Genomic DNA, 72,089 nt, shown 5'->3' with positions numbered 1-72,089 from the left:
GCAGACGCTTAACGACTGAGCCACCCAGGCGCCCCACCATTTCTTTTTTTTAAAGATTTATTTATTAGAGAGAGAGAGCACATGCACACAAGTGGGGGGAGGGGCAGAGGGAGAGGGAGAGAGAGAATCTCAAGCAGACTCCCCGCTGAGCATGGAGCCAGACACAGGGCTTAAACTCAACACCCTGAGCTTATGACCTGAACCAAAATCATGAGTCAGACCCTGAACCCACTGTTATTAGCATTTCTGAATCGGGAGTGGGCTAGATGACCCCTAAAGTCCCTTGTAGCCTTGACATGGCACGATTCTCTAGTCAGATCCTGAGGAGAAAGAGCAAAGAGATGTGTATCTGAGCCTGGGCCATGTCTCCAGAGAGGAGGGAAAAATGTCTGTGAGGGGAGGGAGAGATAAAGTATGAGGCTCAAACTTCCTTCCTACCGTGTTCTCTGCCTCATGCGAGGGAGGGCTCCTGGGGGGCCTTCATTTCTTAAGCTGATGAAATATCGATTGGAGCTGAGATCCGACATTCTGTAATCAATCTTTCCTCCCCATTTTTGCACAATGCATGCTATGAGACTAGGATGTTTAGTTTTGTTGTGATTTGTTTCTGTCAAGCATTCCTGGTACCCTCTTACACCCGGAGGGCGAGATGAGAAACCCGGGGAACCCTGGAACAGATCCTCAGCTGACCCTGTAGTGGGGTGATGCCTCCTCTCTGAGTAGAGGGACAGAGAGTGCCCCGATGAGGAGGCCGGAGTGCAGGATTCCAGTAATCCAGTCCTGATTCTTCCCCTTCACAGCTCTTCTCAGGCCTCAGTTTTCTTATCTGCAAAATGGGAATCATAATGTTTCCTACTTAAGAGGATTGTAGCAAGGGGTAAATGAATTAATCTATGTAAGGTTATTAAAACTATGGCTAGCAGCTAGGGACACGTTCAGCTGCAATTAACAAATAATCCTTCTATAGTAGCTTAAACAGGTAAGAGTTTACTTTTATCACCCAACAAAATGGCTATGAACAGGCATCCTAGAACTATAAGTGACTCATCGGCAACATCAGGGACTGTAACTGTATCCATCTTTTTGCTCCACCATCCTTATCACCATGACCTTCATCTTCAATCTTGTAACCTCATAGTCACAATGTGGCTGCTGGTCCTCCAGACTTCCAGCCACATTCCAGGCAAGAGGAAAATGGAAGGAAGAAAGAGAAAGAGGTCGCGCATGGATTGGGTCAGCAAAAATTTTCCCAGAAGCCCTGAGCTATGTCTCATTGGCCAGAACCGTGTGGCCAGCCCTAGCTTCAGAGAAGGATAGGAAAGCCATTTTTTTTCCTAGCAAAGCGCACTGCAGCCCTGAACACAAATTGGGGTTCAGGTGGGCAGCAGAAAGGAAGGACAGATCTGGAGTGGGGAACCAGCAATTCTGCTTCGGAGGTGGAGGGTCAAAAATTATTAACCACCTCCTGACAACAGCCCCTCTCACTACTGATGTCCCATAGTTCAGCTGTAGGAAGCCATCGACTAAAGCAAACCGAGAACCAAGTATTAAATAGTTAGCAGCTCACTGTTTTCTCTGCCACAAGCTATTTATAGAGCAGATTTCTAATAAACACAGATTGGCAGCTGGGGGTGGGGGGAGGTCAGCAGTGCACAGGCCCGGCTTTATTGATGCCTTGTCAATCAACGGCTCTTATTTTGTTGTTTAAGTTTTTTTAAGTGCATGTAAGCACTTTCCCTGCTAATAGCAGATTTATTGAACAGCTCTGCAATGGAGTTCATCTCTCCCGTAGACTGTGGCAGCTGATTATCAACTTTGTGGCTTCGGGTCGGAGGGTAAATTAACCCTGTATCCATGGCCCCTTCCAGGGGAATTCCAGGGGTCTAGACAAATTTAATAGTGTCCAATAAATTGTCCCACTTCTCCCACTCTGGGCACCTCACACTGGGCCTCAGCTTTGCTGTCGAAGCAAAGGATGTAATTTGACAAGTGGAAGATCCAGGCATGTGGTCATGTTGGCCATTTTGTTAAGACCAAGGGAGAATTCCCTTATCTGAGAAGTTTGGCCTCTCTTGGAAAGCAGACTTGCTTTTCCTGAGTGTTCACATTCCCTGCTCTGATCAGAGAGTTATCCTGGTTTACAACCATACATGCCCCGCCCCCAACCTTTGACGCTGCCATTTCAGCCAGGCCCAGCCCACCTCTTCTGTCTCATTTCCCCATCTCTGCATCTCTTATACCCACTCCAGCCAATTCAGTACTTGCTAACCTCTAAACACATGTGGGCATCTCTCCTTCCACACCTCCCTTGGCCCCCTCCACCTTTCCTCTTCCCTGACCTGCCATCGCCCCCCAACAACTTTGCCACTTGTCCAACTTCTTCCCATTCTTCAAGGCCCATGTCCAAATCATTATTTAAGAAGTTACCTTTGCTTCTTCTCAATGGATGGGTCCCAGTTCTTATGAAGTTCCGTTGCTCCGAGTTAGTATTTCTGGAAGCCCTGATGACAACGACCAGATGATGGTGATGGTGATGATGGTGACAAAAGACAAAAACAGCTCTCATTTATCAAGCTCTTACTAATGTGCCAGGCAAGGAGCTTTTCCTATATATCCTACCTTCATAAGAGCTCCATGAAGTAGGTTCTAACATTATTTCTATTTCACAGATGAGGAAACAGGGACAGAGTGAAGCTGCTGGTACACAGGAGCCTTGTGCTCTAAGCTATATGGCTCAAGGCCCACGCATTTGGCTTCTTGTCTTTGTGTCCCTGCCCCGTTCCCACCATGCATCGCAACTCAGTGTGACTACACCCCAGAAGGCAGGAACCCTTGGCCACATCTCATGGGCTAGCCTCACCCACCTTCAGTTTACAGCATCTGAGAAAGGGGAACAAGCTGAGAAAGGGTCAGAAAAAGTTTACTTGACCGAGAAGAGGCTGCTGTCAGTTCTGAGCCCAGGCCCTGGTGTGCAAAGACTAGGGGGAAAACAAACCCTTGGCTGGCACCTCTGGCAAGATGAATCCCCAAGGGGCTGGGGGCATGGTTGTCAATGTTTAAAAGCCCCAAACCAGAGATCTTTTGGAAGAGAGATTGTCAACAGGCTCTCTAATCTGAAAACAAAAGCCATCAACACAGGGTTTACAAGACAGATTCTCAGAACACAACAGGTTTATGGTGAAGATTAACTCCCTTCGGGAGGAGGGCCTGGCAGAGAACTTGCCCCTCTCAGTCTGTATCTGTCGCCAGCCCTTTGGTTCCAGGAAGCAGGGCCACGGAGGCAGATTGAGGCCCATTGCCTGGTGTCTGTTCTTCTTCCTCTGGTCAGCAAAGGGATGCCAGCAAAAATGGAAGTACTTAAAAAGCCATCATTTTTAATGACCCAGATCTGGAGATTTGACTTAGCAAAACATTGTCAATCCCTCCCCTCTAATTAATCCCCCTGCACCTCACAACTGAAACCAGTTAGCTGGTTCATCTCAGAATGGACAAAAGAGCAGAGGACTTGAAGAAGCTAAATGTTCTGGAAGGAAAAAGCGAGACTGGCTGGTTGGGGAGGAAGAGAAAGTGTGGATCCAGAGCGCCGGTGGTATCCTTGGCCCCATCAAGAAGGTCGGCCCCATGCGGGATTTGGGAGAGAACAAGGAAGGACAAGGTGGGTGGCTTTCCTGAGAACGGTGAGCAACTTGCCTGGATCCATGGGCTCCCCAAGCCACCACGTGTGTTATCCTGCCAACCCAGCACCAAGAAGTCATTGAGTCAGACTAAGATGGGGACGGAAGGCCATTTCCTTTTGTGTCAGGGCTGGACAAAATGGCTTAGAGTGGAGGTGGCAAAGCCAGACACAGGGCTTACCCTTTGGGTGCACTCCGCCCTTCCCACTGCTAGGATCGGCCTCTCTCTGCCTCGGGACTTTCTCTGGCCCCCAGATTGCTCGCTGCTCAAACAGCCTGCACCCAGGACTGGACAAATACCCCACTTCCTCTCCGCTCAGGAGGGAAACTGAGGCACTTTCTGTGCTGACTCTCACAGTGACCCCCAGCCGGATTAAACGTTAGCTGCCCACAACACGAACTTCATCGGTTTTCATCCCCACCCTGTCCCCCGTCCTACCCACGGCACCTGTGTCCTAGGCTCACCTCCCAAGTAAACTGCTTGCTCTCAGATCCTGGTGTCATGATCTGCTTTGGGGGGAAGCCAATCTAAGACCAGGGGAGAGCGGGTGACCAGAGTGGATGTCAGCATGGGAGGCGGACGGTGCCCTGCTGGGAGGTCCAAGTTTGACAAAGAAACTGAAAATCCGCATTTCTCACGTGAAATGCCCGGTTTTGTTTGGTAGTGGAGGGATCGAAAGATAAAAATAGCAGCAGCTTCCTGGTCAAACCAAATGCCTCGAGACTAGCCTGTGGACAACCCCTGGCCTAGGGCAGGAAAGCAAGGCTGCAGGGAGGGATGAACCGGCCCTTTTCAGGAGGTACGTGGTGGGGGTGACAGTCGGTCAGTCTCATTTTTCCTGGTAGGGCACTGAGACCTCCTGATAGGCCTAAATGACAAAGAGAACTTCCTGTGGCCTTTCCACATGGCAACCATGTAGACCACTGTCTCCTTCTCCATCTGGTCATGAGTAGTCACTCCACCTCTCCTTACACACCCCCAGCCACGGGGAACTCACTATCTTCCACATCATTTCATTCCACGGCTCGGATGACCCTAACCTTTAGAATGTGTTCCTCTCTATGCTGAAATCTCCCTCCCCGTAACTCATCCCCATTGGCTGAATTCTGCTTTGTGGAGCTATATACTTACAACAGCAAAACTCAGGGAGGCAGTAAGGAAGCAGGCTGGGTGGGGCTAGCAGCAGTTCCAGGATGGACACGGTGTCAAGGATGTATATGGTTTGAAAACACCACAATTCAAGTTACGGTACTTAAAACCAAAAACTGAAAAATAAATCCTATTTTCCACGAGACCAGTAAGAGCTTGGGGACGCCTGGCTGATGGGACGCCCAGAGGGCAGAGCCACGTGTGCCCTCTCAGGGCCAGGTACGAGAGTCCCCAGGATGTACAAGATTTTTAGATCTACTGAAAGGAGATGAGGTGTTTCTCAAGACTGAAGACCTTGGTTTGATCCCTCCCTCCCTGTTCCGGTCACAATTCCTTAAGCTTCTTCTCAACTCTGCTCATCATGTACTTTTCAAATGGGGCCCATGTATCTGAAAAGATCATGGAAGATAAGGTTAAGACTGGGTGGAACTTCAGGAAAAATGTTATTTTATTAGTTTTTAATTTTTTTTAAAGATTTTGTTTGCGAGAGAGAGATATCACAAGCATGGGGAGGGGGAGAGGAAGAGGGAGAAGCAGAACCCCCCACTGAGCAGGGAGCCTGATTCAAGACTCGATCCCAGGACCTTGGGATCATGACCTGAGCCGAAGACAGACACTTAACCCACTGAGCCACCCAGGCGCCCCAGGAAAAATGTTAAATAACAACTATTTTTAATAGTAAAACAAAGACTGTATTATCAAGTAAATTACATCAGAATAAAATTTTTTTTAAATAGTTCAAGAAACTTCAAAGACGGCCCTGGTACCCCCTTCTAGCTTTATCCTTACATGGCCTTTCCTCTGAGTGTGAGGGAGCTCTCTATGTCTCTTCTTATAAGAACACAAATCCTAAAATATCGGGGCACCATCCTTATGACCTCATTTAACTTTACAGCCTTAGAGGCCCTATCTCCAAACACAGTCACATCGGGGGTTCGGGCTTCCACAAAAGGATTTGGGGGAAACAATTTAGTTCCTAGCAGCCCTGCTGACCTTGGTGGCCTCGGGGAGCGCCCCTCAACTGTGCAGATTATGAGCTCACACTTCTCTGCCCTTGTTTGTGTTTTGGTTGGCATGTCTGAGACATCCTGGACTCTCAGTGTGTCTCCTCCCAGGGGTGACGCCCAGAGGAGGAGCCAAGTAGAGACGACAGTAGCCCCCCTGTGCAGGACATATGTGAGACGTGCCACACCACACTCCCCTTTATTCTTGGCCAAAATTGAGCCAGGCTGGAGCCAGCCTTGGAGTATACAGAGGGGATAGTTTAGAGCTTGGGAAACTCGAAAGCCAAACCAATGGAAATTGCCTGGCCCCAATCTGGAATCTCTGGCCTATGAACCCCCAGTTTCCAGATAGCGACAGGTCAGCTAATCTTTGTTTGGACCTCCAAATATTACATTTCTTTCAAAACCTTCTATAATCCCAAGAGCATGTGGTGACTTCTACAGTGACAATATGTTCATTTATTCATTAATTCAACAAATATTTATTGAGTCTCTACCATATGCCAGGAACAGTGTTTGGCAAATAGTGGTCCCCAAGGACCTACTTTAATGACTAACTAAAATCCAATGTATTATTAGCAAACCCACCATTGTCTGTGTGTGGGGGGGGGGGGTCTGCATGTGTGTGTGTGTGTGTGTGGGTGTGTCTGTGTGTGTGGGTGTGTGGGGATGTGGGTGTGTGTGTTTAGGGCTGGTTCCCTTAAGCAAGCCAAAGGGCTGCCTGTCTTATTTACATCTTTCCTCTGTTGAACAAAGCCATTTCCTCATGGTTTGAGAACATTCATAAATTCTCACCTTGAGTCCAAATTAATGAAGTATAATGACTGATGAACTTCAGGTAGTCCAAGTTGGTTTGACCTCAGTGATGATAGGAAGTATCTAAACTCCATTCTGTCCCAGTCCACCCTCTTCTTCCTCCTTTCTCCCACTCATCCTAGGCAAGGCACTCCAAGGGGTTCAAACTCAGTGTTCTACAGTGAAGATCCAGTTCAATTAATCTTTCCTTTTTTCCACAATTCACTCAGCTCAGTAGCTCTCAACCTTGACTGCATCTTAGAATCATCTTGGGAACTTTTGAAAACTAAAGATGTCCAAGTCCCAAACCCAGAGCCTATGATTTAGTTGGTCTGGAATATGGCCCAAGCATCAGATTTCTTTTTCTTTTTCTTTTTTTTCCAAAAAACTTTCTCAGTAATGCTAAGTTGCAGTCAGTATTGGGAAGCATTGACAATCATTTCCCCAGTTGACTATTCCTCTGGGGACCACAGCTCCTATGTTGATCTGCAGAGTGAAAGGACTCTAATGGTGGGACCCAAGGCAGGTGGGCAGGGGCTGTTCTGGGTCAGGGCAGCTTCGGGGGAGCCATCAAATCACAGAGTCTTCACCCACTTCTCTATTGCCAGCCCCCAAGAGGAGAGAGAATTAAGAGGCATTGCACAGATGTTTCCTAAATTGAAGTGAGTAATAAGAAAGTATTATTGATTAGCCTCACCTGCAGACACTGGGGCCATTTTCGGCCATGACACAATGAACATCATTTTCTCAAACTGTTGGTGTCTCGGTGGCAAAAAGCAGAAACCTAAACTTGCACGAGCAATAAAAAAAGTCGACTATTCGGGGAGGCATCTCTCAACACCCAAGGAGAGACTATGAAACTCTGCCTCATGGAGGACAGGAATCCAGGGCCCCATAACCAGGGTCTCTCTCAAGTTTCATTGCCTTGAATCATTTATTTTCTCTGGATCTTCCTCATCTTTCTCTGTAAACTGGCTTCTCTGTAAAACGCAGCCAACCAACACACCCTAAGTTTACGCTTCCACAGTTTAAGTAACACAAAGAAACAGACTAGCATCTGCAAATGCTAGTTCCGAACGCTGGGCGGAGAGAATCTGATTGGCTCAGTGTTAGTCAGGTGACCACGCCTGGCCAATCAGCTACATCCAGGGCTGGGATCTCGTGACTGAATTATGGCTGCCGGGGAGGGAGCGGCTGTTGTCAGAGGAAGGAGACACGGAGAGACATTCCAGTTGGTGTCGTCTGTAGTCACACACAGGGTGGTTTCAGTGACAGTCTTACAGATGACTTGAGCTAGTCTCAGAGTTTACTGGTCTCACCAACCATTCAGCTCACTTCAGGGCAGGAAGGCAGGAGGTGAGGGCTCTCCCCTGGTGCCCTGACTTCCCTCCTCGCCCTTCATGCAGCTCTTGGCACAAACAGTCTCCAACCTAATTACCAGCCGGAATTAATCAAAGGTATTCCCAACTGCATGAGCGATGTTAGCCAGGAATGTCTCCAACTTGAAATTCTTAAAATAGTTTTGTTTATGAGGAAGTTTTACATGTTAACTTTTTCCAAAAGCCAGTGAGAGGAGCAGTCCCTACAGACATCTGAGAATACTTTGGCTGTCTTAATTCGCTCATGATGTTTCATTAATATCAATTTTCTCCCCGCGTCCCAGCCTGGCAGGTTCTTTTTACAAGTGTTCTAGTCTCCCAACCTCTTGTTTCTTGTTTTGTTTAAACTTTTTCTTAGAATTCTTTCTCCATTTTCTTCTAAATCTCCATAATGTGCACATCTTTTGGCTTTAACAGCTCCGTTTAAAAAATGAAGGACATCACAGACTTCTTGGGTTTTTTTTCCCCCCCACTTGGAAGTTACAAGAGGGAGGTTGGAGGGAAAATAGTCTGGAGAGCCAGATTTTAATCGTGCTTCTTAATCCTGCCCTTGGGGCTAGTGGTGTGGAAATTCTATCTTCTCCCCCACACTTCCGAACTCCAAAAGTCTTGAGTGAGCATCATCTTACTTGGTCTTCTCAATGCCCAGAGACAGAAGGCCAGCGAGGAGCCCTAATCCACAACCACCACTGGCTTGGTCAGAAGTCAGTTGGAGGTCATGTCTGTCTCGCTAGTTTCTTGTCCCTAGACAGTCATTGGCTTATTTGCTTTAAGATCCATTCACTGTCATTCCCCTTCTCTGTATTCCCAAGCTCCCTTGCCAACCGGCTTCTGGGTTCAACCAACGGAAGGCTCTGGCAGAGTAATGGGGGGTGGAAGGAGGTGGAAAGTCAGGGTCGATCTCTTTCTCTCTCCCGTTTCTCCTGTGGTATCTATGGCAGTGCCCCTTCTGTGGCTCTGATTCCTGGCAGGAAGCCCAGCGATGGGTCTAGCTCCCTCTGGACAACCTGAATCTTGTTTTAGGTTGCAACATATCATCTTGTTTTCTGTTCAGCCCCAGGAGTGGTAGCAGCTTCCTGATGTAGCCAAAGTCTGAGTTGTATCATCATGCCTTGTGTGGCTTCTCAGATCTTCCCTTGGTCTGTGTAATCAATCCCCTCTATTAAATTCTCTCTGTTTGAACCATGTAGGGCATCTGCCCACTCAAAATTAAAGTTCTCTGCCTGCCTATAAAACAGTGTTTTGCAAACTATCTGTTGCAAAGGACCGTTTTTAAATATTTTCAATCCATCATGGATGGACACATAACTGGTATGCAGCTAGATCCACACACAGTTTACCATGCAAATGCAGCAATAATGGAACTGATCTACACCCTGCTCAACGAGACAAGTCTACCAAGCATGCATCTGGACATTAGAGCAATGTAAAATTGCTATAAAAATTCCAAAACTCACTTTCGCCTGTATAGTTGTCTCATCACAGATCTCTGGCAAAGAGTTTGTGAGCTGGTGTGGGAGTGTGGACCATTCTTTGAGTAATGTTGTTCTGGGATCCTTTTTATTGACGTGTAGGACCATCCAATGGTTTGGGAAGTCTGGATGCAGCATAGATCATTTTTCCTTTGGGTTATGCACAATTCCCTGACAGAGCTGTAGTTCTCATCTAGACCATGTTCCCCACAACTTTCCAACGCTAAAGACATAACATACTAAAGACAGCACTCACCATGGACTGACTTCTTTTATCAGCAGTTGATTTAATCCTCACAATGGCCCCATGATGAGGTGCCATTGTTATCCCCATTTTACAGAATGGAAAAGTAAACCTCAGAGAGGTTACATAGCTTCACCAGGATCACACAGCTTGACCCTCACCCCAGTATGTCTGACTCAGTGCCCACGGTCTTAGCTACAATACTGATTTGCCTGATTTATCTGTGTCCTTGGTATTGAACACAGAGTCTGACACATCAAAGGAAAGATTACGAAGGATCAGAATGACCAAGTGCAGCAATACATGGTCTGTTCCTTCTCTCACCTGGGATAGGGCTCTCCTCAAACACCCTGCCATCAGAACTCACTCTTTCCCAGCCAAATCATCCCCATCAACATCCTCCTTAGAGAAGCCCTTTCAACCCTTCCAGGGCACCCTTCTCTGCTTCCTACAGCTCTAACAGCCTGCGTGCCACACTCTCAAATTCATGCTGAATGCCATACAATCCTATTGTCCCCAGACTGTACTTTAGAACACTTCTTGTCTCCCCACGAGTTTAGAAATTCTTCAACAACAGAGGCTTTTATAATAACAGTGGCTCCTGGCACAGAGCTAATATTTATTAAGCACTTCTTGGCGCCAGGTATTACTTTAATTAATAATTGTTTTATATTCACAGCAATGCAAGTGAGGTGTTCTTATTATACCCTTTTGAGATATAAGGAAACTGAGATGAAGAGAGCTTAAGAAAGTTCCCCCGAGTCCTACAAGTAGGGGCTCGGATTTGAGCCCTTGAATTGTTGGCCTCCAAAGCCTATACTCTTAGCCACTGTGCGATTCTTGAATTTTCCAGATACTCCCATCTCTGTGAACTAAGCCTTAGGGAAGGAAGGAAGTACCATCATTGAGAGAGCTTTAGAGCCAGAAAAACACTTGGAGGATTTTTCACTTCTCCATTGTGTAATGAGGACGTGGAGGCTTAGGGTGGGGTGGCTACTTCACGGTCACATGGCAAGCCCATGTCAGAAACATCAGTGGGTCCTGAGTCCCAGCATGGAGATCTTCTGTCTGCACCAGGTGGATTGCATGCATGTGGATACTCACCTGACTACTGAGATCCCGAGAGCGGCATGCGGTGTTTTCTGGGTCTCCTGGCAGGCAAGCACTGATTCCAAAGAAGAAAACATAAAAGCCACGGATATTGGGAACTGTCCGTGAATGTGAACGACTTCAAGTAAGGAAAGGCAGCTAAACGTAGAGATGGGAGCCCTTGCCTGGGTGTCAGAAGACCCGGGCTTGAAACCCAGTTCTGCTGCACGCCCTTTGGCAAGTCGCTTAATTCCTCTGAACTTGTTCAAGTGTGCACTCTCTTGAGGAGCTTGCAATGTCCTCGAGATGGATCTAGCCCACCAACCCCTTAGCCAATGATGAAGTCCTCAGCAATACAGGGGAGGACCTGTGGTGTGGGGTTGCAGAGAGGACTGAGGTCAGCGTGGTCTGGAAGTGGCCAAGAACTGGTTCCCATAGAATGAACTAGAAAGGTGGGGAAAATTTTTTCATTTAATTATTATTTTTTTCCAATAGCAAAAATAATGCTGACTTACTGTTGAATATTCTAAAAGCCCAGCAAAGAACAAATACACCTGGAAAACAAATACCTGTAATCTTACCTTCTGAGCATCCTTTCCGTCTTGTTACTGGTCATGTTCTTGGTTTTATACAGAGGCCGGAGAGCCTGGCGACAAAGAGTGCAGTTTTTGGGGTTTAACTCCCTATCGTGAAATCCCAGACCTTGCATATATAAGCATGTGACTTTAGTGGGGTCACTTTACTTCCTGTATCCTGCCTCAGTTTCCTCCGATTTAAGCAGGGACAACAGTAGTACCTCCCACATAAGGTAGGTGTGAGGAAAACCTCTAAAGGAACTTAGAAGAGTACTTGGCACATAGTAAACACTAGACAGTGCTTCTTCTTGACATTCGATTTAAAGTATTTTCTGACAGGATTAGAAGTTCTTCACAAATAGGTTTTTCTGAGCTTACACAATGTGCAATTAATGAATGTATCAGCAATCACTTAAGAAGAGTTCAGAAAACCAAGGGAGACAAAGGGCAGGGCCTCTTGTCGGTGGCACAAGCCATATTTCCAGAACTTTCCTTTCAGGGCCCACTTCTCTCATGGGGCATCATCATCTCCCGAAACACCCATCCCTCCCTTTGCCTCGGACGCTTTGGTGGCTCTGCCCACACCTCTGGGTCCCTTTCCCCAGTTCTGAGAGCTCATCCTTCTCCCCCTGCCTGTTTGGCTGGTGACAGATAGAAGATTGCAGGCCAATCATGTTGTAGAAGCGCCCTCATTCGGATTTGTTTGATGTTCCCCTTCGATTAAATTCAGGTTATGCATTTTTGAGAGGCGATCAGTTGCATTTTTGAGAGGCGATCAGTTGCATTTTCTACGTGGAAATATTAAATCCATTTGGAATTAATTTTGGTGTGATATATTTTTCTTCACTTATATGAAACACCTCCTTTATCATGTAGCAAATATTTAATTGTATATATCTTCTGTTTCTGTGATTCAAAAGCCGGTGTCACACTGTTTTAATTACCACGGCTTTGTTATATGCCCCTAAACGTGGTAAGGAGCAAATTCCCGCTTAACAATGCTCCTTTTCTCAAAAACGTCCTGGTTCTTTTCTCCCATGGCATTTTCCAGGTGCGCCTTAGGATCATATGATCAGGTTCCTCAAAAAATACCTTTGGGACTTAAGTTGTTTTAAATTTCTAAATCACGATAGGCAAGATGGACAAGTACTAAATCTTTCCATCCAGGAGCATCACGTGAGCATCAATCAAGCCTTTTGTGTCTTGGAAAAGTCTCGTATTCTTCATGAAGCTCCTGCCCATTTCTTGGTGGGTCGTTTACTATTTTTGAGTCTCTTATGAACGGACTCTTTGTTTCTCTTGTTCATTGCTTTTTCTGGCTGATTTCAGTTACCTGATAGGATAACTGAGTGGTGGTTCAGTTCGGCTCCCTGGAGACTGACTACTCAGGGTTGAATCCTGAGTCATCACTCATTTTCCTTGCCATCTATGGCAAGTCACATGACACTCTGTGCCTCAGTTTCCTCACCTATGAAATGGGGGAGACTGATGGCATCTGCCTCACAGACTGTTCCAGAATGGACTTGTAGAAGGGTGCCCAGCACATGTTCAGTGTTAACCGGTGCAATTTCCTAAACAAGCCCCTTTCTGACCCCAAGGACCTTTCTCAGCAATATGGTGGTGAGTGAAAGGGAAGTGGCCTGTGGCCGCTCCGGGCAGAGGGCTTTACTTAATAACCTGAGAGTGGCCCTATGGTGGGAACAGCCAGGGGCGGGTCTGGAGGGAAGCTTCACCCGCCTTCTCCTTCCTCTCAGGCTCCCCAGCCCAGTGCCCTCCTAGTCTCATGCTGCGGTGTCCCCTCCTGATGGCGACTCTGGCCCTGAGTCTCCCTTCCTTAGTGTTCACAGGTGGAGTTCTGGCCCTCCTTCCTCATGGCTGTTTCCAGGTGCCGGAGACCAATAAGCAGTCTATGACCAGGCCATGCTTGGGACAAAAGCCAGTCATCCTGGGGGAGTACAGACATCTGATTTTAGAAAGTTGGCTGGGGTAAGAGCAGATCGTCCAGAGAAGGGGTATTGGCCGCACCGGGCATAGCCCGCACCAGAGGGGCAGGCATTTCAGATAAGACCCCGCCCAGCAGAGCCCAACAGTCCACGAGAAGGGATTCAACGCGTATCCAGGACCGGAGGGGTGGGAGAGTAGAAGACTAGAGGGGCCTCGAAGCTCCCCCATGCAGGCTCTGCTCCTGTCCTATATTATTATATGGAGTGTTGTGTGGAACTCCCCTAGAAAGAAAGGATTTCAGCATTCTTTAAAAACAAAAAACAAACCACACACACACACACACAAATTACCCTCTCCCCATCCTCTCTGCTCAACTAACTCCCACTTGCCCTTCAAGCTTTCCAAAAAATCCTACCCAAAGAGGTCCTCACTTTACATTCTCTCAAAATAGTTGTCCTGGTCTTTTGGAGAAGCCATCACATACATTACATCACAGTAATAATGTATTTATTTTCGGAGGCAAGTTGTTTATCGTCTGTCTTCCTCATCGGATCAGAGTGGCTGAGTCAAGACCCGGTTCCATCAGTTCTAAATGAGTATCATTGAAGCATTCCTTAACACCTCTCTGCCTGCGCGTGCTTATCCGTAAGAGGGGCTAATACGTGCTCCTGTCTCGCGGGCTTGTTGCAGATACAGCGAGATCATCAGTGAAGGAGCATGGCGAGGGTGGAGCGCTTTTAACCCAAATTGAATACTGTGGCCATCATCATCATCACCCTCATCACTGTGTTCATCACCATCCTTAGCCTGGGGACGATGTCCTTCTTGTTCACTGTTTTCTCTTTAGTGCTTAGCACAAAATAAGACTCAGGAAATGCTTATCTTTTTTTTTAAAGATTTTATTTATTTATTTGAGAGAGAGAGAATGAGAGACAGAGAGCATGAGAGGGAGGAGGGTCAGAGGGAGAAGCAGACTCCCTGCCGAGCAGGGAGCCTGATGCGGGACTCGATCCCGGGACTCCAGGATCATGACCTGAGCCGAAGGCAGTCGCTTAACCAACTGAGCCACCCAGGCGCCCAGGAAATGCTTATTAAATGAATGACTGAGAGGTTGGTTAAGTGACTGCCTTCGGCTCAGGTCATGATCCTGGAGTCCCAGGATCGAGTCCCACATTGGGCTCCCTGATCGGCAGGGAGTCTGCTTCTCCCTCTGACCCTCCCCCGTCTCATGCTCTTTCTCTCTATCTCATTCTCTCTCTCAAATAAATAAATAAATAAAATAAAATCTTTAAATGAATGACTGAGAGAATGAACGATGGAGTGAACGCTTCTCTGTGAACACACCTGCCCTACTTCTAAGGAGGCATTTCCTTTGCGCCATTAGGCTGATCTTTCTTATTTTTCAAGTGGAAAAAACAAACCCTTTCCCCAGGTGAAAACACTTAAATCTAGCCTGTGAAGGAATCCCGACATGTCGTGTGTTCTCAAAGATATCTGGCCAGGATACTTTATGGGGAACATTTTGAGGCTGCGAGGAGTGTAATTTTCCTTGTGAAATGTCTAGGTTTCTTTTCTGGGTCATTTTTCATGTGCTTGTCACTTTCCCAGACTAACTGGTGGGTTCCTTTCCCCGGCTGTCTGCGCAGGCTCCTGCCCACCTGGCCCATCCACCACTCGACGCAGCCCACTTGGGTGTCGGGGAAGCACGCAAGAAGGGAGCCAGGAGGTGTGAGTTCTGTGGGGTTTTAGGAAGGTCTCTGCCCTTCCCTGGGCCTCAGTTTCCCTATCTGGAATACAAAAGGGTTTAACTCTATTAGCAAACATGAGAGTTCCAAACTCTAAGGGAAGCCACCGACTTGGTGTTGGCCAAATTCCAATTCTGGAAATATCTTTCAGCTTTGCACACTCAATGTTTTCTGCTTCCACCATCGATGGGGCTCACAGACCCACAGTACCCCAAAAGCCTCCAAGTGCAATAACTAGTAAGACAGCTCTGCTTATAGGGTGAACGCACAGCCCAGGGCCATAAATCCATGCACAGAGTTTAATCAGGGGTCCTGGTTGCAGCGCTGAGGGGGAAACTGAGACATCCAATTTAGTTCTTTGGCACTGAAGAGTTGATGGTCAGCCCCTCAGGAGTGGGAGGAAGGCCAGCCTTCAATAGAGGTGCCAGGTTCCCACTTTTCCAGATAAACTATGGGGGATGACCAAGAAATGCATTTGTTGGTCCCAAGGACCTCCCAGGGGAACTTGGGATGACCTGTCGGAAGGGCAGGCAGCCCTGGAATAATACCCTTGAACTCACTGCGAGAGGGAGAGACTCCACAATGTCTGGTTCAACCTGCAAAGGCGGGCCTTTTTTTGGCAGGAAGGGACAATCTCAGGTATGACATCAAGGAGTGCCACTCATAAGATCCCCTTACCCAGTCTTCAGGGATTTCCTTCAAGTTTCTTAGAGACATGGGCAAAAGGGTTAAGTCAAACAGAAGTTGGTGACAGTGGAAAGCATACAGCCTTGCCAGCCAAAATGGCCTGGGTCCAAATCCCAGTTCCATCCCACTTCAAGAGCCATTCTCTTCCCTGAAGACTTGCAACAAGGATCAAAGTCAATCCAGCATGTAAAAATGCCCAGCCCATAATAGGAACTCTGGACATTTGTAAACTCCAGAAAAACATGTGAACCTTAAAAAAGAAAATGCATAAAAGGAATTTTAGGAAAAGGAAAGAATGCCCTCCCCCCCGGCATCCTGGAAGAAGGAGACAGATCACAGGAAAGAATGATGTTGGTGTATGTGTGGTGGGCTGAATGGTGGCCCCCCAAGAGTTATGTCCACATCCTAGTCTCTAGAACCTGAGAATGTGACCCTATTTGGAAAAGGGTCTTTGTAGATGTAATGAAGTGAAGAATCTTGAGAGAAAGGGGTCCTCCTGGATAACCTGGCTGGGCTCTGATGCCGACAACCAGTGTCTGTATCCGAGAAAGGCAGAGTGAGCCTTGACACAAACAGGAGAGGAGAAGACAGACCAAAGAGGACAAGGCAGCATGATCGCGGAGGTGATGCATCCACAAGTCAAGAAATGTCACCAGAAGGACAAAGAATGGACTCTCCCCTGGTGCCTCCAGAGCAAGTGCGCCTTCAATTTGGACCTCTGGCCTCCAGAACAGGGAGAAGGTACATTGCCATTGTTTCAAGCCATCCGCTCATGGTAACGTGTCCCAGCAGCCACAGAAAACTGGCACGGCAGGTGGGGCTGGACACCGAACTTCTGCCTTCAAGAAGGAGCAGAACCGGGAGCCTACACCGGCCCCTAGTCCAGGCCGGAGGAGCCTCCTATTGGCTGCATTTGCAAGGCTCTGACTCCAGATGCATTCTGGTCTCGACCGCCCAACATCCATTTTTCCCTCCTTCTGTCCTCCTTTGGGATATTCTTTCTCCTCCATGGTGTGGGTCTGTAAATCAAGTCCTCTGTGGTCCCCCCCTCCAAGAAGAGAGCATGTAGCCCAGGGCTGTTCAAGTAGACCCTCTGTCTCCCAGGACCCAGAAACTTGAGTGGAAAACATCATTAGGGCAGTGCCCCCACAAGACTGTTCCATCTCAGCATGCTGAGCTCTAGCGCCCCTTTTTCTGAACCACTTCTTCCGCCCCGCCCCCCTCAACCCAGGGAGCCCTTCCCTCCAGCTTTCTAATAAATTTCTTTGTTGCCTTGGTCTGTCACCGTTGCTTGTGACCCCACAGTGCAGCAGCTGAGGGGGAGGTGAGAGCTCACCAAGGAAAGAGAGAGACTCAGGAGATAAGGGGAGTGTCCTACCCTCCTGATTAGCTTCTCCCTGGTGTGGATGGAAAACTCAAGGAGACACAGGTTGCCTTCGTGCTTTATGTTAGTTGTCTGTCCCTTAAGTAGAATGTCCTTCTGCATGTCCCTGCTCATGTGAAGCTGTTCCCATCGCCTATGAACGTTTGAATCCACAGTTCCTGGTGCAAAGTAGCATTATTGATATTTGGCAATTGACATATGGGACACGGAGCATGGAATATCTTATCTCTGGGAAGTCCCGGTCCAGCCAAAGCTAGCCATAGGGAAGGGTGAGAAACCGTTTATGGAAAGCCTGAGAAGATCCTACAGATCAGAAAGGAGACTATCTGCTCACACTACTAAACCTTTACTCAACCTGTGAAAAATAGAAGGGACCTTAGAATGCATTTAGTCCAGAATCATAAATGCCTAGCTGTCAGGATGCTTAACCCATGCTCATGGCAGACATTACTAATCGATTGCAGCACTCCCTCCCTCTGAGCCCTGCTGTAGTTTCAGAATCCTTCCCCATGCAGGGCTCCATGAAGTGCCTACTGATTGAGTTAAATTAGCACAAAACCTATTTACCTTCATTGACGGTGCCCAAACTCCTCATTCGACAAATGGAGAGACTAAGAGAAAGGACATATTCCAAAGTCATTGAACACAGGAGCAGTAGATGCAAGACCTACGTTCCCTGGATCCCAGCCCCCAGCACTTCCCATCACCCCACGAGGGCTCTGGAGTGGCTGCCTCCTTGTGAAACATTCTCTGCCCTTACACTTCTGCTCACTGCATCCAACCAAGCCCTCAAGATTGTGGTGTTTATTTTAGCGAATGCACAAATCTGGTCTCTAAAGGATGAGCATTAATAAAATATGCACTCTAACTCTATGTAACAAGGAAAATATAGAATACATTTTCCATTCCCATTGATCCTCAGGCCACTGGCAATCCACCAACAATTGATTTAGCCATTTGATTAGTTTTGGGGGAAAACATTATATTTTAATGGGGTATATATAATTCTAAGTTACTGCTTTGAAGTTGAACCAAATATTAAAATTACCTCTTTTATGGATGCTGCACAGCTATGAAGCTTTATAATTGCAGCCTGGGCTTTTGTAAGGGATTTGAACCGAGGAGGTGATTTCTGCAAAGCTGATTGCATGGTCTTGGTGACAGCCAGGCTAACCAGCCCTTTGACGAGCAAAAAGACACAGACAACAGAGCTCATGATCACACCTTGTGTTTGGCCCACGTTTCACAGTTCTAGAGCTCAATGGGAACCCTTCTGGGATGCTTCCCTTCCAAACAGCTCCCGAGTCTGTCACTTCTCTCCATATCCTCTGCTAGCTCCGAGACCCCACCAGCAATTACCGGGACATCTGCATTTGTTTTTTACGCAGATATCCTTCCTGACCCACTGCCATCCATTGTCCCCATAGCAACTGGAGAGATTTTTTTAGCAATGCAAATCAGATCAGGTCATACCATGGTCAGGCCATTGCTTAAAATCCACCCATGGCCTCCCATTACCCAGTGTAGTGTCGGCAATTTATGGCCTGGGGTCAAATCCGGCCCTGCTCCCTGTTCTTGTCAATAAAGTTTTATTGGAATACGGCCTCCTCCATTTGTTTGCATATGGGCTATGGCTACTTTTGTAGTCGAGTAAGTATAACTGTAGTCAAGTATGCACAACAGAGAGCTCATAGCCTGCAGGGTCTAAATTATTTACTATATGGCCTTTGACAGAAAAAAGCTTGCTGACCTCTGACCTAGAGACCAAAATTTAAATTTTCTTTCCTAAGCCCACCAGGCCTTCTGTGATCTGGCCCTGCCTACCCTGGACCCTCCTTTGATACCATTCTCTCCTCTGCTCAGTTACATGATTAGCCCTCCTGTTCTTCCAATACCCAATGCTTGGTGCTGCCTCAGGACCTTTGCCCTTGCTGTTCACCTGATGCTCATTCACCTGATTGTCACATGACTGACTCCTTCCCCTGGCTCAGGTCTTCATGAAAACATCGTATCCTCTGGGTGGCCTTTCTGGTACATTAATGATGCTCCCTCCGGTCACTCTTTTACTCACTGCTGTCTTTAATTTTCTCCAGAGTGAAGGTGAGTATAGAATTAGTCTTCCAAACCAGATGCCTTTGAATGTAAAAAGGGGGTGCTTTAGTCATTGTGCTGGGACAGTAGATGTAATCGGGGGACATGTGATCGCTCGATGCACGGCACCCCTTTATATATATATCTGTTCTTTGTCTTTCTCCCCCACACAGAGGGAGCCCCCTGAGAGCAGGGTTGGACCTAGGGCCTGGAAGGGTTCTGGGGAGTGTATGTAGAGATGCTCTCGAACTCCTCGCAGCAACCGTGTCGGGAAGGCGCCGCTGCCACCACATGTCACCGCCCAGCAACTGGAACCAAGCTCAGCTGCAGAGAAGCATCCCTAGCACCAGTGTCCTCGCTCAAGCACTCCCCCGGCCTCCGGCACTCACATCACCTCGAGTGGCCCTTGTGCGTCAGTAGTAAGGGTCAGTGGTAACAGGAGCCCCATCTTACAGATGAGACAACTGAGGCTTGACATGGTGAAGACACTTCCCTCAAGGGGCCTGAGCTCAGTCAGACCAGGACTCCATCTCCTCTCACTTGCCCGCGGGCTCCCTGACCCTTCAAGGGTCTGCCTTCCACCCTGACTGTCCACGGTCCTTATTGGCATCAGCGACCTTCTAGAGAGAGGATGAGGAGCCTTGACAACGACGCTGTTGAGAGCAAGGCGGGAGCCACCAGGAGCCAGATCCAGGCCCGCTTCTGTCCGCCCTGCCCCGGGGCCCGGCTCCCAGGCCCACCCCGCTTTATAGCAGAAGCCTGGATCGGCCAGGGCTGCGGTGGGCGCCTCTCCCCAGCCGGGCTGTCAGCTCCGCAGGGGCGAGAACCCGGCAGTCCCGCAGTTCATCTCTCCAAGCGCCTCCCACAGCGCGGGCGGCACAGCTGTTCGGGACATGCGGCTACTTTTTTTATTATATATATATATATATATATATATTTTTTTTTTTTTTTTTTTAAGATTTTATTTATTTGACAGAGAGAGACACAGCGAGAGAGAGAACACAAGCAGGGGGAGTGGGAGAGGGAGAAGCAGGCTTCCCGCGGAGCAGGGAGCCCGATGTGGGGCTCAATCCCAGGACCCTGGGATCATGACCTGAGCCGAAGGCAGACGCCCAACGACTGAGCCACCCAGGCGCCCCATGCGGCTACTTTTGACGCCAGAAACCATTCGGTCTCACCGACGGGCGTCTGGGCCGCAAAGCGGATGCGCGGCCGTGGTCCCGGGTAACGCACGCAAACCTGACCATCCTCCTTCCAGATGCCCTGAGCTGACCCTGCAGCGAACCTCCCCTGCCCCCCTTGGTCCAGGACACGGGCTTCGGTACCCTGCTCGGGCACCCCAGGTACCCCTCTTAGCCTCTGGATGTCACGACTTCCTGCCTCGCTGTGCCTCTTCCAGAGACACCCGCTGCACCCCGCCCCCCCCCCCAGCCCAGGCCCCGTTCCACCACCGCGCCTGCCTCCGCCGCCCAGCCCTAACAGGATGGCTTTCATCCTCATTCAGATACATATTGTATTGGCTGAGAAACATCAAAGGGGCCGTGTCGTTACATATTCTATTTCTGAGAGGAGAAAAGCAGCCCCTTGCTTTATTAACGTGGCAAATGTTGACTCTTGTAATGAAAAATGCACAAACGCTGGGCAATTTTTGATGAATAGGTAATAAAGAGGAGGGCCCCGAATGGAGAGAATTAATTTCTCTTCGGGGTCTCCATTGCAAGCACGTGGAGTCCCGGTGCGAGGCCACCCTGCCCTTCAGACAGGTCCACGTGGGTATTGAGACCCTGGATGCCCAGATGTGGGCCCAGTCCAGGGACACTAGGCGTGACTATTAAGAGGATTCCAGCAACACCCTCTTGACTCCAGGGCAGTGATATTTATTCGTAATTGCAGTAGTCAAGTCATAAACATCTCAGAAACGAACTGTTAACGTGTGTTCAGCTCTTACAGTCATCATCAGAGAGGAGCCCTATGAGAGGGTACAACTATTTTCATTTCCCGTGAGTGGAAACTGAGGTCAGAATGACTTTAACAAGCTGCCCCGGGACAAACCACGAGATTTCGAGCTTGGAACCCAGCCCTGGGAAAACCCGCTGGAGAGAAGTTTGCAAGTGCAAGATGTCTTTCAGCTGCACAGATGTTGTGATGGAGGAAGTAATTGTGGTGGTCTTTCTGTCTTATCTCTGGGCCTAACATAGTCGTTGGCACCCAGCACCCATCAATACGTGCTTGTCGACCCCAGAAAACCCGCTGCAGAGAAGTTTGCAAGTGCAAGATGTCTTTTAGCTGCACAGATGTTGTGATGGAGGAAGTAATTGTGATGGTCTTTCTGTCTTATCTCTGGGCCTAACATAGTCGTTGGCACCCAGCACCCATCAATACATGCTTGCCCAATGGACTGAACTCATCTCTCTTGACTTGTGCCTACTTTGGGGTACTGGTTTGGCAGTTCAGTGGTGTCTGGGCCATAGGCCAGCTTCTATGAGATTCTCTTGGTCTTTTCCTCATAGCTGCAAGTCGGCTGGGGCAGCTCCAGCCATCACATCTTCACACTACAGTATCCAAAGCAACTTGCAGGGAGTGAGAGAATGTGAGAGAGGTAATTGTTGGGATGCTCTTTTAGTAAGATGAGAAAAAAAACCTTTCCTAAAAGCCTCCCAGGAGGCATTTAGATGTAAGTATGTATTCAACTTTTTCACTTTTGATAATGGTAAGTTGAAGAAAGGTAAAGGGGGGACACTATAGAGCAAGGAACCCCCAGAGTCTGCCCCAAGGTCTCAGCAGGGAGCTCTGGCAACTGCTGAGTCCTGCCCCCGCCCCCAGTTCAATGCCTTGGCTCCCAGAAAGACTGACGTGGCCATAAGAAGGCAAAGAACAGGATTTCAACATGACCAAGATCAGCTCCCACACCTGCCCATTGGAATGGTGCTTGAAATAGAAATTAAAGTAACCTATGGAAAATGGAGAAAGGTATTTTCTCTGCCTACCCAACAATCATTTGTGTTTCTGAAAGCCAAACAGGAGTCCCAGGGGAGAATGGATAACCAGCAAATGAGAGAGGGAGAGGCAGGATGATGAGACTCAGAGATTTAGGAGGGGATGAGACAAGCTTCAGAATGCTCCTGCTGGGGTGATGATGATGATGATATTAATAATTACTGTTTGTCGGCATCTACTATGTCCTCTGTTGGGCACTTTACAAAGCACATTTTCTCATTTAAACATTACAGTGACCTATGATGGGAATGGTATTAGCCCATTTTATAGATGAGGAGCCTGAGTCTCACAGGGCTTAAGTTGCCAAGGGCACATAGCTAGTGAGAGACAAAGCCACGATTAGTCCACTGATGAGTGGGTCTCAGAAACCTGGCATGAGGAGAGACCAGGTAGGGCCAGTGGTCTTTAGCTTCAGCTGACCCCACAGTCAGGCTGTCCCTGGAGTCATCCAAATCTCCCCCAAGCCTCCCTGCTGTTTCCAAGACCTGAGCCCCTGGGGTTCCGAGGTCTCCCAGCTGCAGCCGCCCTTCCTGCTCCCTTTGGAGGGACACAATACTGAGCGCTGACTCAGACTCAGCACTGGGGATTAAGGGTAGACTTGGGCCTTAGACTAGATCAGGGTTTCCATGGTAGCATGAGTATGATAGAGTGATAGGGTTCAAACAGTGATTGTAGTCATGACATCACCCCACATCTGCTGCCAAATCCTAGCCTTCCGGCAGTTGCCATGGCCCCAGAGATGGGCCCTGCTTCCAGCCCCACAAATCTCCTCTAGGTGGCCTGGTCTAACCCCAGCGCCAGGCACACTCTGCCTGCACACCCTCAGCCCTGAATCCCTCACCTGGATCTGTTCCTTCCACTGTGGCCTGGGTGCAGACAACCCTCTGGGGCCAAGCCCTACCATTCTATTGCTTCTATCTCATCCTGCTTCAGCTTTTGGTTTTGGCATATGCTGCCAGCTTGCTAGATACAGCCTAGATACAGCCTTGACTATTCTGGTGCCAACTCCCCACATCCCACAGGAAGTAGACTTTCCCAGATTATCATGGCAAGCTGTCATGTATGGTTGTGCAGGATGTGCACTGCACAAAGGCTTCCAGCTGGGGGCATGAGCAAAGCTAAACTCAGCCCACACACTGCACACCAAACCATGTGACCTAGCATGGGGCTGTATCTGTTCAGAGGAAGAGGCATCTTCTCTTCACACAAGGCACCATCAGTAAGCCAAGCTATATCCTAGCTATGGGGGAGGGGACAACTTTCTATACTACTCACGAAGGTGCTATATAAGCTAGCATGAACCGAGTCACCCCATGGTTTTAGAAGACTCCGTTGCAAGTCTCGGTTTGTATAAGCTTTGAGACCTAGGAAAAGAGGCATTACCCTTCTGAGCTGCCTCAGTATCTTTGAAGGTCATTCCAATCATCACAACAGGAGGGGGGGCCAAAGAGTGGGGCCCCTGGCCTTCAACAGGCAAGGGAGAAAACAACACCCAGACCTCTCTGATTTCAAAGGTAAAAGCAGACACCGCAGCCTAATTATTTTCCTGACCTGAGAATGAAACTTGATGTAGACCCACTTTCAGACAATACAGACCTGAGAGCAGAGAGAGAAGGAGATTTATTTTCCAGGAAAACTTGAAAGGATCTGTGGCATCCCTGATGCTGTCACTGATTGAGATAATTCAGGAGCGTTATTTATTCATTATCTGGAGGTTTTTTGGACTCTGAACTCAGAGGTTTGATTTCCCTCCTTTCCCCTCTCTCTCCTCTCCCGAATATTTGTTACAGTTGCATTTTTTCAAACCATTTACTGTCGAGAGGGTAAGTGGAGTGACACAGCTCATAATGTGCAAATAAATGGGAACGAAGCTCGTCAGCTCGAGTGGGATGAATTACCGTGGCCAGCGAGATGCAGTGATGGGGAACAGCTGCCGGACGCCGGTGGGGGCTCGAGCAGGTACGGCGCTGGAGTGGCCGGAATAACACTTACTATGATTTATCAAAGAGCACTTGAAAGCCCCTCGGAGGCTTTAAATAGGCATGAAAAGAGGCTTCGTGGCACTCGGGCCCTGGCAGAACAGAGTGATTAGCGGGCTCAAATGCCTGACCTCGTGTGCGGCTTCCGGACTGGAGAAGCCGGAAATCTTCAAAGGCACTCAGGAAAGATGGCCAAGTGGGGGCAGTTCCAGGCGAGGGGACTTGGAGCCAAGTCCCAAGGAGGGGGGGCGGGGGACTTCCTAGGATGAGGTGAGCAAGCGGGAGGCTTGAGGAACTCATGGGGTGGCACAGAGGCTGCACGAGTTTGGGGGACCTGGGGTCTGGCAAAACAGGGGGCAACCCATGAGAGCAGGGGTTCTTGGTCAAGGTTGCCCCCAAGCGTGCATCAGAACTCTAAGACTGTGGTCTGCCCACTGGTCATGCTTGGAGCCACCCAGAAAATTCTCCCTGCCCCAAGTGTTCTCCCCCATTTACTTGCTATGGTACCTACAATGTCCCCCATTAAAAATGATTCCTTTAGGAGAAGCAGCACCCTATTTGGGCAGGTTTTTTCATGTACAAACTCCTTTGAGAGACATGGCACAGCCAAGATGTCACATATGAATGAATCCTGGGAGGTGTTCAGGCTAAGCTGCAATTTCCCTCCTTTCCCACAGCTTGATATCCACCCTGCCAGTGCAGGAATTTTTGACCTTGGCTCTATTGACATTTTTGGACTGGATAATGCTTGGTGGGAAGAGGGGAGAAGCTTCCAAGTTGCATTTTAAGATGTTTTCAGCATCCGTCCTCTCTACCAACTAGATGCCAGGAGCACCCATTCCCCAAGTCTCGACAGTCAGAAATGTTTCCAGACATTGCTGCATGGCGGCCCCCAGTCCCAACCCGGGTTAGACGACCCCTGCTCTCATGTGACACCTCTCAGACCGTGCTGGAATGATCTCTTGTGGATCTGCTTCTTTGCTTTGAATTTAAAACAATTTTTTTAAATTAATGTTTTTCACGAAAAGAAATCAATTTTAATTGAATTTAACAGAAAAAAAAAAAAAAAAAGGAAATAAACCTGAAGGAGTTGCTGAGCTTCCAGCTACATGTTTTGTTACGGCAAGACCTATTTAAAGTGAAGGAAACACAGATTACGAAAAGCTGAAGAGTTTGGAGTTATTCGGTTTGGTAAGCTACACACTTCAGTTTTACCGCTGCACGCCCATCCTTCCTCTCAAGTCTCCACCCATATACTGGTTAAGCCTTGAATCACATCCTCCAAAACTCACATGTTGAAACCCTCAGCCCAAGTACCTCAGAATGTGAGGTTATTTGGAAATAGGGTCTTCCCGAAAGAAATCTAGCTAAAGTGAAGTCAGCAGAGTGGGCCCTAACCCAGTAGGACTGGTGTCCTTATGAAAAGGGGAAATCTGGGCATAGAGACAGGTGCACACACAGGGACAACACCTTGTGAAGATGAAGGCAGAGATCGGGGACACCAGGGACTGCTGGCAAACCACTAGACGCCTTTGGGGGGGCACCAACCCCGCCAACACCGAGGTCACAAGCTTCCAGCTTTCAGAGCTGTGAGACAAGACATTTCTGTTGTTTGAGTCCCCCATCCGGGGTCCTTTTTACAGCAGCCCTAGCACGCTCATATAACACTAAATGTTTTTTCCCTTAGTTATCATTAGCTTTATAGTTCAGGTCAACAACATGCACACTCTCTTCTGGACCCTAATCCCTAAACTCTTCAGTCTGAGCTTATGTATTGAAATGGGGTAAATGGCCCCACCTGGGTCCTCTCCATTACTTCTCATTCCAGAATTCTTCTTTACTTTGACTCATCCCTAAGTTGGCTAGATTCCATTAAGCATTCCTTCCTCCCTTCTTCCCTTCCTTCCACCCTCCCTCCCTCCTTTCCTTCCTTCCTTCCTTCCCTTCCTTCCTTTCCTTCCTTCTTTCCTTCCTTCCCTTCCTTCCTTCCCTTCCTTCCTTCCTCCCTTCCTTCCTTCCTTCCTTCCTTTCCTCCTTTCCTACCTCCCTCCCTTCTCTCTGTCTCTCTGTCTCTCTCTCTTCCAGGAAGAATCCCTAGGTCCTACATAACTAAGTTCTTGCGTGCTTAAGAGTATGTGTTGTCTTTATACTTGAGTGGTAGTTTGGCTGGGCATAAATTTGAGGGTCTTATTTTTTCCTATGAGAGCATCATAAACATTATTGCCTTATGAATTGCAAATTGCTAGGGAGAAGTTTGAGGCACACCTGGCTATTTTCCCCCTGGACTTGACCCTCTTCCCCCAATACCCTCCACACCAGATGATGACATGTGTATGTTTGACCTCCTTTGTCTTCCATGTTTATCATCCCCCATCATTTAATATCTATACTTTGTATTCTCTTCCATTTCAGTGTTATAGTGTTCTCTGACCTGTTTGCTCACCACCTCCCTGGCTGAATTTTTGCTCATGGGCATTTTTGTGGTGGTTGTTTTCAGTGGTGTATTGGACTCTGTAAAGCTTCTGCCTTCTCTCCGTTTCTTGCCTGAGCTTTGCTAGTTTGCTTTTTCATCAAGACTCTGATTTCCTTTTTGCAGAAAGACCATTGCATATAAATCCTTTGAGTCTATGGAGGCCCATTTCTCCAATTCTCCCTCTGTTGCACTGAGTAATTCCCCTCGTGGTGTATGCTCTTCAGCAGCTTTTGCCTGGATTTCTTTCCCTCCACCTGATTTTTATTTTTATACCACAATTTTGTTTATCCATTCATCCATCAATGGACACTTGGGTCGCTTTTACCTTTTGGCTGTTGTGAGCTACAATAAACGTGCATGTACACATTTCTCATTGAGACCCTACTTTCAATTCTTTTGTGTATCTCCCCAGAAGAGGAACTGCTGAGTCTTATGGTAATTCTATGTTTAATTTTTTTGAGGAAACACTAGATTGTTCTCCACAGCAGCTGTACCATTTTATATGCCCACCAACCATGTCCAAGGGTTCTACTTTCTCCACATCCTTGCCAATACTTATTTCCCAGGGTTTTGTTTGCTTGGATTTTTCTTTTCTTTTCTTTTCTTTTTTTTAAGATTTTGTTTATTTGAGAGAGAGAGCGCGCGCATGCACACTAGTGGTGGGGGGAGGAGCAGAGGGAAAGGAAGAGGCAGACTCCTCGCTGAGCAGGGATCCCAATGTAGGACTCGATCCCAGGACCTGGAGATCATGACCTGAGCAGAAGGCAGACACTTAACCGACTGAGCCACCCAGGCACCCTCTAAATTATTCTTATTTGCTACACAGAAAAGGCATAGCAGGACACAGTTCCCCCTCACCACAAGGAACTAACAGGACCCCCCTTGTGCACCCCGTCCCCCTACTGCCCTGTCCCAGGACCCTACCTGGCCCAGAAAAATATGACCCAGATATCATCAGGGCTCTCTCTGGGTGATAGGAACATAGACCTCCTCTTTATACTTTTTTTTCTGTTTTATAAGCTTTGAAAAGTGAGCATAATTGTTTTTGGGTTTTTTGTTTGTTTGTTTGTTTTATTTACTTGAGAGAGAGAGAGAAAGAGAGAGCGCACAAGCAGGAGGAACGGGAGAGGGAGAAGCAGGCTTCCCGCCGAGCAGGGAGCCCAGTGCGGGACCTGAGCCGAAGGCAGATACTCAACCTACTGAGCCACCCAAGCACCCCAATTGTTTTATAATCATAAAACAATTGGGTATAATAATGATGACATTTTAAATGAGCACAGACTTCTAGCTAAAAATAAAGTCATTTTTCTCTACTCGTCTCCAGTAAAAGCTACATAAAACAATCACAATTAAGTCAAAATAGAGATAAACTTGGATTTCAATGGAGCAAAGACGTGTCTATATCCCCAGACCATCTCTCTTTATCTGGAACAAAGCTCCACAGGTGAAGAGAGCTGACACAGTTGTCCTCATACTTCAGGGGGGCATCTGCTTTCTCTGAAAATAAGGTTCACCCCCTCTTAAAAAGACAGGAAATTCTGACACCTGCTACAACATGGATGGACTTCGAGGACACTATGCTGAGTGAAGCAAGCCAGCACAAAAAGACAAATACCATATAATCCCACTGATATGAGGTTCCTAGAGTAGTCAAATTCATAGGGACAGAAGGTAGAAAGGTGGGTGCTAGGGGCTGGGGAAGCAGGGAACAGGGAGTTATTATTTAATGGGGACAGATCTTCAGTTTTGCAAGAGGAAAAATGTTCTGTGAATGGAAGGTGGTGATGGATGCTCACTGGTAAGAATGTACTTAATGCCACGGAACTATACACTTAGAAGTGATTAAGATGGTACATTTCATGTTATGTAGCTTTCACCACAGTTGTAAAAAAAAACAAAAACAAAAACAAAAGAAGAAAAACTAAATCAAGAATCGGAGAGAAAACTGAAGCCCAGAGGAAAGACATAGGGCATTGCTGGGAGGCAGGTACCCCACCCCAAGGACGGCATATGCATCTAGTCAGTGTGTGGTCCCAGGCTGGCTGCAGGAGAAGGGTCTGACCCCCCCACCCTGCCTGCTTGGGGGCTCTCAGTGAAGCTGCAGAGTCCAGGTCAATGACCTTGGAGTCATCAGGAGATAAAATCAGACAGAATATGATCATTTATATCATATTATCATATATCATTAATTAAAAGATTTATTTATTTACTTTAGAGAGAGCACAGGGAGGGGCAGAGGGAGAGAGAGAGAGAAGCAGACTCCCCTAAGCACAGAGCCCAACATGGGGCCTGATTCCACAACCCTGAGATCATGACCTGAGCCAAAATCAAGAGTCGAACGCTTAATGAACTGAGCTGCCCAGGTGCCTCAGGGAGGCAGTTTTTCCAGAGATAAAATGCCCTGTGACTAGAATGTAGACTGGCAATGGAAGAAAGAAGAGGGATAATTCAAATCAGTGCCATTCAGTGTCATTTTCCACAGGTTCACTAGGCTCTCTGTGGTCCACGGCAAGGGTCATCTGTGAGATTCATAATCACCCACGCCTGGTGGGAGGGCAACTGCACTCTCAGCCGGGGCTGGTGTTGCTTCCTGCTGCAACGAGAATTGCCTCTTATGTTTATCATCCATGTTCTAATTTATTCATTCATCTATAAGTGGTCCATTCATTCATGAAGATAGAGGGTGAGAGAGAGCACTTAACCATGTGTGGGTCTGGGAAGCAAAGCAAACACAGCCCCTGCCCTGTAGGAGCGAACACTCTAGTGGGAGATACAGACATTTGTCAGGTAATCGGGTGAAGGAATCTAAGTTGCAACCGTGACCAGTGTTGTGCAGGAAGAGTCACGTGGCATAGGGAGAACCCATGAGTGGAAGGGATAATCTGCTCAGACTACGGGGAAAACCTCCCTGACGAAGCTTGAGCCAAGACCTGAAGGATGAGCAGGGAAAGAGACCTTCTAGCAGTAGGACAAGCATGTGCAAAGGCCCTGTGGTGAGCGGGAACATATAAGAACAAGGAAATGCAAGATGTGTGTATGGCAACCGGGCACTGAGGGTGAGAGCCAGGGCATGCAAGCTGAAAAGCCTCTCAAGGAAGCTGTATTTTCATAGGGGGCAATGCCTCTAGCCAACTTACTCCCTAATGATGGTGTAAGGCACCTTGGCAGTACTTGGAGAAAGACGAGGTGATATGTAAGGGTGTTCAAGTGGGACAAAAAGCACCTATAGAGGCTTGGTAGCGGGAATGAACATGGTGTAGCCAAAAAATCCACCTGCCTAGAGTGGAAACTCTAGCAAAGCATTTTGATGGGGCCCTCTCTGTGCCCCAATTGCCTTGCTTGCCCTCAACTCTAGGGGCCTGCCAGCCAGCTTCCCCATCCCCTAGGGAGACCTTAGAGGGGCTCCAAGTTTCTGGAACCTGGAGCTCAGCTCACCTCTCACGTAACTGAGAGCACGCTAGCTGACTTGATCTTCCTCTTTCCCCATCACCACAGCCTGACTCAAGATTTCTCAGTCTTCATTCCACCTGCTCTGGCTGAAAAGCTGTCCTTCTGTCCAACGCCAGATACTTATTGGACTTCATCAATTTTGAGATGCACTTTTTTCTCAAAGACTTTATTGATTTATTTGAGGGGGGGAGTGACAGAGGGAGCAGGGAGCCCAATGCAGTGTTCGATCCCAGGACCCTGAGACCATGACCTGAGCCAAAGGCAGCCGCTTAACCAATTAAGCCACAGAAGCGCCCTTTTTTCTCACATTCTAACATCACTGAAATTGGGAGTGATGCTGGACAGGAACAGTCGTGACGTAACTGGTATGCCTTACACGTGGGTGTCAAAATTTGCACAAGGGGCTTATTTCTTAGAAGGAAAATTCTGAAGACAATAGTGCAAGATTCTTTTAAGAAAACACAGACATCAATGACTCGGAGCTCAGAAAATCTGTTCTCTGAATATGATTAAGGAATATCTTCACCAATTTATTTCACTTACGTTTTCCTTTTTATGTGTACAAATGAATGATCTCTGATAAAAATCTATGTTTATGTAAGTGTGAAAGAGTGCTCTCATTACGTATGAAATACAAATTCTAAGTGATTAAAGAAGAATTATAATACTTTGGTTGGCAATGACTTTTCACTTTCTTATTATATAAAATAATGATGCATTTTACAATTGACAGAGTCAGTGAAATTCAGTAAAATGCACTCATAAATGTTAACACTGTTTTTCATCTCCCTCCCCCCACCCCGTACACACAGGATATCCTTTGCTCATTCTTTTGCATCTAGCTAGAGCGGAATAAAAAGTTCTAGAATGACTTGGATGAACAACCAGATACCTGCAAGTGATAATCACACTATCCAATATTGGGAGAGAAAATGTGTTTGGTTCACTCAGAAAGTAAATCATCAGGTGAACACACAGGAGGAAGTCTGAGTCAATACGGGAGGATAATTTATTGAAATATTAATTAGAGTCTGTTCTCCCTCTATCTTCCCCTTCAAGCAGGTAGGTGGGCTTTGTAATTCTTGGCCTCTGGAGTCTTAGCAGGGCTGCAAACTGAAGCTGCCTGAAGTTGAAGGCTCTTCTGATGGTTTGGGAGAGGAAAGCCATTGACGAGACGGTGTGCAGCTGCTGGAGCGGGCTGGGGGTGCCCAAGAGGAGCCTTAACGTGAGAAGCAGGGAGCTGGCCTGAGCCCCAAGGGAGGGTTTGTGTAAACTCATCAAAGTCAGGACCTGCTCCCCACGGATGGACAAACCCGGCAGAGCTCTGGGAGCTGGACCCTAGCTCCACAGTTCCCGGCCTCCCCAAAGGTGCTTGGGTCTCATGAATGGGACGGGAGCTGTGGGCCTTGCAGCCAGAGGGGACTGGGCAGGAGGAGACAGGAGGGGCTTTGCCCTGCGTGAGGTCCTGGATGTTCACCCCTCTCGGGAGGTGGGGCAGAGAACGCAACTGATCTGAAGTTATAGGTCCCACCAACCTTGGAGCATGAGTCTCCAAGTCAGAAGTAAGTAAATGTAAAGAAAGTGATGGGATATGTTTTATCTTGTGCAGTTGAGTTTGTAAACTGACATCTGCAGGCATGACACCAATAAAATTATTCTCCAGGCTTGGGCAGCTAAGCATCCCCTTCCTTGAGCATGGAGTCAGGGTCGCTGGAAGTCTGAAGTGCTCAGACCCTGCTGGAAGGAGAGCACTTCTGGAAGGCTGGGGCTCCCCACAGGTCCGTCACGCTGGAGACAGCTTTAATGGGCTTGCTGTCACGTGTCCCTCGAAGGCCAGCCCCCCTGGACGGGGCTGTTTGCAAACTCCTCTCCAAAGCAGCTTCTCTTGAAGAGAGTTGCTACACAATCATTACAAATTGATTGCAAAAGAGCTAACAATCATGATTAAATCATTAAATTCTTGTCTACGCTTCAGAGAGCGGTGAGAAAATTAACTTCCCACCAACCTAATTTTTTCCTGAACATGAAATAATGATTTTCTGCCCGTCTAATTACAAAGCCAACATCTGATCAAGCCAGCATCCAGAGGGGATTATCGCATGCACGAGTATTAGACCTCATTACCAGCTTGAGTGCAAAATTATTACATCTTGTAATTGGATGGTGAGATTTATATACAGATCGGCCCGGTTTCTGTAAGATTGTAATTACAAGCTTCGTTGGTTAGCTACTTATCACTCAGCACAGAAGAGAGGGAAATAAGCAACAAAAAAGGCATTTCATTAACCCATAACCCTATCAAGGGAAAGCCACTGTAACACCCATGTCTGCATTAGGGAGAACAGCTAAATTCACAGATGAAACAATTTATTATACTCTTTGCAAATGGGATTGCATTTTGTTTAACCCCTAATGAACTCTTTGGGTAAAGTGTCTGAACAAACCATTCATTTTATAGACAACTAGGTTCAATACAGTAATTATAAGGGGTAACTGACTGAGATAAATGCTCACCTGCTTAGAGGCAGTTGATTAGAGACACAATTGGTGGGCGCTGGGCGCCTGCACAAAGGGCCGGCGGCTGGGACGGCGTTGGTTTTCCTGGAGCGGCTGGGAGGGAGCAGGATCCCGCCTGGCAAATCTACTGGACTCGGTGGAAACTCCACTCCTGCGTTGTCAAGCTTGGCTGGATCGTGCGAGGTTTAATAAAGCTGCAAGGACGACACCGTTTAACAATTTTAGAGGCACTGCTGTGGAACCCAGAAATTTAAATACAGCCTGATGAGGGCTCCTCGCGTGCTCCAGATGCGCGACCTAAATTAAATGTTACCTTTTCACATGTTTATGGCACAACAATGGGCCTCACACAAAGTGGGCTTGGCGGGGTGTGGAACTGAAGGGGGATGTGACACTCAGGGTGGGTGATTTTTCAGTCTACTGACCTGCAGTGCTCTCTGCCCAGGGGGCAGCAAACTAAAGCTTGTGCCGCCCGCTGTGGGAACCGGCTGAGCGGGGTGTATTTCCTGGCACGTGAAATTTACATGACGCTCAGATTTCAGTGTGCATAAAGTTTTATTAGAACACAGCCACATTCATCAGTTTGTATTGCCTGTGGTGGTTTTCCACTATAACAGCAGAGCGGCGAAGCCAGAAATGTTGACTATCTGGCCCTTTAGACAATGTCTGCTGATTGGTGTTCCGTTCAGCCACACACTCATCTATTCATTCAACAAACACTGACTGAGTATATGCTAGGTCCTGGGCCAGGTGCTGGAATACAAAAAAGGAAAGGCTACCATTCCTGCCCTCGGGGACCTCACAGGCCGTGGGGGAAATAGACCTGGACAGGGTGGAGCTTCAGCTAACTCAATACCTTCCAGCTTCTTCCCGGTCCAATGGCCCGGATTTCCTCAGGGAAACCAGCCTCACCTTGACGCATGCCGAGTCACCTGGCCTCCGTGATGAGTTTGGGGATGGACACATGGTCCAGTCAGAGCCCATGAGCCACAAGCCAGGACCCTCTGTGGGGAGAAAGGGACACTCCCTCTTTTCATTGGAGTTAAACTTCGTTGTCTTCAGTCTAGAACCATAGGAAGCACGTTGCTGCCTCAGGAGCTTGGGGAAAAGGACCCAAAGAGGAGATGGAACAGATGATGGGAGAGACTGGGTCTTGATTTCACTGTTCCAATCCAACTGCCCCTGAAGTCAGTCTACCCCTGGACTTTTCCATTTTATAAGCCAATAAAGTAGCTTTTTGGCTTGAACCCGTCTACTGTCACAACAGAAAGAATGTACCTAATTTATACAAGAATAATTACAAAAGTAGGCAGACTGAAGTGTCACGTACAGCGTATGAGGAGAGCTTGATTCTCCCAGGGACTCGAGGAATCCTTCCTGGAAGTGGTAGTTTTGGGGCCTGGACTCAGAAGGCTGTCAGGGTTTTGATAAACAGAGAAAGGGAGTGATCTAGTTCCAGGCTGGAGGCTCAGCATGGGCAAGAGCAGGAGAGCATGGAGTAGGTGCAGAAACAGTGTGAAGGAATGCTGAGAGATACCGGTCAGGACCACATCAAGCACATCATCTCTTCTCCTTCTGAACCACTTCTAAGTATCTGATTCCCAGAGCACTGGGACACATGAACACCAGAGCCCTCTTAGTCGGGAAGTTGTGAGGGTCACCACCACCCAGAGATGACAGCAGGCGGACTTTAGCGTGTCTACGATGATCTCCTCCTCCTGGTGTCCATACCTCGGTCTACTCCCCTCCCCGGGAGTGTAGGAGAAAACTTCACTTTGCTTCTAACCAATAGGCTACGGCAAAGGCAAAGAGCTGTATGCTGAAAACTATAAAACACTGATCAAAGAAATCAAAGAAGACCTAGATAAATATAGATAGGCCATGTTTCATGATTGGAAGATTCAATAGTTCGAATGTGTCAGTTCCTACCAAATAGATTTATAGATTAAATACAACTCAAAAACCCCAGCAGGACTCTTCATAAGAACATGCAAGCTGATTCTAAAATATACATGAAGAATCAAAGGAACCAGAATAGAGAGATATAGGCCCAGCCCCCCCTTGCCTTAATTTGGGACCACTCTGAAGGACCATCTGTTTCAGAGCTCTGCGTAAGGTGAGCTGAGGCCTCAGTTGCAACTACGCTGGGGGGACAGCTTCTTCTACCCAGTCCTGCTTTCCTCACTTCCTCACAAAGGGTGTCTGCTGGGACCAAGCCCCAGCTGACAAAGCCTCCATCTTAGAGTCAGATTCCAGGGAATCCAATCTACTTCAGTGGGTTTCAAGACATTTCTATAAATGAAAATGTTGACTGCTTAATGAGTAATTTGATAGTAAAAAGAAAATCAGAGTAATGTGACACAGAAAGTGTGTCTTTGCGTCCCTTTAGGAATATTATCTACAAATTTATCTCTGATTCCTGACAAAGTCTGGGGGAAAAAGATTTGACAAGGTATGTGTATACTATATGATTACATTTATGTAACATTCTTCAAGTGACAAACTTGCGGAAATGGAGAACAGGTTCATGGTTGCCAGGGGCTAAAGAGGGGGTGGGAAAGGGCAGGAAGTAGATGTGGGTACTGGGGGAACATGAGGAACCCTCATGATTAGGGAAATGTTTGGTATTTTGAATGCATCCCTGTCAATATCCTAATTGTGATATTGCAAGATGTTGCCTCTGGGGGAAACTGGGTAAAGTGTACATAGGATCTCTTTGTATTATTTTAATATTTCTTCCAACTGCGTGTGGACCTACAATGATTGCAGAATTGAAAGTTTAAGTTAAAAAAGAAAAAAAGAAGAAGAATATGGCAAAGGGGATGGGATGTCACTTCATGGTTAGGTTACATAAAAATATGGATTCTGCCTTGTTAGTGAACGTTCCCTATTGTTTTCTAAGCTTGCATGTGTTGCTGAAGCAAGCCACCATGTTGGAGAGACCCATGTGGCAAAGAACTGAACGTGGCCTCTGGCCAACAGCCAGTTAGAAACTAAGACCCTCAATCCAGCAGCCCCTAGGAACCGAATTCTGCCAGCGATCAGGTGAGCTTGGAAAAGGATCCTTCCCCAGTCGAGGCTTCAGATAAAACCCCAGTCTGGCCAACCCCTTAATTCAACCCTGAAGCAGAAGACCTCCCTAAACTGTGCCTGGATTCCTGACCCACAGAAACAGAAAGATGATAGATGTCTATTGTTTGAAGCTGCTCAGTTTGTAGTAATTTTTTATACACTTGTAGATAGCTAATGCTTACACCAAAACAATCAATTGCTGGAATTTTTGAATTTTATTTTGTTCAAGATAATGCAGGAGAAAGAAGGTGGATAGAAGGAATCATCGGGAAGGGGAAGGGATGTTGAGCTATCATTATCCTGGAGTTAGGTTCAATGTTAGTATCTCTCGAATTTTTCCTTCAATGCATCATTCATGACAGAGGAGCATGTTTAAATATCTAGACCTGTGGTTACCAAATCTTAATGATCAGGAACCACAAAGAAAAAAATTGCACTCATGCACAGACACACACACACACACATATACACACACATCTGTATAAATATGTATAATGGACAACATATTCTATATGCTTTTTCTTCATTGTCAGCCTCTCACCATGAGAATGTCAGCTCCATGAAAACAACATAATTGCATTGTTTATTACCACACCTCAAGGGCTCTAGATCCGTGATTCACTGAGTAAAGGAATGAATGCTTATGAATGCACATATGCAAAAAAAAAATGACTTTTTGAAATGATGAGATGAAAATAAAATAAGCAGTTATTTTTAATGTTTTTAATTGTGAGGGTGTCATACTACCATTAGCTAATATCTTATAGCCTACTATCCCCTATTATTGTGTCAACAATAAGGATGTTTTTCAAATTATCTTTTTGTTAATTTCAATTGTTTTTAAACAACTTCTTTCAGATCTTATTAGATAACCCTCATTTTTATCTCATGCTATGGCTGATCAAAGTCCTGTGTGAGGCGAGGGAGTGACAGCCCGACCATACTCTTCACTTCTACTGGCGTTATTATTATCAACTTTAATTGTGGTTTCTTTATGGGAATCTTCTTCAGCCACTTGCCCTCTTTGTAAAGGCTGATTTAGTTAAATAAGATAAGATCTTCTGTAAATCCAATTAAATTGCCACATGGGAAATACAACTCCTCAGAATGTACGGAAAGAAAAAAAATACCTATCCCTCCTCAGGGCGACGTCCGCTCTTCTCCTGAGGATACCGTGTAGAATTCATAGGGCATACAACCTTGGTGACATAGGACAGAGTGAGGAAACCAGTGCTAATCTGTAAATTTAAAAACTGTTACCTTTTCGGGACGCCTAGGTGGCTCAGTTGGTTAAGCATCTGCCTTCGGCTCGTCATGATCCCAGCGTCCTGGGATCGAGTCCCGCATCGGGCTCCTTGCCCAGCGGGGAGCCTGCTTCTCCCTCTCCCTCTCCCCCTGCTTCTGTTCCCTCTCTCGCTGTGTCTCTATCTGTCAAATAAATAAATAAAATCTTAAAAAAAAAAAAAACTGTTAAAAGTTCCATTTATTTCCTGAGTTTTAGATTTAAAAAAAAAACAGATTTATTTAGGGACTGGACCCTATTCCAACAATCGATGTTTCTCTTGTGCCAATACCACACTGTCTTGATTACCGTTGCCTTGTGGTAAGTTTTAAAATCTGGAAGCATGAGTCTTCCTAGTTTGCTTTTTTGCCAGATTATTTTGGCTATTTGGGGTCTCTTGCAAATCCTTATGAATTTTTAAATCAGCTTGTCAATTACTATAAAGAAGTCAGCTGGGATTCTAACAGGGATTACGATGAATTTGTAGACCAATTCGGGGAATATAAACATTTTAACGATGTTAAGTCCTACAACCTATGCACATAGGATATTTTTCCAATTATTTAGATTTTATTTAATTTCTTTCGACAATGTTTGTAGTTTTCATAGTGTGAAGTTTTCACTTACATTATTATTTTAAGTATTTATTAAATTACTGCATTTTAATCCATTTTATTATTTAATTATTTCACTTAAGTTATTCCTAAGTGTTTTATTCTTTTCGTTGTTATTATAAATTGAATAGTTTCCTCAATTTCATTTTCAGATTGTTCATTGCAAGGGTATCCAATACAATTGATTTTGGCATACTGATCTTGTATCCTGTAACCTTGCTGAGTTTCAGCAAGGATGTCAAGACCATCTGATGTCAAGACCATCAATAGTCTTTTCAAAACTGGTGCTGGGACAACTTGCTAGCCACAAGCAAAAGAATAAAATTAGATCCCTACCTCACTAGATTTAAAAAAATTAACTCAAAATGGATCAAAGACCTAAATGTGAGAGCTAAATCCATAAAGCTCATAGAAGAAAACATAGGAGTAAACCTTCATGACCTTGCACTTGGCAAAGAATTCTTAGATATGACACCTAAAGCATGAGCAACAAAAGAGAGAAAATAAATAAATTGAAATTCAGCAAAATTAAAGGCTTGTGCTTCAATGAACACTATCAAGAAAGTGAAAAGACAACCCACAGAGTAGGAGAAAATATTTGCAAACTCTACACATGGTAAGGGACTTGTATTTAGGATATGTAAAGACAAATATATAAAGATTCACAAAGACAAATAACCCAATTTTTTTAATGGGCAAAAGAGATGACCAAATGTTTCTCCAAAAACTATTATACAAATGGCTAATAAGTACATGAAAAGCTGCTGGACATCATGAGTCATCAAGGAAATGCAAATCAAAACCTCAGTGAGATACTACTCCTCACCTACTAGGAGGCTATAATAAAAAAGTCAGACAAACAAGTGTTGGTGAGGATGTGGGAAAATTGGAACTTTCATACCCTGCTGGTGGGAGTGTGCAATGGTGTAGCTTCTTTGGAAAACAGTCTGATGGTTCCTCACATGATTAATATACAGAGTTACCTTATGATTTAGCGATTTTACTCCTAGGTATATACCGAAGAGAAATGAAAACATACGTTTACACAGAAACTTGTACATGAATGTTTTTGGAAGCATTATTCAGAATAGCTAAAAGGTGGAAACAAATACCCATCAACTGATGAATAAATAAACATAATGTGGTATATCCATATAATGGAATGTTTTTGGCCAAATAAAGGAATGAAGTCCTGAGACCTGCTACAACATGCATTGACAACATGATGCTAAGTGAAAGAAACCAGTCACAAAAGACCACATGCTATGATTCCATTCATATGAAATATTCAGAATAGAGGAAATCTGTAGAAACAGAAACTAGGTTTGTGGTTGCCTAGGGCTGCAGGAGGTTGAGGGTGTAGGGGGTAGTAGCTAAAACATATTTTTTGAGGTGACAAAAATGTTTTAAAATTGACTGATAAAAGATGGTACATACTTGTGAATATATTACAAGCCACTGATTATATACCTTAGATGCATGAATTGAATACCATGTGAATTACATCTCAATAAAACTGTTAAAGAATTTAAATAGATATTCTTTCCTGCTGGCTTGAATGTAAACATAATGGCTGGGGCTTGAGCAGCCTCTTTGGACCATTGAGGAGAATCATGATAGTGGAGCAAGAAGATAGAAGGGCTCTAGATCCTGGTCACCATGGACCATCACCCAAGTTCCTGACTACTTATTTCTGTACTTCTATTGCATGACAGAGAAGTAATCTTCTACCTTGTTGGGTTTTTAAAATGGTAGATATAGAAGTTCTGATACTGTCTTCTCATACCTGATTGAATAACACTGTTTTCTTCCTTGGAAGATCACCGGAGGACTCGAGAAATAGGGTGGGTCTGAAGGCAGAGCCCAAACAACCAGATTATCTATCATGCCATTGCCCAAGTATTTCTGGCTCTTTACAGTTCAAGCATATGGTAGGATTGCTCTTCCTGCTCCTTTGTGGTTGGATGGGACAATGGAATTCACATAAGAAATACATATTCTATTACAACCCAATATACACCAATATATTTGACCACCCAGAATCTTGATACAGATCCTTATCTTCCCTGAAGCAATACATACGATTTTTCTATTCCATCCAGTGCTATTCTTTTCTGCCTCATTTATTTTAAATATTGATCTTGACTCACTAAATTCATTCTCTTACCCACCCATTCTCTTACCAAGAGTCATAAGCTGTGGTTGGAAAAACACCACTGTGTGTAAATTTTACAAAAGGTGATTTAGAATGTACACCCACTGACAAGGAAAGGTGTCCAGAGTGTAACACTGAGTAAAAAAAGAAGGTCTCAAAATAGAATGAATAATATTTTCCCATTTAGGTTAAATGCGGGTGTGTGTATGTACGTGTATTTCATCCAAATGGAAAAATAGCCTGGAGTAATAGGCCACAAAATAAACAACAATAGTCCTCAGAAGAGTGACTGGACCCAGGACTCTTACCTCTTGACCCCGAGATCGTGACCTAAGGCGAAATCAAGAGTCAGACACTTAACTGGGTCACCCAGACACCCCCCAAAATTATTTTTTAAATAAAGTTTTAAAAAAACAAAGTGAGTTTATCGTTCTTCCCAGCTGTAGGATGAGCTTCATGCCTCACACCTGGCTAACAGCGAAGCCGCTCCGTCCACACCAGCGTTGACGGCTGTGGTTTTCCATGACCGTACATCAAGAGCCTGGACCTGGGGCCTGGGCTGCTGGTCACGTCTTATTTTCACTGCCTCCCACCCCCCTTTTCTCTGCTGGCAGCCCAGCCGAGATGATAGCCCTGAAAACTGGACTCTCCTGGGCACACACGGCTTACTGCCAATGGATGTGCGGGCCTTGGGGAACGGTCCCAAAGCCAGCGAACACGAGCCCTCTCCTGGGAAGAGGTAGTCGGCTTGGCCACGTTTGCAAGGCTATGTGAGATGAAGGAGCAGTGATGGTTGGGGCAGGAGTGGGGGTCAGGGGGGCTGGTGGTCTGATGCTATGAGCCCCTTCCTTCCCAGAGCAACAATTCATCAATGCTATTGGAACCCAGGCCGGTGTAATCCTGCCCATCACCACACCTGTGGCTTCCGACGGCACATGAAAGATGGGCAGAGGTATTTAAAGCTGAACTTTTTGCCCACGCTCCTTAAAGGCTCCACTCACCCACCCAACAAAAACCACGTGTGTGTCTTAATGTCACGCGTTACCTTGATGTGTTTCTCTTACTGACAAAATGAAAAGAAACACAAAAACACTACTAGCCACGCCCGTTTGTGGTTGCCTTCGCCCTGTGTGCCTGGCCTCGTGTATGGGTCAACTCATCTAATCCTCTTCGAAAAGCCCTAAGGTGATTACTGCTACGATCCCCAAAAGCAGAGGCTCAGAGGGGCTGGGGACGTGGTCCAAGGTCACACAACTATCATTTGGCAGAGTCAGGATTTGAACCCAGGTCTGTGTGAATCCAAAGCCCCAAGTGTTCTGACAGGTATAAATTTCCTTGGTAGGGAACGGGGGAGTTTAAGGGCATTCAACTGGGGTTCAGAGACCCACTCCCCAGAACCATTCAGACCAAGGATCCGGCCTCAGGCTTGATGCCCCAACCTCTGAAGCTAATGGGGGCAGGCTCATGAAGGGAGGGTGGTGGGGGAGACCATCCCCACACCCTGGTGCTCGCACCCCCCTCCCAGCCCCCCTCTGTGCGCCACAACAGCCAATCAATACTGGCTTACATTTTATGAGACAAGGAGTTAACTTGTTCAATTATGGGGGAGACAGCTCTATTCTTTCGTAACAAGTAATCTGAGTAGGAAAATCGATCCTGAGAGGCCCCATGCACGCTGGCTAATTTTATATTATCCCTAGCCAATGGGCGAGCGCAGAGTAATGGAGTTGTTGTTCCAGTTCATTATGGGAGGGGGATCAATAGTGGGGAAATCTGAGGCTCAGCATCACAGCTGTGGCAGTGAGGGGGGGCGGGGAGTGCAGGGTGGGGAGCACCACTTCCTTCTGTGTGCTCCCAACCCAGCCCCTGCAGCCCCTCAGCAAGGAACCCCTCTCGGGATGGAGACCAGGACACTCCCCATGACCCAAGCCCCCGGTGCCCCCCAACAGCCAGACTCCAGCTCCATGGAAAATGAAGGAAAGCAAAGTCTCTGTCACCGCAGCCTGGCTTGTGACCACCACATTTTCCCTGCTGTCTTTGCAAGTGGCTTTTGGACAGAACCCAGGTTTGGCCTGGCAGCGAGTTCTCCTTGGCATCTTGATGGCCCCAAACACTAATTCCTGGTTTTCTTCCTAAATACACGGCCGATAGACAGGCTGCCTCTGTCTCTGTGTGCTCAGCGACCGAGGGATGCTGTCCCAGCTCCCCCTGGTTCCTGGGCAGGAATTTAATCTCCCTGGGACAGTAGCTTCACTTCCAGGCCTAGATCTGACATTTGGATTGTTCCAATTTTCTCCCTTGCAACAGCATGGCTAGTGCTGATTCAGCGCTTTGTGATCCCGGCTTGCGTGGACCTCTACGAGCATTTCAGGAGCTGGGCTTCTGCGAAGGGCAGGCACGCCGGCAGCCTCTTTGTCTATAGGAACAGCTTTATCATCTGACTATTTAACTTATTTACAGGATGATTTCATATCTATTATGTGTGAACCCATTTTATATGCATTATCTTATTTACCTAACCTCATAGCGGCTTCTACTAGTGTCCCAATATACAGATGAGTAAACTAAGGCTCGGAGAGGAAAAGCAAAGTGCTGAGGACACATAGGTATTAAAGGTCAGAGCCAGGATTTGAATTTCTTCTATCTGACATGCTCCAGCTCTGAAAGACACTCCACAAGGCACTCTAGGGGGTAGGAACTATGTCCTTTTGTTAAAAGTCTCTGTCTTCCCATGACTAATCCAGTGCCTAGTCTACTTATATATAATGGGTATGATTTTTTTTTAAAGAATTTTTATTTATTTATTTGACAGAGAGAGAGAGAGAGCATAAGCAGGCGGAGCAGCAGGCAGAGGGAGAGGGAGAAGCAGACTCCCCACTGAGCAGGGAGTTGGACCCAGGACCCCGGGATCATGACCCGAGCCGAAGGCAGCCACTTAACCGACTGAGCCACCCAGGCGCCCCGGGTATGATTTTTTTTTAATATGAAATCAGGGGTGCCTGGGTAGCTCAGTCAGTTGAGCGTCTGACTCTTGATTTCAGCTCAGGTCATGAACTCAGGGTCCTGGGATTGAGTCCCACGTCAGGCTCTGTGCTCAGCAGGGAGTCTACTTGAGGATTCTCTCCCTCTCCCTCTGCCCTCCCCCTGCTCACTTGCTCTTTCTCTCTCTCTCTCAAATAAATAAATAAATCTTTAAAAAAATTAACTCAACATATTTTTATATGCTGCCTACCCCATTAAACATGCTCTCCTGCTGTCACCACACCATTATGGACCCAGGGGAGTGGAGAGAACCAGTGTTCCCTCTGGGAAGGGACATATTTGGGGGAGGAGGAGTCCCTGACACACAAGAAGGGGAGTAATGGTAGCCCATCCTGTCCTGGCCAGTGTGAGTGGCAGAAGGACAGAAGTCAGGATACTTCGTGGTCCCATGGGTGGAGGGCTAACTATACGCCAGTACGTAAATGTATCTATATCTACTAATTCATACATACTAAAGTTCAACACACTTTCTATTTATTAATTTAATTCTTACAACAAACTTCGGGGTGGTTGCAATTATTATCCCATTTTACAGATGAAGAAACAGAAGCACTGAAAGTTTAAAGACCTTGCTGGATTAGAAGCCACTAATTCCAGATGCTATTAACCACAATGCTATTCTGGAATAGAAGACAGTAGGATATGTCTGGACTCCTCTATCTGGACCAAAATCCCAGAGGGGAGAGTGTTGGGTTGAGGGGAGAGGTGAAACAGGGAGAGTTGATGCTCCAATTCTTATTTGGAAATCAGAGATCACGTGAGACAAGGCCTTCCCTATTCCACGGTGGGTAATGGAGTAGAATGAACATGAACAGGTGATATTGTTAGACGGGGAAAGACCTGAGTTAGCATTCTGAGTCCCTTTTTCCCCATCAGGCACAATCGGGAGCCAAAGTTTCCAACAGGGGATGTGGAACTTGGCCAACCATCCCTGTTGTGGGCTGAATTGTGACCCCTAAAACTCAACTGTTGAGGTCCTCGCCCCTGTACCTCAGAACATGACTATATTTGGAGACAGCGTCTTTAAAGAGGTGATTAAACTAAAATGATGTCTGATGGTGGGTCCTAATCCAATATGACAGGTATTCTTATAAGGGGAGGAAATCTGGGGACACAGACATGAGGGATCTGTACATGCAGAGCAAAGCCATGTGAGGACACAGCAAGAAGGTGGACACCTGCCGACCAATGAACGATGCCTCCGGAGACACACAAACCTGCCAACACCTTGATCTTGGACTTCCAGCCTCCAAAATTGTGAAAAAACAAACCTCCAGTGTTTAAGCCCCCTGTCAATGGTGTTTGTTAGGCAGCCCAAGCTGATTGAGACAGACCTGCCATGAAGCTGCCAAGAAAGCAGCAAGGTGACCTCACTGTGGAGGGCTCAGAGTGAGCAGTGTACGTTCAGGGCAAGATGGAGGATGTGGCTGAAACTCAGGGTTCCAGAGACCAACATAGCCAAGGTAGGACCGGCCCCGAGGAGATCTGCTCTCACTCTTCAGAAGAGGCTATGGACAATGAGGGCGGGGAAAGGTGGAGTTGCTGAGGGGGTTGGGGAGGGTTCTCTCATCTTTGAATAACGGAATAATTACCATGTTTGTCCTAGACTAGAGGTCAGCAGACTGTGGCCCTCAAGCCAAATTCAGCCTATGTGCTTTTTGTCAATAAAGTTTTATTAGGACACGGACATGCCCGTTTGTGTACACATTGTGTAGGGCTGTTTTTTGTGCTACAACAGCCGTGTTGAATAATTACGACAGCCACTGAGAGTGCATAGCACCAGAGCCTGAAATATTTACTATCTGGTCCTTTACAGAAAATGTTTGCCAACCTCTGCCCTAGAAACAACGTTTCTGTAACAATGGCGGCTGGACTTTCTAGGACAGCTGGAGAATAGTGTGAAGGATTTCATCCATTCAATCATTTGTCCACTCAGTCAGTCAACGAATATTTTCCCAGGGGACAGCCATGTGCCAAAACCCATGCTCAGTACTAATGATCCAACAATGAGCAAAGAGTCATGGTTCTCTCGCCAAGGCACTTGCCGTCTCGTGGGAACACAGACATTAAACAAATGATCACACAAATGTGCTGTGCTAAGCTGAGATGAATTCTGTGGAGAATGTGAAAATCTATTAAACCATATCTTCTCTTTCCCCAGAAGCAGACGCCGAGATAAGGGTTTAAGTGCACATAGTTTATTTGGAAAATGGTCCCGGGAAGTACCAGCAGGAGAGTGTGGAAGCGAGGCAGGGCGCGGGGAGGGACCCTGCAAAGAGTATGTAATTGAGCAGGTGACGCTGTGGCCCTCTGAGGACCTCAGGGACACTGTGGGGAATGCTCCTCCGACTTATCCCACCCAAGGACAAGAGGGGCTGGGCTACCAAGTCCCCATCTGTCATTGGTTGAGGGCTGCTCCCTGGTCCATGAAGTTTCCTGCTCTTCCTGCTTATCCTCACCTGGTAGACTTGGGGTAACAGGTGATCCCTAAGCAGACTGCCCTGTGCAGAGGTGAATACAGAGGGGGTGAGGGTGTCCGGGGTTGAGGGGGGACATTCAATCTGCCCTGAGGTGGAAGGGAGCCTCGGAAAAGAGTATTCCTGCAGAGGGAGCCTGTGGCTCCTGACCCAAGCACAACAAGCTGTTCCCTCCTTGGGGTCCCCAGCACGCTTTGCTTTAATTAGAGCACCTAATCGGGGAGGTGTGATCAGTTGTTGGCTTGGAGGGAATGGGCCATGCCATCTCCATTATTCTGTCCCCAGAGCCTAGTTCTGAGCCCAGCACACAGCTGGGCCACAGTGAATGACAGGTGAGCATCTTCCCAGCTTTAATGGGATAACAAGGGCTCAGGAAAATTCTACTTTTGTCAGGCGCTTTCCGCAGACAGCTCCCAAGGGGCTATATACTAGAGAAGCCACGCCCACATTTTGGGCAAAGAGGTGGGAGGAACTCAGCCTCAGGAGAGTCATGGGTGCAGAGGACATGACCTAGGTATTGGATTTTATCTGATCACTGAAGTTGCTCTGTGTGTTAGGGCAGTGGTTCTCAAAGTGAGGTCAAGGAAACCCTGGGGGCTCCCAGGGCCTACCCATTATGTTCACAGTAATACTAAAACATCATTTGTCTTTTTTAATTGACCTTTTCTCATGAGTATACAGGGGAATTTCCCCAGAGACTATTTTACACTTACAAAAATGTAAAACAGTGCCATGCTTCATTATTGTTAATTTTAAATAAATCAGTGAATACAAATTTCTTTTTTTAACTTCTAACATGGTAAATATCGGTAACCTATCTAAACGAAAAGTTTTGGGTTCCTCAACAATAATAATTTTTGAAGTGCAAAGGGGTCCTGAAACCAAAAAGTTTGAGAACATCCATGTTTGGGGATTCTTCCCCATATCAGAGCTCATGGGGCAGAGACCATAGCCCACTGTGGAAACGATCACTTTCCCACTTTCCTAGCTGCCCCTGCGTCTGGGATGAGACCATATGACTGAGGCCCACCCAAACAGGTATTTCTTTGCCTACCTTTGGAGGAGGATGCTTGTGATCCCAAGTAGGGCATGGAGTAGAGAGGCATCTGGCATCCTGATCAAAGGTCAGTGGAGGTCATGGGGGCTGCACTGGTGACTGGGTTTTAGTAATGGTGTCCTACCTGGTCTGGGCTTGTGGCACGATCCAGCTACATCCTGGCTGCCTCCTGGCCTCCCTGCTCTGAGCCATCGTCCCAGCTTCTCCCTTCAGGCTGCCTGGCGATGCTGTGTGAGGTTGGGCAACTTGCTTGTGCTCTCCGTGCCTCAGCAGACATAGTAAAGATGATAAGAAAGTGTGGGAAGGATGGTAAAGATTCAACAAGGTAACACATGCCAATGCTTGTGCCTGGTGCAGGATAACAGCTCGATATGTGTTGGCGGCTGCTGAGATGAGGATGATGATGAAGCAGGTGATAAAAGTTATCGTGCTGCTCATTGTGGGGTCACTGGGGGACCCCTGAGGCCTCATCTCTGACCTTGGTGCTCAGCGCAGAGGAGTACCCGTCACTAGTCAGGGATATGCTTCCAATAATTCCTCTCCTTACATTGGGCACGATTGGTTTCTGTTGCCTGCAGCCTGAGAGCAGAGATGGATCTAGGGAAAGAGACCAGGCTATATCACATTCCAGAAGTCTCCACGGAAGAGCCAGTATTTGAGCATCTATTGTATATTTACGTAATGCTCTTCCTTATATTGACTCACTTCTTCACTTAAATAAATTTGCCTCGAAAGGGTTTGAGATGCTAGTGTTCATTTTTCCCCCCAACTCTCATTAAAGTCATAGATAACTATTCAGTAAAAACTCTTTGTCTCCGCACCCCCTGAAATCCTTTCCCGTACCATGAGTTCCCTGATCTGGGGAAATCTGCCCACACATGCTTGGCTCCCTGAGCAGGGTGGCAGGAGAGGGCCGGTGGATGGCATGGGGTTGGTGCCTGAGCCCTGATTTCCTCACCAGGAAAACGAGGCTACTTTGAAGATGTTGCATGGGGACAGGAGAGAGTCAATGCAGGATGCCCGACCTGAGTCCTGGCACCCAGTAGGACCTGGACACGAGTTTCCTTCTCGCAGGCCACAGGTTTCAGGGGACAGCTGGCTAAATCTTGTCTCTCACAGCATGGTTCTGGCCTCACTACTAGGCTGAAGAAACAGAGGAGTTGATGAGCAGGAAGAGGCGGAGCAGGGAAGCTGAGTGTGGGGAGGAGGGAGGGGGGAGGAGGGGCTGCAGGGAGGACAGGGAAGGAAGGCAGGAGGGCAGGACCGACTTTCCCAGCCTGCCACCCTCTGTGTCCTCGCTCCGTCCCTTCCCCTCGCCACCCAGCATCTATTCAGATCTTGGCTCCCTTTCCAGAAATGCCCAACGGGTCACATTTAATTACTTCATAAAAAAAGCTGGAAAGTAGAAGAGGAAGAGTTAAATGTTCTCCTAAAAGGAGGAAGCTGTAGCTAATCCCAATTAGGAGGAAGTCCCAGGCTATTGAAACGCTACAATCCAATTACATCAGGTAAAATGAATTACTCCGTTAATGCTGACTTATTATGAAGACACCTTCTTATTGCTCTCATTAATAATCTTTAGACATCATTTTAGCGCATATTGGCTGCAATAACATTTCTATTAGCATCATGGTGGAGCAGGGCTGACAATTAAAATAAAAAATAAATCAACCCAAGGAGCGAACAAACGTAATTATAGTTCAGAAAGAGCTTTTATGTGTATTTGATTAGTCAGTGGAACAGCGCCTCCTTTCTTGCCTTGAATTTGTGTTAGTCCCAATCCATGCAGAGGGCTTCGGTGGGAGCAGAGGCTGAGGGGTGTATGTGAGTGAGAGACACAGAGAGACAGAGAAGATAAAGCAGCTTGTCAACCAGGGTCACACCCCAGTTCCCGGCTCCCTGGTGTAAGCTCTTTCTCTGCTCTGGTCTCCATTTCTCCATTTCTGAAACCGGAATTTTGGAAGATTTATAATTTCTGGATTGTATCTCCTATAGTCTAGAGCTCTATAAAGTTTTCCTGCTGCAAAGGATTGAGGAGCCCAAACACCCCGAGAGCCAGGTGGCGGAAGCCTAAGGAAAAGAAAAATTGTTTTTGCCAAAACAGCTGCTGTATGCCTGAAGCTTGGTTCCTTCTAGAGCAGAGGTCCGCAACCGGCCAGTCTGTCCCCTAGGAGATAGTTTTGATTGTCGTGACCCGGAGTGGGCTTGGGGCGATGCCACTGGAATCTTGTGGGTAGTGGCCAGTGATCCTGCGATGCACAGGACATCATCTGACCCCAAGTGTCAGTATGGCTGAGTTGAAAAACCATTCTCAAACTGCGTATTTTTGCACAACTGGAATCAGATTTCCAGGGCAGCCTTAATGGAAAACAAACCTCTTTGGCCTCCTTGGTGAGATGATCTCCACGAAATACAGAATGAAAAGTCAGCAGAGGAATACAGTAAACTTAAATACAGTAGCTACTAAATTCTCAAATAATTGTATATTTATTCCCCAATTATTCTATATATAGGCACACATTAGCCCGTGTCCATCAGTGTCCTTAGCTCCAACCCCCTACTCAGGCCTTGGCTCCCTTTCCAGAAATATACACACATAAGTAAATGTCAAACATGCACAAATACGCACACACTGCCTCATATATATGCATACATAATGCTTCACATACATTACATACATATATAATGTCATATATATATATACATACATATATATATACACACACACACATACGTGTGTGTCTGTGTGTGGAGATACTTGTAACCTAATGACCTTCTGAGGTAGTGTGAAAGAAGAGGTAAGATACTCTAACTAAAGTAATTACAGATCAATAAAAAACACAGCGAGAAAGTCCCTGGGGAAATTGCCAAGTCGGGGATTTTGCCTCTGTCTTCCGGAGCCCTGAATCTGATAGAAGTCCTTCAGAGATTTCCCAAACATTTCACTTAAAATTATTTTTAAAACATAGTGTTAGCTATTTTTAAAAGTAATATTTTTTAAATCCCTACAACTCTCCAGATGCTCGATACCAAATTTAATACACCCAGGACCACCAAATCATTAACTAGGGCTGACAGGCAAAATCACTCGGGGACAGAGCCTGAAGTTAAGGTTCTCCTTCCAGCTCTGTATAATTAAAGAGCACCCAGAATTTGCCAACTGAGCTATTAATAACTACTTATCTGAGGGACTCTGGATCTTCTTGATACTCAACAATATTCAGGATGAAGCTGGACACAAGACTAAAATAAAACTTGTGATTCTCAGATTTCTCAGTAGAAAGAAATTTCTACTTTCAAATGGGGAAGGGAGTCAGTCCATCGAAAGAACCTTAATATAATCCTTGATTGACTTTTAAAGGTTAAGTGTTGCATTTTAACCCTGTGCTAGTTTTTGATCGTTGCATAGCACCTACCACAAACACAAAACAACATATATTTATGATCACACAGCTTCCCGGGCTCCAAAGTCTGGATCCAGCGGAGTTGGGTTCTATGCTTAGGGGCTCATGAGGCTGACACCAGGCTGTTAGCCACAGCTTGGTTTAGTATCTTCTTCCAGATTCATTCAGGTTGTTCATGGAAGCCAGTTTCTTAGAGTCATAGGCCCGAGGTTTCTGTTTTCTTGCTGGCTGTTAGGCGAGGGTCTTGTTCTCACTAGATCTTAGGTTGTCCTACTGTAAGAAAAAGTCTGATGTGTGTAAGAAAAGTCTGCTGAGAAAGTCCCCAGCCCCTGGCTGATGAGTTCTCCCCTGCCTCCCCCCCCACCACAAGTTCATCCTTATAAACAACAGAATCTTGTTTTCAAATTTAAAAGTTTTAAATTTATATTTTCAGACTGTAGCCTTTTTTCCCCACAACAGAGTTTACGTGCTTTGCCCAATTAATCCCACTCGGCCCCATACTGTTCATGTAAACATTTTGAAACCTCTCTGGATTCATCACCCTTTGCTGTATAACAAAGTACCCCAAAATCTAGCAGCTGAAGACCACAAGCATGCATTGTGCCACACAGTTTCTGAGAGTCAGGAATCCAGCAAGTGGCTTAGCTGGGTGGTTCCGGCCCAGGGTCTCCTGAGGCTGCAGTCAGGCTGTCAGCCAGGGCTACAGTCATCCAAAGGCTCGACTGGGGCTGGTGTATGTGCTTCCAAGCTCACTCTCTTGGACGTTGACAGGAGGCTTTACTCATTTCCTGGCCATGTGAGCCTCTCTGTAAAATAGAACTATCTGTGACATGGCAGGTGGTTTCTCCCAAAGCAAGGAGTCTGTAAGTGATAGGTAAGAGAGAGAGGATGTGAGCGAACAATCAAGACAGAAGCCGAAGAGCCTTTTTTAACCTAATCTTGGCAGGGACAACCCGTCACCTCTGGCATAGTGTACTGGTCATACAGGTCCAGGTGTGGGAGGCAACTGCATGAGGTTGTGACAGCCAGGAGGCAGGGAACATTTGGGGCCATCTTGGGGGCTAGCTGTCCTACCCCCTGTGCCTCAGTATTCATCTGTAAAATGGGGTTAATGATGCCCCAATAAGTTAATATATGTAAAAGCAGTTAGAATCATTTCTGGCATACAAGAGGCACTAAATAAACATTACTTTTTCTTATTGTCACTATCAATCTTAGTTGGCCAATACATTGCAGAGTACAGCGTTTACGAGCTTGTAAAGAGCCTATAAAAAGAAGTTTAGACAAGAATAAAAATTAGATGCACCAAAATATGAAAAGAAAACTGCAAAATCATAATTAACATATGACAGACCTCTACTCCTGGCTATGAGTTGTAGTAGATGACCTCCTACTGAGAGTAACTAGAAAAACTGGATAAACATTTTTAAAAATGCTATTTGAAGGCTTCAGGCTTCAAACAGCCAAGGCCTGAGGGACCATGATCCCAAAGAGAACTCAGTAAGGGGAGCCTGAAGTTCTCCACCATTTTTCCCCTTGAGGCATCTGCTTGTACTTAAGTGGTAACAATAGAGAGGCTGAGACCTAACCTCCAGGCATCTCAATACCTGATTGCATTAAGACGACCTGAATCTACAGTAATTGCCTTCCAGAAACGAAACTTCCTGAGAAAAGAAAAAAGCAGCCAGAGCCTCTACGATTGTTTATACACAATATCTGGTAATTCAATAAAAAAAATTGCCAGACATACCAGGACAGGACGCAGGATGAAAAGAATAAGAAAATCAATTGGACAGACTCACAGGTAATCCAGATATTGGGGTTATCCAATGTGAACTTTAAAGTGACTGCAATTCCTATGTTAAAGTAAAATAAACTTTCCAGAAAGAATTCTATTTTTTTTTAAAGATTTTATTTATTCATTTATTTGAGAGAGTGAGAGAGAGAGGGAGAGAGATAGAGAGAGCACATGAGAGGAGGGAGGGTCAGAGGGAGAAGCAGACTCCCCGCCGAGCAGGGAGCCTGATGTGGGACTCGATCCCGGGACTCCAGGATCATGACCTGAGCCGAAGGCAGTCGCTCAACCAACTGAGCCACCCAGGCGCCCAAGAATTCTAATTCTAGAGAATTTAACCAAAGAAACTCTAGAGGTGAAAAGTACAATAGCTAAAATTAAGAACTTAATAAATGGATTTATCAGATTAGACACAGCTACAAAGAGGATTGATGATCTGGAAAGTATATGGGTAGAAAATATCCAATCTGAAAATATCCAGAGAAAAGAGAAAAGGCAATATTTGAAAAAATAATGCCTAAGAATGTGACACAACTGCAAAAGACATCAAGAGATACATTGACGATGAGCAGTGGACCATGAGCAGAATTAAATACAAAGAAAAACACACCATAAAATAACTGTTGAAAGCCAAAGATGAGAGAAAAAAATCTTAAAAGCATCTGGGGAGACATATAGATAGATTGATAGATAGAGATATGCATATAGATATAGATATTCACACACACACATGCACACACACATACACACACATTATGTCCCCCAGCCAAGTGCATCTCAACCAAACTCTTGGACAGTTATATTTCACTTACATTAGATGGGAATTGAGTATGCCTTTTAGTATCTTTGATGTTAAGTGGCCAGGCCATCATCAACTAGTTCAAAACCTACACTCTGCCAAGATTCAGATCCATGTCAGTAGACCCTGAGTCCAATGCTGTCTCTGGTATTCTGTGCAGCTTCCTGCAAGCCCCTTTGCCTGTCTGCTCCCCACCTCCTCACCTGTCAGCTGTGCATCGCACAAGACTGTTATAAAAAGAAAAGTGACTGCACATGAAAGTGCTCTGTAAACTATAATTCATGCTTAATAGGTAAGATTTCTCTTCTCCAGGGAAGCCCTCCCTGATACGGCACCTCTAGAACTACTCTTGGCCTTTAGGACTCTTCCATGGCATTCCCACCATACATATTCTTACCATTTCTGCACCTCTGTACTGAAATTGTCTTGAATGCACCACTGTCCCCACTAAAAGACAGACCAAGGTGGCAGGGTAAAGCCATAAGTCTCTATTCACAGTGTCCAAACATAGTTAGTTTTCAAATTAAATATGGGCCGACCGAGTTACAGTGTGGTGGCCCTGTAAACCCTTCAGGGTTTGCAATTCTGAAATTTCTGGGTGATTACTAGGTACTAGGCACTATGCTGAGAGTTTGCAAACATTTTCTCGTGTAACCTTCACGACAGCCTAAGGGAGATACTGATATTATACCCATTTCATGGATAGAAAAACTGAGGCTTGGAAAAGTGCAGTCAAATGCTCTACCACTGAGCTATACCCCCAAGGCTTGGAAAAGTGAAGTAAGACATCCAGAGTCAGCTAGCTGGAAAGTGGAGGAGCCAGGACTGGAGTCCGTGTCCATCAGACATGACTCTTAATCATTTTGTTCTTCTACTTGCTGTGAGCCAGCCCCTGTGATCTTCTGGGAAAAGTACATATTTTTACATCTTCCTGGGAAGGTGGGTCCTGAAACCCACTGAGGACCGCACACAACTAGGGTACCCCACAGACAGACTGACCAGGACCTCTCCCAGCAGCCAGTTGCTATAACTATGGAACTGCACAGGAGCTCAGAGCCTGAGGCACTTGAAATGAATTCCCCTCATGCCATCCTAAGAAAGAGAAATCAAAAGCCTGTCTCTTGTTCCAGAGCTTGAGGTTAAAGACAAAAAATCCCTAGCCACAGGTAGTTAAGTGATTATAAACTGTAAAAATAAATCAGCCTGATATAATTGCTCCAAGGAAAAAGATGACCAACATATTTAAAATGTCCATGGTGCCCCCTTTCCCATCTCCATTTGGCATCCTCTAATTACCTTCACATTTCATTTCCATCAGCAAGATGACCTGTATTTCCTTCGAGAAGTACTGGGGAGGGGCCTGGCTGAGGAGCAGGGCCCCTGGTGATAAATCAGGCTCGCCATTAAGAGTGAAGTGCTCATCTCGGCAGCGCTAAATGCAGGATTTATAAAGATGTCTCCTCCATCCAGCCCAATTGTGGACACCATAATAAATTCATGAACGGGTGCCAGGGTAGCGCACTTCATTATGTGCGAGGCTCCTGGTCATTAATCTAGCCGGGCGGTGGGCAGGATTCCTGGGGAAGGGAGACAAATTTATGCGGCCCAAACTTACTCATTCCATTATGGATTTAATCGGCCCAGGCTCCAGGCTGCACAGAGGTGAGGGGACCATTTTTTACCCTTTGGATCAAGTGTTTGTAACTCCCCGTTGTGTCTTATTTCTTCCACAATAACGCCCTAATTTTATCCTTCACCCTGCTCTCAGGGAAAGTCTTCCAGAGACCTTCATTGCTGCCACTTACTCCAGATAAAATATTTATACAATCAATTGACAGAGAGCATTTTCCCTTAAATGTTCTATTAACATGGAAATGCTCATATGCAAAATGGGCCCAGGAGCCTCTCTAGACTCTTAACCCTTTACCTGGCCACAGAGAAGTTTGGCAAAGGGCATGGAGAAGAGAGAGAGCACGGGCCACCTTACAAAGGTGCTGTCTCCATCCTCTTGTGTGTTGCATTCATGCGTGACGTGTGTTCAGTGTGTTTGTGCATGCGCACTCTGTCGTTTCTACTATGAGGGATTAGGAATTCCTTTGGCCTCTCCTTGGAATGAAACTCCAGAGATTGTCTAGAAGTTTCCAGATCTGCACCATTCCCATAGTGCCCTGCTAAATAAAGACTTTTCATCTTCCTAATGCCTACAGCAAGACTGGCAAATACTTGGCCTATGGGCCACCAGACAGCATACGTTTTTCTAGCTAAGCCCAGACAAGGCCTCAGAATCCTTCTCAACACAGGCAGATAATACCAATGAGTCTTCGTTGATATGGATAACAATAACTGATTCACTTCTGTAGTGCTTACGATGAGCCAGCAGCGTGCTCGGTGATTTACATGTAGTAACTCATTTAATCTTCATGACAACCTGACAAAGTAGGTACTGTTATTATTCCCATGTTACAGATGGGCTGGGGAACAATGAGGTGGATAAATATGACCATATGGAAGCATGCAACCTGGGAGTGGTATATTCCTAGCCCATGCAAACTCTGGAGTGCAGCATTGGAGGCCTTCCATGATTCACTAGACCCTTTCTCCAAGGATACCACGGATATTGCTAAACAGAACGCACCTAGGGAGTCATCCAAAGGGAGAAGTAGGACCTTCATGACCTGCGGAGCCAGCATCATCCTTCGTATCAGGTGCACCGACCAACAGGTGTAACAAGACCTGATCTTATGGCACTTGGGACTTTTTGACCTGAGACCTAATTCTGACCCCAAGGTAACAAGAGACCTTGGGCCATTCGGTCAATTGCAAGATCCCACCAAAGCAACACCAGCCCCTTCAACAAACATTCATGTGACCTACTCTATGTCGGGCACAGTGCCAAGCCTGCCCCTTGCCAGGGGAGGAGACCCAAGAGTGAACAAGACCTGCCCGTTTCCTTTGAGGAACTTACCACCTTCCACAGCAATAAAAGGCAACTAAATGATAGTTAAAGTAGACAATATAGGGGCCCCTGGCTGGCCCAGTTGGTAGAACATGCACTGCTTGATCTCAAAGTTGTGATTTCAAGTCCCATGTGATTTCAAGTCCCAAAAAAGAGATTACTTTTAAAAAATAAAATAGGGGCGCCTGGGTGGCTCAGTTGGTTGAGTGTCTGATTCTTGGTTTCAGCTCAGGTCATGATCTCAGTGTTGTGAGATCGAGCCCCACATCGGGGGAATCTGCTTGAGATTCTCTCTCTCCCTCTCCCTCTGCTACACCCTGCCCTGTCTCAAATAAATAAATAAGTCTTTTAAAAAAATTAAGAAATAAAATAAAATAAAGAGAGAGAGGGATGGATATGTGATCATCAAGCCATGGGATGGAGGACTGGCTAGAGAAACTCTCCAGAATGTAGAAGAAAGGAAAAAGTAGTTGATAATGAGGCAAGGAAGGTCATAAAAGTGGAGAAAAAAGGACAGGTGAGGGAAACTGTCTCCCTACTTTTTTAAAAAAAGATTTTATCTGTCTATCTATCTATTTATTTATTTGAAAGAGAGAGAGCAAGCAGGGGGAGGAGCATTGGGAGAGGGACAAGAAGACTCTGCACTGAGCATGGAGCCTGCCATGGGGCTCGATCCCACAACCCAGAGATCATGACCCAAGCCGAAATCAAGAGTCAGGCGTTCAACCGACTGAGCCACACAGCCTCTACTTTTTTTTGGTTACAACTTGTTAGTGGGTACAGTGGTGCTTAAGCCCCTATAATCTAAATAGTTCACCATATAAACAGATTTCTCTGGGTTGTATTGCTGTCCATAGTACTTAGATACCGGTCCATGCAGAGCTGGGCTAGAAGAGAAGTGAATGTTTATAACCCCTCAAAATCATTAGTCCGTTCCAATGTCCAAAGTTGAGTGTTGGTTATCTATTGCTAGGTATCCAACTATCCCCAAACTAAGTAGCTTTAAAAATCACTTTATCTTGCTCAGGATTCTGTGGGAAAGGATTTAGCCCCCCGATGTGGGGCTCGATCTCACAACCCTGAGATCATGACCTGAGCTGACAGTTCATCTCTGAGTCACATCATTGTGTCAGCTGGGCTGGAGGATTCATTTCCAAAATTCCTCTCTGTTACCACGCTGGTGCCCCAGTGAATGGCTAGAAGGCTGGGCTCAGTGGGGTCCCTTTCACTGTCCATGTAGCTCAAGCTTTCTTCACGTGGAGCAGGGAAGTTATACTTAGGGTACCAAGAGCAAATGTTCCAAGAGACAGGAAGTCGAAGTTGCCTGGGCTCAGAAACTGGCACAGAGAATCTTCCATTATATTCTACTGGTCAAGCAGTCACAGAGTCCACTCAGATCCAAGAGCAGAAAACATGGAACCCCATTCTCAATGGAAGGAGTGTCAACACTCATGGACATTGTGAATCTGCCACAGTTCATTATGTGTGACTCTCTCTTCCCTTAGGAGAATCCTAGAGGAAAGCGATGCAAGGAAGATGATAAATGTGGAGAAAGTAAATGTGTTTTTTTTTTTCCCCCAGGAAACCCCGCAGTCCCTCATGGAAATAGACTCCTGGCGGAGGCCTCCCTGAAGCTTGTCAGACTTATCTGAACCCCTCGGGAGCCTGTGGTTCAAACACAAGGTAGAGCTCTCTCTTGAAAGCTGAACAGTAAAAACTCAAATTTGTTTTCAAGAAAGAAAGAAGGAAAAAATGAAAACTTTCCAAATCATAAAAGAAGAAAACAGGAAAAAGGAAAAAACAAAAACAAAAACCTGTGGGGATTATAGCAGAAGATCAATGAACACATCATTTAAAATGGAAAACACAAAATAAAATGAAAGAAATGCAAACATGTATGCTAGTTCTGAAAATAAATCCACGTTCCCCAGGCAACACCAACCTACAAGGGTGCAAACAGGGTGCTGGATATAATCATTATCCATGTGTTTGCTCTTGCCTCCTTGTGCAGTGTCCTAGGTTCCAAAAATGTACCCTTCAAGTTGCCAAGTTTTTGTTGAATTCCCCTGGGGAATCCCTCATGGGCTCGTTACCAAGTCCGACCAGCTGCCAGATTGCATCCCCTGCGCTCTAGTGCTCCCCACCCAGGCACTGACAGGTCCAGTTGGCATTTCAGCTACTCCCCTTAGACTGACAGAAACACAGGGACATCACAGTCCTTCGGGTGCCTGAGCTACATGGTGGGTGTGGCAAAGGTGGGAGACGGTTTGCCTTTTCTCTTTTGGGTAACATGCATTAGCCAGGCTCTATGACAATGGTGCCTGAGGGATTGCACCCCACAGAGCGGGTAGCCATATTAGCTCCAACTTCTGGCTCTCTCCTCTCTCTCTCTCTCTTCCCCTCCCTCTCCTTCTTTCCCATCCCTATCCCATTTCCTCTCCATCTCTTTCTATCACACAAGACCCCATAGTGGGCTACAATAGGGAAACTCATAAATAGGAGAGATCATTCTGTCCATCCTAAATAAAAAACACTTCCCCTCCCCAACCTCTAGGGATTTGCCTGTGGGTAGGTTTTCCCCAGCAGCTCTTGGCTCCTCCTGGGACAGAATGTGTCCCCAGGGCATCCCTCAGTCCTCTGAATGCATGCACACCTGAGAGACTGCAGGTGGGCCTAGATCCCTCCACAGCTAACCATAGCTCCATACCCATAGTATATGCAAATGACTTTAAATCCCCTATTAGAAGATGCGGAGCGAAAGTAGAAAGTACTACATTCTGTTCAATACCGCTCGGCATCAGGGAAATCCAAATCAAAACCTCAATGAGATACCACCTCACACCAGTCAGAATGGCTAAAATTAACAAGTCAGGAAATGACAGATGTTGGCGGGGATGCGGAGAAAGGGGAACCCTCCTACACTGTTGGTGGGAATGCAAGCTGGTGCAACCACTCTGGAAAACAGTATGGAGGTTCCTCAAAAAGTTGAAAATAGAGCTACCATATGATCCAGCAATTGCACTCCTGGGTATTTACCCAAAGATACAAAAGTAGGGACCCAAAAGGGTATGTGCACCCCGATGTTTATAGCAGCAATGTCCACAATAGCCAAACTGTGGAAAGAGCCAAGATGTCCATCAACAGATGAATGGATAAAGAAGATGTGGTATATATATACAATGGAATATTATGCAGCCATCAAAAGGAATGAGATCTTCCCATTTGCAACGACGTGGATGGAACTGGAGGGTATTATGCTGAGCGAAATAAGTCAAACAGAGAAAGATATGTATCATATGACCTCACTGATATGAGGAATTCTTAATCTCAGGAAACAAACTGAGGGTTGCTGGAGTGGGGGGTGGGGTGGGAGGGATGGGGTGACTGGGTGATGGACACTGGGGAGGGTATGTGTTCTGGTAAGCGCTGTGAATTGTGCAAGACTGTTGAATCTCAGATCTGTACCTCTGAAACAAATAATGCAATATATGTTAAGAAAGAAAAAAAGAAGAAGAAGAATGTAGCAGGAGGGGAAGAATGAAGGGGGGGAATCGGAGGGGGAGAAGAACCATGAGAGATGATGGACTCTGAAAAACAAACTGAGGGTTCTAGAGGAGAGGGGGTGGGAGGATGGGTTAGCCTGGTGATGGGTATTGGGGAGGGCACGTTCTGCATGGAGCACTGGGTGTTATGCACAAACAATGAATCATGGAACACTATATCTAAAACTAATGATGTAATGTATGGGGATTAACATAACAATAAAAAAATTTTAAAAAAAAAGAAAGTACTACATTCTACTTCCACGAACCATGCCAATAAAAAATGAGACCAGAGGGTCTAAAAAAGGCATTATTAAAAAAAAAAAAACAACCTAACAACAAGACAAATTCATACAAAAAGAAAGCAAAAGATAATCCAAGTCTTGGAATTAAAGAATGTGATTTCATTATGACATTATGACAAGAATAAAATTCCCAATGAAGATATCATAAAGCTATATGAACCTTCAAAATTTTTCAATGTTTTGGAAATGTAGGGAGGACCCAACAGAGACGCATTTGTGAGAAGGTTAATGACCCTCAGACGCCTTCAGTACATCAACTGAAAAAAACGTGAATAATACAGTTACTAAGACTAAAGATATACAGTACATCCAACTTTGTTCCCTATAAATACTTTTTCAAGTGTTAGTAGAACGTTTTCAAAAGCTCTCCACGAACTGTATTGTCAAGAAAATCTTGATGAAAAAAAAAAGTTTACAGGCCAAATTCCCCGTTAGAACTAAACCAAATGGACACATTTCTAACAACCACAAAGAAAATACTAGAAACTTGGATAATAAATAAATAAGTAAAAAAATTCTCATAAATAGTTATTGAGTCAAAAGGGAAATAAAAACCTCGGTTACAGACTATTTAGAAAATAATAAAATGAGAACAAAACAATGCTCTGTTGAAGCCCGTGGACTGCTGCCAAAGCTACACTTAGAGAAAAGAAATGTAAAGCAATAAATTGTTTTATTATTAAACAAGAAAGAATCACAATAAATGAGTTAAGTGTTTGTTTCCAGAATTTAACAAATGAACAACAAAATAAGCCAAAGGAAAGCTGGATAAAAAACTAAATAGATAAAAGCAACAAAAAAAGATTGATTTAAAGAAGTGAGGCACAGTATAAATGTGTAAGGTGACTCATTAAAGCTGTAAGAAAACAGACTTTACACCAGCAAATTTAAGAATAAAAAGGAAAGCAAAAATAAGCTCAAATAAAACCGGAAATGAGAAAGGGAATGTAACAAGAGATAGGAGCTGTTTAAGATGAAATAATGAAGAAAAAATTACAAAACAAAATAAAATAAAATGAAGTAATGAAGTCCTTTTTAAGTGTAAAAGTAAAGGAGGAAAACATAAAGAAAAAATATTAATAGTTAGACTACGTAAACAAGAAAAGTGTCTGTACTTCCAAGAAATTAAAAATCAAAAGCACATGACAATCTAGGAAAAAATATTTTCAATATATATAGTTGACAGATCATCTAAATTAATAAGGATAATATGAGCCCCTGACAGAAAATGAGAAAAGAACATGGATAGGCAACTCAGAGAATAAGAACCATAAATGCCCAATACATGTATAAAAAAAATGTTTAATCTGAATAATGATGAAAAAATAAGACAGCCAGACAGATATTTGAAAGGTAATAGCCAGAGTTGGTAAAGGTGTAGGCAAGCTGGCTTGGAAACAAGGACCAAAAAGCTTTAAAATACTCATAACCTTTGACTTACCAACTCTATTTCTAAAAATATATGCCAGGAAAATAACCACATATGCATACATAGTTATAAAGCTGTATATTCTAGCATTACTCATAAGAAAACATAGAATTAATAAATTTTAACAATAAGAAATTAGATCAATAAATTATGGCAAATCCTTAGCATAAAATATTATGCAGTGCTTAAATTACATTTTTTAAAAATAAGACAGTCTCATGTTTTATTAAACAAATTATGGAACCAGCTAGACAGAAAGTTTATAGACCACAATGTGAAAAGGAACTTGAAATCCATGTGATTTTTATTTTTTAAATCTGCTCTTCTATGTTTTTCAACTGTTCTAAAATTAACACATATTTATCTTTGGAATCAAGTCAAACTAAATATTAAGTAAATTTGCCTGGAAAATCTCAGTGAAATGGACAGTTTCTAAGAAAATATAATTGATCAAAATTGACTTGAGACATTTCAAAACTACCAAAAAGTTGTCTCTGAAAAAAATCTTCAGAGCTAGACTGCCTTATTATGAATACTTTCACACTTCCAGGGAGTCAAATTACTTCCATACTAATCATCTTTCCAAAGTTAGAGAAAGTTAAAAAGTCTCCTGATTCATTTAACAGTATAGCAAAATATGACAAAGATAACACAGAAATCTATAGACCAATCACACTTGTAAATACGGCATTGTAAACGTTTTCTAAATTTAAAAAAAAAAACTAACAAATTGAAACCAGCAGTATGTTAAAATATAGCTAACCAAATATGATTCCAAATATTAGTTATCTCAGGAATTAAACAATGGGTTTAAATTAGTAACATTATTAAGACAGAATTTTACGTCAATAAATCAAAGGATATAAAACCATCCAATCATTTCAGTAGATGCCAAATAGGAATTGGATCAATTTCAACATCCAGTTCTTAGTAACCTGGGAAGAGAAGCATACTTCTTTACTGTGTTAAAGTCTGGTATAGTAGTTAAAAACATGTGTTCTGGCATCAAAGCACATGGATATTAATCCTGCCTTTCTCAACTTGCTTAGAGACAAACAGTGTAGTCTTGATTATGCCGGAAGTTCCAGCCTTAATCAGACATTTTTTTTGCAGATGACATGATGTCTACCTAGAATATCCAAGAGAAAAATATATATGACACTCTTGAGGTTGAGGAAGAAGTACTTGGGACCTGGGGAAAGAGACCAATTCACTTTGCATTGAATATTTTTCTACTGCTTGAAAACTTAAAAAAAAAAACTTTTTTTAAAAATCATGAACATGTATGATCTGCTCAATTAAAAAGAAAGGTAGAACCAAATTGGGAGAGGCAACAGCAGGTTTTCAGGATAACATGTATAATTTGGAAAATTTAAATAAGAGGAACAATCCGTAATTTAGATTAAAAATTAGTATGTATGAAATATTTGTGACCAGAGCGATATGATTTTGTGGCAGTTTCTTCAGAGCAATTTGATGGAAAAATGTGTGTGTGGGTGTGTGTGTCTGTGTGTGTGCATGTATGTGTGTGTGTGTGCATGTGTGTGTGTGTGTATGTGTAGAGCGGATACGGATTGGGCAAGAACAAATAAAACAAGAGTGGTCATGTGTTGAAAAATTTTAAAGCTAGATGGATAGATGTGAGTTCATTATACTATTCTCTATAAGAAGTTAAAAATGAAAGAATATAACTTTACAGAAAACCTAATAGTGTATAAATTACAGTTCCAAACTAATAGGTGCAAAAATAATTTATGTCTTGCTTGATTTATTCATAGTTATTTCTATTTGACATAATAAAAATTATTTGTTTGAATTAGAATGTACAATTTCAATTTAAAAAATGAAGATTTTAAAAAATAATCCAAAACAATGAACTGAAAAATTATTAGAAATAATTAAATTAAAATTTAATGAAAATCCAGTAAGGTAGCAGATTTCATAACAAAATTACAGTTCCAAACTAATAGGTGCAAAAATAATTTATGTCTTGCTTGATTTATTCATAGTTATTTCTATTTGACATAATAAAAATTATTTGTTTGAATTAGAATGTACAATTTCAATTTAAAAAATGAAGATTTTAAAAAATAATCCAAAACAATGAACTGAAAAATTATTAGAAATAATTAAATTAAAATTTAATGAAAATCCAGTAAGGTAGCAGATTTCATAACAGAAGCGAGTCAAATGAATCCATTCACACATATTTCTTAAATAGCAGCAGAAACCACTTAGAGAACAGTGTTGATATAATGACCCCAGACACAAAACAACAACACCCATAAAATACTTAAGAATAATGTTTACAGGAAGTATACAGAACTCTATATAAAAACATTTTATGGAGATACATAAAATAATTTGTAAAAAAAAATGAATAAGATGCCATGTTTCTGGATGGGAAGATGAAATATTGAATGGATGTTGCTAATTTCTAAATTTAGTAATATATTGTATACAATTTAAACCAAATCTCACCGAGATTCACCTGAGAGTGCGGGGGGGTGGGGGGGCCACTACCTGATGCCATGAATCAAAACGTTTTCTGGAAGAACAGACAGATAAATTATTCAGGACATATTTTGAGGGGGTGGGGAAGCAGCCAAGACTGGTTTACTTGACTGCGTATTAAAATTCATTAGGGATATTATCATTAAAACAGTAGGCTGTCTCAGTCAGCACAGACTAGCTTCCGCTGTAGTAACAAACAACCCCAAAATAGGAGTGTCTTAGAAACAAAAATTTCTATCTTTCTGAGGCACGCCCATTGGAGGTTGACTGGGGGTTCAGCTCCACTTCTCCTTACCCCAGCTGATGAAATCAGTGATGGAGAACAGAGCTCTGGAATGTCTTCCACTGGCAAGTAAAGTTTCCAGCCCAGAAAAGAGCCACCTCATGTCTCCTCCTCTTTCATTGGCCAAAGCGAGTCAAATGAATCCATTCACACATCAGAAGTATGGCTGCCAGGTAATGCAATTGAGTCACATTCCTGGAAGCCAGCAAGCCAGAAATATTGGTGGATAGCATTAACAACTACTATGATACTTGCAAAAAAAGCAAAGGAGAAGCGAACCCGCAAACAAACTCTATTAAGTAGAAGAATACCATATGTGATGGCACCGTGTCAGGGAAAGAGTACAGAATTAGGTAATAAAAACCACCGGGAAAACTGGTTGCATATTTGAGGTAAAAAATATTAGTTGTTGTTTTTTTTTTTACCTAGTCCCATAAATAAACTTCAGATGCTAAATATCCAGAAGAATCCTTAAAAAGAAGAAACTATATATATGTAACTCTCTCTATATCTTTAATCATATGTTAATCCTATTTATATGATTAAAATGAAAGCCTCTTTGTACATGTGTATATATACATATATGAATCATATTTATATATGATTAAGATAAAAAAGAAATGACTGACCTTAAAAGCAGTGGGATAAAATCCAAAAGAAAAAGAAAGGATTTGACCAAATATATTAAAATGTCTTGCTGTAAACACACATACATACATGCATATATACATATACATTAAAGTCAAACAATAGACTGGGAGGAATACTTATAACAAATATACTAATCTTAATTTAAAGGCTAGTATAATCTAAAGAGTTTATACAAAAGAAAAACAGAAAAAATTCCCCCCCAAAAATGGATGAAGGACATGAACGGACAATTCACGCAAGAAAAATGTACAAATAACGGAAATCATATTTAAATATTCAAACTTCCTAACAAATACAAACTTTTAAACAAGACATTATTCTTTTGCTTATAAAAACAGCAAATTTTAAATTTCCATTTTTGATGAAAATTCAGAGAAACTGGCCTTCATATTCCTTCCTGATAGAAGTATAATCTAGAGTCATTTTTCTGAAAGAAATCTAATAATATCTGTCAAGGATCTTAATAATTCTCATAAGCATTGAGCCAGTCATTAGTCCATTATAAAGTTTAATTCTAGAAAAATCATCATCCATATGCAAAGAAAACTTACGTGTAAGTTATGTTATCATCTAACAACAGCAAAAAAAAAAAAAAAAACTGGAGAAAATCCAAGGGTCCAACTACAGAATATTTATTAAATAAATGTTAATACATCCATAGTATGGTATATCATAACACCCTGAACTAACAATGTTTATAAATATGTTTAAAGATACAGATAAGGGGCACCTGGGTGGCGCAGTCAGTTGAGCAACTGACTCTTGGTTTCAGCTCAGGTCATGATCTCAGGGTTCTGAGATTGAACCCCATGGCAGGCTCCATGCTGAGCATGGAGTCTTCTTGAGTTTCTCTCTCCCTCTCCCTGCCCCTCCCACTCGTGCCCTCTCTCTCTCTCAAATAAATAAATAAATCTTAAAAAATAAAATAAATAAATAAAAGACACAGATAATGCACATATCTTAATGTTAATTAAAAAACAATGAATCATCATGAATTCAACTTCAGAAAAATTTAGGGGAAGAATACATATGGCATAGAATAAAAGTATAAAAAGGAGCTATCGGAATATCCATTGGGGCTATCTCTGGATTATACGGAATTATCTTTTTCTCTTTCTTTGTCCTTTTTTTTCTGTAATAGGCACGTATTACTAAAATGATCAGAAAAATACATTTTTTAAGCAATAAGTGTATTAAAAGCATCTCTTTTTGTTTAGCTTAATGAGATTTTAAATATTTTTTAAATGTCCTTAAGTGTTTGCCCTTAACTGTGATAATTGCAGATAAGAAAAATGTTTAAGGTGCAAGGAAGGTCACAATGTTGCCAAAGTGCTACCTCTCATCCCTTCCTATGCCTATGGCAGACATCACAAATCAATCCCAGCACTCTTCTCTGCTAGGCTCAGATGCTCAGCAGGCACAAGGACTCTGTAGAGCCACTACCAGTCAATCACTTCAAATGATTTCTCCCTTCTGATGTTGAAAAGAACCCTGAAGTGCTCATTAAAAGACAAGGATTCTCATTCTAGATCTGCCACCCACTCAATCAAGTTCATCCCTAATCTGAGCCTCAGAACCCATCTTTGTCCAGTGAAGATTACAGAAGACTGTACCAGCTCTGGGAAAATTAGACCACCTGTTCCATCTCTTAATATCACCATCAGGCTCATCTATCCCTGCCAACTCCTGCCTTTTCCAAAGTGGCCTTGCAACAAAATCATGGTGTGTTTATGGACATTTCCTTGAGCTGCCTAATGCCCAGGGAAGCTTACTTAACATTCTCTCTTCCCTATGGATCTGGGTTTCTCAACAGTGGCACTGTTGACATTTTGGACTGGATAATTCTCTATATGGGGGCCTGTCTTGTGCATCTGAGAATGTTTAGCAGCATTCTTGGTCTCCTCTACCCAGTCGATGCCAAGAATGTACCCCCACTCATAACGATCAGAAATATCTCCAGACATTGCCAAATATCCCTGGGCGAGGGGGGGTTGAAAGTGGATTCTAGTTGAACGCCACTCTTGCAGATTCTTCTTCTCCATAGGAAGAAATTTATTCCTTTGGATTCTGAGATTTGCTGAAGGTCATTCCCTCAGCAGGATTGGGGATGGAAAGGGGATGTGAGAATGCTTTCTATCTGTCATCCAGACCCCTCTGTGGGGACAAGACCCTGCCTCTAATGTCTGGAGTAGAGATCTGGGGGATGCAAGCCATTGTGTCCCACTCTGGCCACTGTGCATGCAGCACAGTTGCCTGGAGGACCAAAGCCTTCCATGGAAGGATGTAAATCACCATTCCAGGCTGTCTGGGCACTTAGCATAATGGAGTGATTGACAGGTGGATATTTACACTCAGCTGACTAAATGGGCAAATCAATCAGCTGGTGGCAGTGCAGAAAGAGGGCCATGGGAGGAATTAACAGGCAGCAGGAGCACTGTGGCCACTCCTTGTGAGTACTATGGAAGGTTCTGGTAGGATTTCATACAGATCTGTGCTTTGAGGCGTTTATTAAGTCTCCCTTCCAGCTCCATGGCTCCCCCAGTGGTTACCTTTCCCGGGCAAAGCAGCCATTCCCCCCATCTTCAGATGAGAAAACTGAGACCCAGTGAGGAAAAGAGATGAAACCAACCACTGGTGACCAAGTCCCCTTGCTGACTTATGTTCAAAAGGTTTAGTTCTTCAAACTAAACAAAGGAAAAAAAAAAAAACACTCCCCGTTTTTGTCAGAGCCACGATGATTTCTAACTTTCAGTTCATCATTTTGGGCTGAGGGGGATGTAACTCAATTAAAGACAGAAACATTAAAGGCACAGTAAAACCATCACATGTGCAAAATTTATAGGGGTATTGATTAATGCCATCCGTAAAGTATTTACCTTAATCAATAGGAAAAGGTGATTTAAATGTTTAGGTGTCTCCTGTACTTTTGTCAGCCAAGCCTTCCTTAAAAGCATGCATTTTATGTGATACACCCCTCCATCTCCCCAGTGTGCACCCCTTTGCCAAGTTCATTGCCAGGGCTGAAGCCCTCCCCTCCCACACCACCAGTGGGGGCTTTGTCCCCCGCTGCAGGTAGGGTTCTCCTAAAAGAGATGCCAAAGCGGAGCTTGGGGTTGCAAGGTGGTTTTTTAGGAGTCAGCACCTGAGAAGAGAATAGGAGGAAATAGGATTGTGCACGCTTAAGTCCATCTGGGATGCAGCCCTACAAAGATGTGGTCAATGGTGAGCGCTGCCCCTCGGTGGTATCAGGCCTTTGCACCCTGACTTCACCTAGGTGCCCACTGTACCAGGAAGGGCATGACCTTGGGGGTGGCGGCTCTCTGCAGCTCAGCAGACCCTGAGGGAGCCAACAGCTGGAGACTGCCTGCCTACCCCCCTTCCCACAGCTGGGCAGCAAGCCCACCCCAGAGGGCAGCCTGAGTGGCAGTCTATCACAACCCGACTGGGTATCCTGGGAGGCTATCTCCATGCCATCATATGTCAGATTGCTGGGAATCTTTGTTCAGAAGAGACGGTGAGTCAGGGGCCATTTTAAACCAAGGTTGACTTGATTGTTCCTAAGACACTCCAAATCCCCCTGGGACTCTGTGGTGACATGGTTGAGATGTAGAATCTTCTAGTCATTTCGGTATATTTGGAAAAGATGCTTCTTCAGAAGGCAGCTAAGTCACCTGAATTCTAGCCCCAGTTAGAATCTTCTTTCTGGATAACTTTTCTGGGCCTTAGCCTTTATTTCTTTAAAAAAAAAAAAAAAGGTATCATTCTAGAAGAGTGTTTTTTCAACTTTCTCAGTCACTATAGAATGCCCTTGTGGGGCATTTATTAAAAGTCAGGTTCCAGGACCCCACGTGAAATCTCTGGGGGAGTAACCTAGGAATTGGACATTTTTCATCAGAGCCCCAGATGATCCTTAGGATCCATTGATCATGAAAGTAGATTTTTCCAAAGCCAGACCTCAGAATCAGAATCACGGGTAAAGTTTTGGGAGGTGGAGATTCTCCAGCCCTAGGCTGGAAGACCGTGATCAAATTCTGCATTTAAATGTGAACAGTAATGGTGATAATTGATACAATAGACCCATTGCATTGAATGGCCCTCATTCTTGACCTTCCTTATACCCCTGCCCTTCTCCTGTGACTTTAGAGTTCCTCCCAGAAAGGCAGAGTATATCTCCCTCCTCCCATGGGACTTGTTTGGCCAACAGAAAGAAGAGGGAGCAGTGACTCTGTAATAATTCCTGTGTTTGGCCTCCAGAGGCCTTGCCTCTTTCTACTGACTCACTTGCTTTCCTGCTCTCGCCACGCGAAGTCCACGCCTGGACCAGAAGGATGAGAGGCATCTGAAGCAGAGCTGCCCAGCTCAAAGTGTCCCAGCCAAGCTCAGCCTAGAGCAGATACAGGAATGGGCCAGCCCAGATCAGCCAACCTCCAGCTGGTCCCCCTGACTAATGAGAAATAAGCTATCATGTTGTGCCGCTAACATTATGTGACTGTTTGTCGAACAGCATGACTATGGACCCAATTCATGGATACAGTCAACATAATAATAGCTGACAATTATTGAGCACTTATTAATTGGCAGCTACTGCATTAGTTGTTCTGTATGTGTTAGTCATTTAATCTGAGAAGTATCCAGGAGACTTGGGGACTTAGTATCCCCATTTTACAGATGGGGGAACTCAGGCACAGATGAGTGAAATAATTTGCTCAAGATCACACAGCCAGTTAGTGCCATACCATGTGGATTTCCATCTTAGCTCTGTTGTGTGCTGCCCTTGGGCAAATTCCTTAACCTCTCTGTGCCTCCATCTCCTTATCTATAAAGTGGGGCTAATGACAGGATCACTCCATAAAGATTGGGTTATTTCATATAAGTGTTTAGAACAGTACTTGGCACAAGGTAGAGTTTATATACGTATTAGCTTTGCTTGGTTGGTCAACCCCATTTGGCCTCTGGAGGCCAAACACAGGAATTATTACAGAGTCACTGCTCCCTCTTCTTTCTGTTGGCCAAACAAGTCCCATGGGAGGAGGGAGATACACTCTGCCTTTCTGGGAGGAACTCTAAAGTCACAGGAGAAGGGCAGGGGTATAAGGAAGCTCGAGAATGAGGGCCATTCAATGCAATGGGTCTATCGTATCAATTATCATCATTACTGTTCACATTTAAGTCCCCTACTTCCTTTCCCGTATCTGGGAAAATATGCCCAGAGAGATAGGATAGGCTCTCCCCAAGGGTTGGTACCTCTCACTCCCCATGCCCACCTCTCTACCTGCCTTCCCTCAGCCTCTCATCCAGAAGCCCTATCACCGCTATGCCTCCTTCCCCCGCCTCTCTGGCTTCTCAGAGGGAGGCCTCGGAGTTGGCTGGATCTCCTCTCTCTTTAAATCTATTCTCTCTATTTGAAATGCGCCTTTAATGTAAGCCACATCAAACCCTTTTGGGAAGTAGGAAGCGTAGACATCATAAATAAACACATTTGAATTAACTGGGGAGCAGGCCAGGGAGAAGGCAGAATTATAGAATATTTTTTAAGTGGATGCAGCTTTATTACTCTCAAGTATTTACAGTGACTTGTCGGGCGCTGCCATTCGATGAATCTAACTGCTGACAAATTATTTCTAAGTTGAGGTCCTGCTGGGACTGCTTTGTTGACTAAATTAGAGGACAAGCTCCCATACTAATTGTAGGCCAGTGGTTGTACTAATTACAAAGGAATCCTCCCTATTCATCGTAAGTAGGCTGAGGCTGGATCCGCGTCACTCCCGGTCCCGTTCACACAGGGCACCACTCAGGGACCCCTGACTCCGTGGGCTCAGCGAAGACTCCACTCAGCCAGGGCAGCGCCTGGCCTGTGGTCTTAACTCAGACTTGTCATCTGTGACTGCGGTCAGTGCCATTCAAGGGTGCCCTCTGTTCATTTCCTTTTTTTCTGAGCATCTCCCACCAATGCAGGATGAGCAGATGGTGGGGATGTGGGGAGACTTCAGCCATGTTTCTATTACATGACTCACCTCTCTTTTCATTCATCAACATCGAGCACTTGACTTCACCAATCACAGTATGCTCTTAGGCACTGGGGATCCAGCACTAACCAAAATAGACAGAACGCCCTGTCCTCAAGGAGTTTGCCATCGGCTGCGAGGGCACAGATACAAACAAGTATACTGAGATGATCTCAGATAGTAGTAAATGCTATGGAGCAAAGGAAATAGGGCAACAGATTAAAATAGGGAGCCAGGGGAGGCTCCTGTGGGCATCTGGGACAAGGATGGGGACCTGGACACAGGTGGTGGGACTGAAGGAGATGGGGAGAAGTAATGAAGCTGAAATAGTATGGTCGTAGTATTTGCTGGACTTGATGACGGCTTGGATGAGAGCCAGGAGTAAGAGGGATGAAGGTTGACTCTAACATTTTCATCCTGTATGCCTGTATGGTTGATAATGCCACTGATCAAGTCAGCCAGGAAGGAAGAGTAACAAGTTTAAAGGGATGTTAGAGGCTTTGGGGGATGTCTTCCCCCAAAATTCATGTTATTTAAAGTCCTAACCCTCAGTACCTCAGAATGTGACTTTGTTTGGAGATAGGATCTTCCCCGAGGTCATCAGGTTAAAACACAGTGATTAGAGCGGGTCCTAAGCCACTATGACTGGTGTCCTTATGGGAAGAGGAGATTAGGACACAGGCGTGTCCAGAGGGATGACCACGTAAACACATAGAGAGAAGACGCCCATCAATCAGCCGAGGAGAGAGGCTTCAGAAGAAACCAACCCCGTGGACACCTTGACCTCAGACTTCTAGCCCCCAGAAATGTGAGAAAATAACTACTATGGGTTAAACCACCCAGACTGTGGTACTTTGTTACAGGGACCCTCGCAAAATAATACAGGGGAGAATCAAGATGCCTGACACAGGGGCACGATGCCGGAGGCTGGGACGAACCCGTCGAGGGTGGGCCCCGGGCACGTGAGGCTAGGACGCACGCTGCTGGGGCAGAGCTTCATGTGCTGAGCCACGAGGAGGAAGGGCAGGGGTGCTGCGGCAAAGACACAGAGACGCACAGTGATGTGGACAGAGGCGGCTGCTGAGAGAGCCGTCTGGGGAAGGAAGGAAGGATGGAGAGGCTGCCCAGAGAGCCATCGAGATGTGGTGCCCCGGAGCCTCCAGCGGACAGCGCTGCCTTGCTTGAAGACCATTTCCAGTTCTGGCCGGCATGAGTCCTGAGCCACGGAGGTCCAGTCCTCCCCCCTGCCTTTACGTTCCATGGTAACTTGGTGGTCTTCATGCCCCTTCCTTGCGGCCAGGCCCTTTGCTGTGCAGCTCGCAGTGACCTCTCACTGTGGGTGGGCAGCTGCGCCCCACCCTTGACTCTGGACTCGGTCCCGAGACTTGTCTGGGGGACGTTAGCTTGCAGTAGAAGCTTCGGAAAGCCCTTGAGCGTTTCCATGCGCACTGGTGTTCCACCCCTATCCCGACGGCGGGTGAGGCTCGCGGAGCACAGCTGAACCCCCCACCCCGCCATGCTGCCCAGCCAAGGCCATTCTAGATCAGCTGCTCACATCAACCCACAGACTCGTCAACTGAAACCATGCTCCTTCTTCCAACTAACTGATGTTTTAGGTGGTTCGTAAAGTAGAGTTGTTCCAGTGACGATGAGCTGTCCAGGTTCCTTAAGATGCCTCCACAGCCTTCGGATTAACTCCCTATTTTTTTTTTTTTTTTTTTTTTTTTTTTTGCTAAAATTAGGGGAAACCAAGCCATGTCTGCCTAAATCAATAGGGACCATACAGAAAGGAGGTCATACTTTCCGGCACGCCGGGTGTCTGCAGACAGAGCAACAACACTGGAATGTTCTCACTTGCCTGTTAGGCCTCAAATTGGAGAGGGAAAAAAGCACAGAGGCTGGAGTGGGGAGAGCCTTCTAATCATAGCCCTTGAGGAGAAGAAATATTTAAATATTTTATGAACTTTCTCTTCTCTCTCATCACTTACACAACAATAAATGTAACATATCAATTTACATTATGATCCTTTTATTACATTATAATCAAGTGCCAAGTGA

This window comes from Halichoerus grypus, chromosome 15, assembly GCF_964656455.1.
Source record: "Halichoerus grypus chromosome 15, mHalGry1.hap1.1, whole genome shotgun sequence".
NCBI classification, from domain to species: domain Eukaryota; kingdom Metazoa; phylum Chordata; class Mammalia; order Carnivora; family Phocidae; genus Halichoerus; species Halichoerus grypus.
This window is presented reverse-complemented; position numbering follows the sequence as displayed.